Source organism: Ambystoma mexicanum, chromosome 8 (genome assembly GCF_040938575.1).
Source record: "Ambystoma mexicanum isolate Mex_15411 chromosome 8, UKY_AmexF1_1, whole genome shotgun sequence".
NCBI lineage: Eukaryota > Metazoa > Chordata > Amphibia > Caudata > Ambystomatidae > Ambystoma > Ambystoma mexicanum.
In genome coordinates this window covers 1,494,036,535-1,494,108,623 of record NC_090929.1, presented here as the reverse complement: position 1 = coordinate 1,494,108,623, position 72,089 = coordinate 1,494,036,535, and the positions used below count along the sequence as shown (strand labels likewise).

The 72,089-nt window shown below is 45.5% G+C and overlaps 1 long non-coding RNA gene across 1 annotated transcript; it reads left to right on the top strand.

Moving 5' to 3' along the window:
* The first annotated feature begins 25,105 nt into the window (after positions 1-25,105).
* Positions 25,106-52,318, top strand: LOC138473802 (uncharacterized). Its single transcript, XR_011268925.1, has 3 exons — positions 25,106-25,239; positions 47,999-48,147; positions 50,172-52,318. It is a non-coding gene; the product is annotated as an uncharacterized lncRNA (long non-coding RNA).
* The last annotated feature ends 19,771 nt before the right edge of the window (positions 52,319-72,089 follow it).

The window sequence follows — 72,089 nt, the reverse complement described above, 5'->3', positions numbered from 1 at the left end:
GTGCGCTGCTATAAATGCAAAAATAAAATAAAATAAAATAAATAGACAATCTGATAAAGGTTCTGGTGGAGGGCCAATCAGCACCATGAGATCCGGGTGATCCAGAGAAGAGCCATACCCCAAGGACAAGACCACCCAGGGGTAATTCCCAAGGTCAGCCAGGATTCAGGAAGCAGGAAAACTGCCATTAGGGCAGATCTAATAACCCAGGAGGAAGTCATTCCTGGACCCCTGTCCCAAACAATGTGTGTGCATGGGGATGCCAACTTGTATCCCTAACCAAAGGTGGGAGTCCAGGTATTGGGGAAAAAGCTCTCAGTCTCTATGATAGTAATGCTGGGGCTGCCGGGAGAGGTTCTTCTTGAAACAGACTTCCCTGGTTCTCCTCACAGTCTGGAATTGGTTCAGAGTGTGCAAGGAGAGGAATTTCCAACCTTCCCAAATTGTTCCCGGTAAGGTAGAGAATCCAAGGAGGAGGAGGCCTTGGAAGAAATGATGGATGTATGTGACTGGGTCAGAGGCATTAACCCTTTCAGTGGGGAATGGGGGCCGCCCCATAGGTCCCACTGAGAAAGGACAAGGGGGTCTGCAATTGGCATAAGGAAACCATCATGTCAGTTGAAACCACTGGGGATAGGAACACTTCAAAGACACCAGGAGGGAGCCAGATAGCTACGGATATGGCCTTTAGGCACTGGTGTAACAGGGGCCCCCGCAGCCCCCGTGGTGCGGGGGGCCCCGCTAGCACATGTCCTGGGAGGGGGCCCCACTTGGAGAAAAAAATGGAAAAAAAATATTTTTTCAAAATCTTTTTTTTTTAATTTCTTTTTGAAATCACTTTGCCTGCATAAAGAAAGTATTTCTGTAACAGAAATAATGGGGGTCATTACGACCCAGGCGCTAATTGCGCCAACATTACCACCATGGTGTAAACTACGTTTACACCATGGTGGATGGCGGATTTACCGTCCCATTCCAAGGTGAGTGGGGCAGTAAATCCCCATTTCCCATTTTCCCTTCCCCATTCCCATTTTTGTCCCATAGGGCATAATGGGAGTGGGGAAGGCGCTAATTACGCCACCGTAAATTACGGTGGCGTAATTAGCATCATGGCAGGTTAGCGCCATGAATTTTAACGGCTGCTAAAAGCAGCCGTTAAAATCAGAATCAGGCGTTAAGGGTTAACGACGGCGTTAACCCTTAACGCCTGGGTCGTAATGAGGCCCAATGTCTTTATGAAAACGGAGTAACTACAAAAAGAAACGTTCTTTTTTAAGTCCGAAGGCTCCCCCTACCCCATGACATGGAAGACCCCAGGCTGAAGACCTCCATGTCATGTGGTGGGGGAGCCCTATGACTACAAAAAGAAATAGTTTATTTTTGAAGTCACTCTGCCTTCATAAAGAAATGATTTCAGTTATGGTTCAGTCCTTAACAGAAATCATTTCTTTATGAAGGCAGAGTGATTTCAAAAGAAACAATCCGCCTCATTACAAGTTTGGCAGTAGCCTTGCCGGTAAAACCGGCATGCTGCCGCCCAACTTGCGCTTTTTTCCAGCACCCGCAAATGGGCAATTACCAGGTCATTACGGCTCCACCGGACCCGATAATTGCCCATTCACAGGCGCCAGGAAAAAATGCTCCCCATTCCCATTTGATCCCCATATTCCAATGAGAATGGGGAGCTTGGATGCACCGGCACCATTCAGAATGCTGCCGGTGCATCCAACATGCTCGGCTCGCGGGTGCCGGTACACCCGCAAAGTCAGACCTGGCGGGTGGGAAGGCACCCGCGAGCAGAACTCGTAGTATGCCGGTCTGGTAACAACAGTACCGGCAAGCTTACTGGTACTGTTGTTACCGGACCGACAAACTTATACTGAGGCTCAATTTCTTTTTTAAGTAATAGTGTTCCCCTCAACCCCATAACGTGTGCATGTGTCAGTGTATTGGGAAAGAGTGTACACTTAAATGGGGAGGTGGCTGCCTGTGTGAGTGTATAGTGAAAGGGTGCACACAAATGTATGGGTAACTGGGTGTGTGTGTGTGTGCGTGTACAGTGAAAGGGTGCACACTTATGCACACTTAAATGTATGGGTGGCTATCTGGGTGTGCCTGCAGGGTGAAAGGGTGCACACTTATATGTATGAATGGCTGCCTGGGTGTGCCTGTATGGTGAAAGAGTGCACCCTTAAATGTAAGGATGGCTGGGTGTGCATGCATGCATATGGTGAATGGTGTTTGTGCTTGTGTTCAGGGGCGCAACAAAACCTACATTTCGGGGGGCTGATCCTTCGAATGTTGTGAGAGGCGCTAACTTTACGAGTGGTTGGGGAGGCAAACTTATTTGTGTGGGGGCATCTAACTTCTTTACGCATATTAATGAGACTATTCTAGTGCAGCTTCAATGTTACATGCAGTTAACTCTATACTTTAAATGTGAAAGCACCCTCTTATGAACTGTTGTTTTTCCCTTTCTACACTTCCCTTTCTACACTTCCCTGGCATGAAAGTACTAAGCCCACATCAAAATTTCAATTGCCTAAAAAATTTGGCATTTGAATACAGGTACTAACAGTGAAATGCTTTACGTTAGTAAGTGATGGGCCCTTGTTAACAGCGAAACCCAGGTGCCGTTTAACATCTGTCTCCTGTTCTGTCCGGCAACTTCTCTGAAAGTCGGCCAGGTTGAGTCAACATAGCCCAACATTTCTGGGGGTGAGTGCTGCCGCCCAGTCAACTGAATTTTGTTAAGCCGCTACTTGTGTTTAATGCCTTAATTACTTATTGGTAATCATCATTACTCCTAGCCCTATTCTTCCTTGTCCCTGTACTTGTGTATGAGGCAGTACTTGTGTATGATACACAAGCACTGTGATGAGGTAGGGGTAAATGGAGGTAATCCCTGATTTAGCTACCGGTATCTTCATTACTCCTAATGCCACGCTTCCTCATCCCAGTACTTACCTATGAGGCAAGGAGCCTCACACATAAATTCTGGGACAAGGAAGAGGGACACGATGGTAATTCTGGGCCAAGCAGCTGATTTTGGCATTTGGGGTAGGGCATAAGGGTAGGGCATAAGAAGAAGAGGGGATCTGTGGGCGCTGGGTTTGTGCGATAAATCATAATGGTTGTCTATGTCCAGGCTAAGCAGGCATGATATGTGATATTAGTGGTTAGAGAGGCATTTTGGTGCAGCCAGTCTAGTTATTCCTCAGTTTGGTATGACTTTTCTGTTTACTGCACAGTCCTGCTAAGTGAAATTACCTGGCTAGATTGGCATTTGGGTGCTGCCAGTCTAGCTATTTCTTACTGCAGCATTGTATATTTGTTGGAGCATCTGTGATAAAATGATATGATATAAGTCTATTATAACACGCATGTACACAAGTGTTTCTTGGCGCGACAAGCAATGGAGTGAAGATAGAGGGTGGAAAAGACAAATGATCTTACTAGGTCTTATGTCATTCAAATCGTGCAAGTGTGAGAATGAGAAATGCAAGGGGAAAGGGAGGGGGGAAGTGCAAGAAAGAAGGGAGGGGAAAACAGGGCTGCAAGGCTCCTAGTAAGTGCAGCCAGGACAGTGCGGCTCCGGGTAGTGCAAGGATAACAAGGGACTGTAGGGTTACAGTCCCTAAGTGCGTGGTAGGCTGGAGGCAGTGCAAGGGTGACTGATCAAGAAAGAGCCTGGACTCAGTGAGACTCGCCAAGCAACCAGTCAGTACAGCAGACAGGTAGGTCAGCAGGGGAGGGAGAGAGCAAAAGCAGAGGAGAAGAGGAAAGTTTTGAGCTGCTTCCAGAACATCAGGTGGTCCGCTAATGTTTGAGAGGGGCAGGGAGGCCATTCCAGAGGGAGGCATTTGCAGAGGAGAGAGATCTACCCCCACTCTCTGCCTAAAGAAGCATCTAGCCCTTAGAGAGTTGGAGGTAGCCGGGGGAAGGGCTAGAAAAAAATGGTATTTTGGAAGAGAGCGTTGGATGTAGTGTGGGCCCGACCCCAGAAAGCCGTGTGGACAATGCAAAGGGTCTTGAACTTGATTCTTGCAACCACCGGGAGCCAGTGTAGAGATTTCAGGGCTGTAGAGATATGATCCCTGGGCTTGTGGCCAAGGATAAGTCTTGCTGTCCTGTTCTGGATTAGTTGCAGAGGGCGGAGAGTAGAGGAAGGCAGCTTGAGAAAGAGGCTGTTGCAGTTGTCCAGTCTAGAGAGAAACAGGGCTCTGGACACAGTGAGCTTCTGGGGGAAAGTGAGAAAGGGAAGAGTCCTTTTGAGGAGGAGCAGCTGGTAGGTAGTGAGACTTCTTGGTAACGTCTGAGATGAGAGGAGAGAAAGAGAGAGTGGAGTCGATGATGACAAAAGGTTTTTTGCCTTGCAGGATGGCGAAGGAAGAGGGCCCAAGGTGGGCGGCCAGAGTGAGAGAGGGAACGCAGGGGCAATGAGAAGGATCACCATCTTAATGGCACTAAGGTAGAAATTGTTGGAGGTGCACCAATCCTGAATCACGGATAGACAGTCAGGAATGAGCAAGAGATGAAAGGAGCCTGAAGGAAAGCTGAGTGCCATCCGCTTAACACTGAAAGTTAGAGGAGAAGGTAGAGATCAGGTGGGCCAAAGGGGCCAAGTAGAGGTTGAAAAACCAGGGTGAGAGGATAGAGCCCTGGGGAATGCCACAGGTAGAGAGAGAGGTGGCAGAGAGAAAGGGACCAAGTTGGACCTGGGAGGGGCAGTCCAAGAGGAAGGAGGTCAGCCACTCCAGGGCCTGATCCTTGATATCCAGGTTCTCACATAGCGGATTGATCAGGATGGCGTGGGTGACTGTGTCGAAAGTAGAGGGAAGATCAAGAAGGATTAGGACAGAAGCAAGGCTGGAATCAAGGTTAGAGAGCAGATCTTCACGGGTGTTCCGGAGAGAAGTTTCTGTGCCTCTGGCAGCTCTGAAGCCAGACTGATGCTCATGGAGACAACCAACAGATTCAATGTGTAGAGTAAGCTGGGAGATGGCCAGCTTTTTTCCAGGAAAGGGGTGATGGAGATTGGGCGATAGTTTGATGGACAGGTAGGATCGGCAGACGGCTTCTTGAGGAGTGGGTGCACAAGGGAGTGTTTAATGGGAGAGGGGAACGTTCCAGTGATGAAAGACTGATTACAGAAATCGGCCAAGGTGCAGCAAGGGTGTCAATATGGTCCTTCATGGTTCTGGAGGAGCAGGGGAGCAGCTGTTTGGATGACACTTTCATGGATCAGACTTGTCTAAAAACCTTGTCAGGTATTGTCAGAGAGAAAGAGGAGAAAGGAGGAGGAGAGGTAGAGATGGCCAAAGGGAGGCCGAGAGAGGAAGAGGGAGAGGAAGAGGAGATAGTTGACAGGATGTCCTGAGTTTTAGCACAGAAGTGAGAGGCCAGAGCCATGCAGATGGCCTGGGAGGGAACAGGAGAAATGGAGACCGCAACAGGATTGACCAGTTCCGTGCAGATTTTAAAGAGTTTGGCCGTGTTGTTAGAGGCATCAGAGATCCGGGTGTCAATGTGTTCTCTCTTCTTGATGAGTGTTATTGCTTCGACTGGCATTTTTGTGCAATCAGTCTAGGTATGTCTAAATGTGGCCTGGCATGCTTTACTGTAGTGTTAGGACGTGTCTACACTGGTCTACATTGTGCAGCCAGTGGGACCTGTTTTCAATGTGGCATGACATTTTTAATAGCAAAGCATTCATGTTCCTGTGCACTGTTGGTGACTAGCGTGTATTGGATTGGTGTTACCCTACAAAACAATTGCAAACACTCTGGCTTTTTAGCCAATTATTCTCAAAGTATGCTGTATATTGGATTAAAACACATATTTATATCTTTCTCCTAGTACAGTGTGCGGCATACCGCTTCAGCAGCATGTTCATGCGTATTGTGCAAGCGTGATAATCTAGGCCTGCCCAGTGTGTAGCACGAACCGTCATTTGTTGCTAAGTTGCGGGGGGCCCCCTCAGAATGGCTCGCAGGGGGGCCCCCACATCATTTTGTGTTACGCCTCTGCCTTTAAGCCCTCACCTAAGCTAGCATTAGATAGAAGGTGTTACCCATCAGTGGTTGGGGAACCTGGAATAGAGAGGTCAAAGCCCACAGAAGACGAAAGAGGGATGCCCAATATTGTACCCCCTAACCCCCTTTCCAGACTGATGCAATATATTGAACAATCGATTCATACAGGCAACTCCTCAAAGCTGTTATTGCAAATAAAAACCCTTGAACTAACACCCAATTTCTGTGGGTTATTAAGGCCATCTGTGACACTGTATATCATGCCAGAAAGCCGTCCTCTCTTGACACTCGCGCCTAGAAACACTTGTGTACAGGCGCGTTAGAAATTACTTATCATATCGTATCACTCCTCCCTCATCTCTTGGAGTGCCCAAAAATCTCATACTAACAGGGTCTTCACCTGTACTGTTTCTCCCCATGTCATCTGCTCAGCAGACTAGTTGGATCAGGGTTTCCTTGTTTTTTCCATCCTGTTCCCTTCTCTGTGTCTGGACTGGGACATTTGCCCTTTGAGCTTGGTGCCGTAATTCCAGCTCCATTGTTCTCTGAAATGTCTCATATGCTCCTGGTAAAGCCCACTCCGTGAGCACTGCCTGCCACACTGCTGGTCTTTCATGACTGGCCTCCAGTCCCCGGCAGCACACACAAGGCAGCTCAGTGACTTCAACCACTTGCGTTTTATCAGACATTCATGTACTGGACCTCCTTGAGGACTCTAGTATCTGAATCCAGGCATCGTCTCTGTGGTGCTGCCCCCTTAAGGGACGCGCACGCGGCGGCGTGACGTTGGACGCCGCTGCGTGCATTATAAATAAAGGGGGCATTCTCAGCCGCGGCAGTGCGACCGGGAAGCCCGAGGAGAGCAGACGTGTCCTTGTCTGTCTGTGGGTGCTTGGGGGCTTACGGGCATCGCTTCTGGGGGTCACCACAGACTCCCAACCGTGGCGACGAGGTCGGTGTAATGCCTGGGCCCGGCGGTGAAAGTTCCTTCAATTTTTCTTCCTGAAACGGAGATCGTTGGAGCTTTTCGTTTCACACCGTAGGCCGTGCAGAGACCATGCGGCAGGCGGCCATTTTGAATTTCGGGCATTGGACACTCGCAGAGCTCCGGTTGGGTCTGTGAGAGGCATCCATGCCCAATTTTTGAAAAAACTGATTGCAGGCAGATAAACCTGAGCATTCATGCCCAGATTTTGGATTTTCTGTGATTTCTGGGCCTACTACATCGAGTGAAGGCGAGGAGAAGGGGTGAGATGCCCATTCCTGCTTATCCCTTAAACCTCCCTGGCTCAATTTATGGGACATCTGTGCTAGAGCACAGCACTGCTGCAGCTGAGGATTTCCATCTTCATCATCCTCTTCAACATCATAATTTGCTGCTGTGTCTGCAATTCATCATCATCATCACCCCCAGGTTTGGACTTGTGTTGCCTGTGTGTGCCTGGACTGGTGGCAATTGAAACCCCCAGAGGGGACTGAACTGTGGTGCTGGGAGTGATTTGCTGCCCCCAAAATTCACGCTGGGGGTGCCTGTCCACTCTAATCCATGAATGTGCCTGCTGACCGCGACGGTGGGCAGCCCGCGGACCTGCAGCAACCCCAATCACAGCCATGACTTCAAGGGCAGCCTCAGGCTCAGCAACTGCCTCAGGCTCCACCAGTTGTACAACCGGTTGTGCAGCAACCCCCTCCAGTCATGACGCAAGTGCGCGCCCCGGGGGCGCTGCAACCTATCCCAGAGTTCGATGCCTCAGGCCCACCATCCAGCCTGGTGACCAGGTGGAAAAGGTGGGTGGACCGTCTAGACATGTATTTCAGGGCTACGATGGAAACGGATGATGACAGCAAGCTTGCCACGATGCCGTATGCGGCTGGACCTGCGGTGCAGGAAATCTTTGAGTCCCTCCAAACAGCAGACGGCACCTATGCGGCTGCGAAGACTGCACTTCAGGCTCACTTTCTGCCCCTCGCCAACGCTGACTATGAGAGGTTTGTGATGTTGTCAGCAAGGCAGAAGGAGCAGGAGACCTTGGACACCTTTTATGGCAGCCTCAGATGCCTGTCCCTCGCATGTGCATGGGGTGATGCGGAGGACATGATCCAGACTATGCTCATTCAGGCGTGTTCGTCAGGTAAACTGAGACAGCAGGTGTTGAGGGAACCAGCTACCACGCTTGCTCGTATCCTAGAGTTAGGACATTGCCATGAAGTGTCCGAGGCCCGGGTGTCCAGAATGGAGGCTGGCTCGCACCCGGCGAGGACGGAGGAGGCATGTGCCATCTGGCGGGGTGGCAGAGTTGTCAGAAGACCTGAATCCGGCCTCCGCGACAGGAGCGGGAGAGTTAGTGAGTCGTGCCAGAAGTTTGGGTATGACTTACCCCACCCTGCTGAGGGCCCTGCGGCGGGAACAACTTGTGGAAGGTGTGGTCTCGCGGATCATTATTCCCGTGTGTGCAAGGCAGCCCTGCCGGTGATGGTGCCCAGAGGCCTGCTTCGGTCCGGGTTCCTTCGTCAAAATCGCCCCCCCGAACGTGGCCCGGGTCGACCAGGGCGAGGAGGGTGCCCCAGCGGAAGAGGAAGAGGAGGAGAACATTTTCTTCGTGTCGAGTGTGGGGGTCCTCAAGTCGAAGAATAGACGCCAACTGAGGTGTGTGGTGGAGGTAAACAAGTCACCGGTCCCAGTACTCGCAGACACGGGTGCCTCGGTCAACGTGATGGCCCGTGGACATTATGATGCGATGGGCACACCTCCCAAGTTGGTCAGCCCGACAGCCTGTATCTTTGCTTTTGGGGGTTCAGAACCCATCCCATTGGACGGTGCTTTTGTAGCAAAAGTGGAACATGATGGCTCGCAGATCACCGCCCGTTTCTATGTAACGCCGGTGAGCACAAATACCCTCCTGAGTTGTGCTGCAGCAGAGGCCCTCGGCATTGTCAGTTTTGCCTACTCGGTATATCTCGAGGACATCAATGATCTTCTGGACAAATATTCCGCTCTGTTCCACGGAATTGGACGAATGGCTGGTGACCCGGTGAGGCTGCACATCGATGAATCTGTGCAGCCCATTGCCCTGAAACATCGGAGGGTGCCTTTTCATCTCCGGAGCAGGTAGACAAAGAACTCGACAATCTCGTAAACTTAGAGATCATCGAGAAGGTGGAGGGTCGGACCCCGTGGGTGTCACCGAATGTCATGGCAAGGAAGCCTTAGCAACCGGACTTCGTCCGCAAATGTGTCAACATGAGGCTACCCAATAAGGCCATCAAGCGGGAGAGACATCTTACCCCAACCATCGACGACATCATTGCGGAGGTGCAAGGTGCTCGGTTTTTCGCAAAACTGTATCTCCGGGCCGGCTACCATCAGGTCGTCCTGCACCCGGAGTCAAGATATATACCCACGTTCACCACCCACTGCGGACTCTACCGCTACAAGAGACTCAGTTTTGGTGTGCCGTCGGCAGCGGAGGTGTTTCAGAACATCATCCGTGGGGCCCTCGCTGACTTGGATGGCATCTTAAACATTAGTGATGACATCCTAGTGTTCGCCAGAACTGAGGTGGACCACCTGCGCAAACTGGCCAAGACCTTTGAAAGACTACAATCACTGGGCCTCACGCTCCACAGGGAGAAGTGTGAGTTTATGCACCCGACCATTGAATTCTTTGGATTCATTTTCAAGGAAGGAGGTGTGTCGACAGATCCAAGAAAGGTACAGGATATTAAGAAGGCCCAACCACCCGAGTCGGTGTCTGATGTGAGGAGTTTCCATGGCATGGTAACTTATTGTGGACGATTCATTCAGAATCTTGCGTCAAGATCTGAGCCTCCGAAGGCCCTCACAAAGAAGGAAACAACGTGTCATGGGGGCCCCCTCGAGCAGGCGGCGTTCGAGGATATCAAGAGCGCACTCACGGCTGAGGGCACCATGGCATTCTTCGACCCCACCCTGCCGTCAGAAATCATTGTGGACGCTAACCCTTGGCTTAGGGACCGTGCTGACACAAGTCAGTCGGGATGGTGGTGTCCTCCCAGTGGCTTATGCCAGCAAAGCGCTGTCTGACACCGAGGAGCGGTACTCACAAATTGAAAGTGAGGCTCTGGCAGTACTGTGGGGTTGCAGGCACTTCAGGCTCTACGTCCTGGGCCGCCCAGTGACTGTTGTGACAGACCACAAACCCCTGCTTCCCATACTGGCGGGGTCCTCGTCCAAACCACCGGCGAGGATGAACGATGGATGCTTGCCCTCCTGGAGTATGGGGTTACCCTTGTGTACCAGCCAGGGGCGAACAATGCAGCAGACTATCTGTTCAGGCATCCCGGTGTGAACGGCGGGGAGGAGCAGGACACATGTGTCGAGGAAGCGGATGACCAAGTTCGCATGGTGTTGGAGGCGGCCACCCCCAACGCTGTGCCCCTTGAAGATCTGGAGGCAGCGGCAGCGGGAGATGAGTGCTTCCAAATTTTGAAACGCGCCATGCAACAGGGTTCGTGGAAGACGGTGCTGGAGTCCCTGACGGGGCGCACTCAAGAAGCCAAGGTTGTGCTGGAGCAACTGTGGAAGGTGAGGGAGGAGTTGTCGGTCTCGGCTTCCGGCCTTCTGCTAAGGGGTGACCGGATAGTTGTGTCCCAATCAAAAGTCGAGGAGGTGATCACTCTGGCCCACCATGGACACCAAGGCGCCGCGAAGACCAAGGCCCGGCTACGCCTCAAGGTGTGGTTTCCAGAGCTGGAGCGGAAGGTCGATGATTTTGTTGCTGCCTGCTTCTGGTGTCAGGCGGCGTCCCCTCTACAGAGAGAACCGGCGATTGAAGCAATGCCCCGGGGGCGCGGGAAATGGTGCATGCAGACTTTGGATCCACCACGCTGGGCACCCACTTTCTGGTAGTCGTGGACGAGTATTCTCGATACCCGGAGGTCGAGTTCATAGACTCAGTGGCTTTTGAGCATGTGGTGGTAGCCATCGAAAAAGTGTTTGCTGCCCATGGGTTTCCCCACACTCTGTGCTCCGACAATGGGGTGCCGTTCCAAAGCGAGCGTTTCTCGGAGTTGATGGAGGGGTACGGGGTCCGACATAGGAAGATCACCCCACTCTGGCTGTGGGCCAATGGTGAGGCGGAGAGGCTGATGAGGACATTAAACAAGACCTTCCAGATAGCGCAAGGCCAGGGACAGTGCCTGCAGAGGGCCCTTTACCAGTTTTTGCGAGTGTATCGCACTACCCCCCATGCATCCAGGGGAGTGGCGCCGGCTGAGGCCCTGTTCAAACGGTGCCCCCGGGCTGCTGCCTGAGGTGGGGGAGAAGGAGCCCGGGGTGATTGATGATCAGCAGGTGGAGGTGGATCGCCGGCTGTGAACAGAGCAGGAGAACGCCAGGGGAGCACTCCGCCCGCAACGACTGGAGCCTGGAGATGAGGTGCTTATCAGGAATAGACATTCCCATGGAAAGCTCTCTCTCCCCTACGAACCTGAGCCACTTGATGTGGTGGCTGTCAAGGGGTCCATGGTGACGGCCTCGGACGGGAGGGTGGCCGTCACCCGGAATGTGAGCTCCTTCAAGAAGCTGGGGGATCCCAGAACTGAGCTTCCTCTCGAACCAGACCCAATGGAAATGCCGAACGACAGCGAAGGCCAACACTCCGTGACCGTGTCCCCCGCTCGGGGAGTGCCATCGGATGGACTGCCCGTGCCCGAGGTAAGTGGGAGGTACCCCCAGAGGTCTGGTGAGGGAAACCTGCTTACCTCAGTGATTATGTGTTGGGACATGTCTCATAACTGGCCCGTGGGCATATAGTGTTAATTTTTTTTATTATTTTTTATTTTTATTTGAAATACACTACAGTTTATGCACAAGGCACAACTTTTGTTTTAAAACAAGAGTTTCATCATACATACATATATAACAAGTAGAGGCAAGTCCTATTTCCTACATTCACTCTCTCGTTGCTTCACACCAGGAACTGCCCAGCTCAAAGATTCAGTAAGAATTACAGATTTACTAATGATGTTCTGCATTAAACAACCACTGCCAAAATCATATCCAGATAGTTTACGAGTGCACAGACGAGTCTGGTATTATGTCCAGAAATACACCTTATCCACCACTCATCCATGTTGTTATCTATAGGGGCAAACTTTCCAAGACGTAAAGAGCGATGATTTGCTAGCTGGATGCATTCAGTGGTCAGGTGTCTTAAGGTTTCAGTGTATTCTCCACAAAAGCGGCAGAGGTTATCTTTTATGGATTTATCATTCCTTTGCCAGAGTATTTCTTTTGTTTTTAGAATGTTTAGCCGCAACCTGAGAAACTGGTCACAATGATGCCGTGATGGACAAAGCAAAAGATAGCATGATTGCTCGTTCAATTTTTTTGCGTCACATTTCATAGATTTTATTGATTCCATTTTTTGATGATTTTCTTGATTCACCATCCATGCCCAATGATCAAATTTCTTTTTAGCACATTGCGGGCGATTTATGATCTCTCGATTGCTTATGTCTGCAGCTTCCAAGAATGACAATAGCTTACTAAACCACAAGTTCAGTAGATTGTTATCATTGGGGTCATACTTGTTGGCAAAGATTTGGTAGGCTGGTGCTGGAGCCTTCAAGGCCATCTTGCGCATTGACATGATAGATTTCCATACCACTCTACTATGTATTCAGTTTAAAGATAGTTCATGACGCAATATCATTATTGATGTTGATTGTGGCAGCTTTAATACATAATGCCAAAAGAGGCCTTCTAGCATTTGCCAGATTTCTTCACCTATATTCCACCCTGCCTTGGCGCCGTACGTTATGACTGGCACTGCTTTTTGAAGATAAAATCTTAAGACCGGTTCCAGCGAAAACTTTCCATATTGCCTATTAATTTTCGCAGCTTGTCATGCGAGCATTAGCGTTTTTGCTTTTAATTCTTTGACCCAATGCTGTTCACAAATAGAGTTGTTAAATTCAATGCCCAAGTATCTTATCGAGTCGACAGAGGCGATTTGGATGTCTGCAACTTTCCATCTAAAGGCTTTATCTTTCCTTGATTTCAGGTTTCCCACCGATATGATTTTTGTTTTCGCTGTGTTTATTATCAGCTCGTTCGCTATCATATAGTCCTGCAGACTTGTAATAAGGCGCTGAAGACCTATTTGTGTTCTATCAGTCAGCACCAGGTCATCCGCATATATGATGCACTTGATTGGTGTTTGATTGATCATTGGCGAAAAACAGTGTACCTGCTCAGGATGGTTTGGGAGATCGGCCAAGAATAATTTGAAGAGTTCCGCCACAAGCGGACAGCCTTGTTTAACGCCTTTGTGGGACCAGATTGTATTGGATAACAGCCCGCTGTTATTTAGTCTTACTCTCATGGATGTTTGATGATGAAGGGCCATTATAGGATCAAGAATAGAATTCGGACATCCCCTTTTTGCCAATTTTGACCAAAGCAGGCCACGATTTACACTATCAAAAGCCTGCTTCATATCTACAAAGGCAAAATGAATTTTCCTATTTGCTTTTTGCGATTGAAGTTTCCGGATGTTCAGAATTAACAGGTTTGCATCCACCCTAACACTTTTCGTAAAGCCAGTTTAGCCTATGTCAGCAATCTGTGAGATCTTAGCCCTATTTGCAAGTTTTTGTCTTAAGTTTGGGCCAAAAACTTTGCCAATCGTGTCCAACAGGGCAATTGGGCGATAGTTGTTCGGATCATCCCAATTGCCCCTCTTATGGATTGGTACGACTATCGCAGTAGTCTACGAGACAGGCAATTTTTTTAACGCTGCAATTTTGGAAAACAAGTTTCCAACGAACAGTGCCCACTCGCTTGGGTGTTTTTTAAGGGCAACATGGGAAATTAAATCTGGTCCAGCTGCACGAGAGTTTTTCAGTGTTTTTATGGCGCCAATAATCTCGTCATGCGACATCACCACGTCCCATTGGATGTCCTCAATAGTGGGCAGTTGAACAGATGCAATATGCGACTTTTGAAATACCATCGAGAACTGAGTGTCCCATGCCTCTCCTGAAATTGTGTTTGTTAACATAGGAGTGCATTTTGAAAGTTCCATGTTCAGAATCTGCCAGATTTCACGTGTGTTCCTCGTCAGAAGTAGATTCAGCATTGTCTCAGCTCGATCTTGCTCGATAACAGTGGCATGTGATTTTGCCCAATTTCTATACAGAGCTCGTCTTACTTTCACTGCATCTGAAATTTCTGATCTTGACCGACATTTTTTTATTTTTCTTATATCTTTTCTTAATATCCTTTTTGCTCTGTGAACAGCCTTGCTGTAGCGATGTAGATGTAACTGCCCTTGATTCATGGGATTCATTAGTGTTAATTAAGGGGATCCAGGGTGGTTGTGAATAAAGGGGTGTGTGGGGATTTGACGTTTTGGTTGAACTGTTAGTTGTTGGTGTTATAAACTAGTGAAGTATTGTTGTTTGTCCTCATGGAAAAGGAGGAGTGTGGTGCTGCCCCCTTAAGGGACGCGCACGCGGTGGCATGACGTTGCACGCCGCCGCGTGCATTATAAATAAAGGGGGCATTCCCGGCTGCGGCGGTGCGACCAGGAAGCCCGAGCAGACATGTCCGTGTCTGTCTGTGGGTGCTTGGGGGCTTACAGGCGTCGCTTCTGGGGCTCACCACGGACTCCCAACAGTCTACTCGGGAATAGCTGGGCAATGCCGACAGGGTTCTTTCCACCATACTCCATCTCTTTGTGTCCCTTTCCACTGTCTGAGGTTCTGAAGTGCTGGTCATCTAATGACTAACCAAGAAGACAGACTCGGAAGGGCATGCTGTTTTCTCCAACTCATCACACTAGTTATGTGACCAGCCTTCTTGATTATAATTCTTATAATTCAAAGATTGACTACCATATGGCAAGTCAGAGACTACAAAGTGGACTAAACATTGAATTGACTAAACAGATATTCGAAAAGAGTCTATTTAGAAAGGAAACAGTTAAATAAGAACAAAATATGAAAAAAATGCAAAATAATTTAAAAAAAGATCGTATTACCTTCTTACTCCTTTGTGCAGCTAGGAGTTTATTGTTCTTGCGGGTTCCCCTTTAACCTGAGTTAGCCATTGAGAGGGCAGCATCGAATACAACAATACATGGCATTCATTTTATTCTATCAGAAGCAAGATAAGCTGCTGAAGAATGCAAACACAAAGGCAGAAGCTCCCTGTAAGAGGCCAGAAATAATAGTGTGCAGCAGAATCGGGAATTAACTGCGCGCAGGTGGCGAGAGATATGCGGCGAGAGCGCGTCACCCGCTGCATTGTGTGGCTTTCAAACGTGGCCTGGCCCCTGAGCGAAGCCGGGCCTGCCTGCCACACATATTAATGACGACTTCAAACTGAACAGTCGTTAGGCGTTTGAACGACATGTGTTATTATACTGCTGTGTATGTGAAGCAAGTAGCTCCAGGGACCGGATTGGTGAAATGTAGTGCTTCCGTATTTCCAAGCACCAAAGGGAGGCTGCCACACTCTGTCGCTGGGGGGATGGGGAATTCGCACGCGGCACTATAAAGCCAGTAAGACAAAGATTCCAAATTCAGCAGAGCTGACTTCACCCACAAAATGTCAAAACATAAATAGGTTTTAGTGGAGGGAGAGGAGGGTGCCAGGAGGATGGAGACTCCAAGAGGCACAGTTGAGAGAAGACTGTTTGAATTGAAGCTGGCTGGGAAAGGTGGTTGGCCTAGACGAGCAGTGGAACGATTATATTTATAGCATGTAGTTCCAAGTACCCCAGTATCGGTGTAATATCCGCAGCCATACCTGGCTTTTCAGGAAACAATACTTTCAATGCTGGGACTTGTAGTCACATATTGATAATGGAAACATTGAACAGATATATATATATATTTTCTTTTTACACCAGGGGCTCAATTATAGTGCCAGTTAAAGAGCTCCATGCTGCGTGATGACTCTTTACTCAGAAACAAAAGGAGATCTGGGCACTCCAGCCCTACTCCTGTTTCTGAGAACAGAGACATCAGGCAGCCTGTTTAGCCAAAGGCTACACGGTTAAAAGACTGACTACAGGTGTCACTACTTTGTAGTTAGAAAAAAGAAACTGGGTGCCTGTAGGTATTGGCAGCACTTCGGATTGAAAAAAAGGAAAGATGTTGCCTTTTCTTTTTTCCAATCCGAAATTCTGATACCTACAGGCAGCCCTTTAACTGTGCAGCACTTCCGCTACATGCGTTGCCTGAGGTGTCAGCATGGCTGGTGCTAGTCGGGGGTGAGCCCCGAGAGACCTTTTGGGAGACTGCCGGGGCACTGAAGGATAAACGGCTGAGCTGGCCTTGCCAGGATCCTCCAAACCTGCAACCTGGACATCACACACAGATTGCAGCAGCAAACACTTAACCCGCTGAGATATCTTACCAGCGCTGTTTTATGTTACTGCATGATCCAAGGAGGGTGAGTTTTGGGCATGGAGGGGCAGGTAGTGAGTGGGAATAGCCATAAGGCCGAGCATTGCTATGGGTGGGAAACAACACTGACTGTCTGTCCTGACCATGTGGGACCTTGAAACACCATTTGTTGTATATTGGCGGCTAACAAATGCCCAATAAATAAATAAATAATGAAATCCCAGAACCCACTTACCTGTTCTCAATAAAAATTGTTTGGGCCTTTAGGTGGCGATAAAGCGTCACCTAAAAGCCAAAACTAGAAAGGGATTATGGTGGGTAAAGGAAGGGATGTTATATGACCTCCCTGGAAAGGGACTTTTTTTTTTAAAGAAAGAAAAAAAGAGTTTCTGTCTGAGATGGAGCCATCCCAAACTAATGACTGTATCAAGAAGGAGGGTTGTGGATGGAATGCTCTCATTGCAATGGCCACGGAGAGCCCCATCCCCGATGGCTTATGTTGGCATTTGCAGGAAGCGATATTGACTTTGTTATAGATGAGCTAAGGCTTGCATTCGCAGCTTCAGAAGGGAAAGATATTTTCTATATTTAATAGATGGAGAAGGGTAAAAGGAAGAGACAGATTTAACAATTGGAAATGTGCCAAATGTCCAAAGTCGTCCCCCCCAATCCACTGCTCTTCCACTCTCCCCTTAAATATAAACAGCCGGGACTGCACAGGGCCTGCCAGTGAGGTCATATCTTTTTAAACACATATCAGCAAAAGACCATTTTCAACAGAAAGGGATTAGAGCTGCGAAAATATAACCAGCAGTGACTATTGCTGGGGCACATTTTTCTTTAAATCGTTTACGTTTTTAATAAGCAATTTAAGTGTGGCTGTTGGGTGATTAGAAATGACAGGAGTACAGAACAAGCTCCAAGCTGTCTGAAACAATGACGTGGCCATCCATTTCATTTCACTTTGTCTCTGTAAGAGATTTTTTGTCGTTACTTGTTCATTTGCATGCTGGAACTTGTAGGATCCCATTCAGGATGGGGACAATAACAATGCCATCATAGAGGGTAATTGCCCAAATCGCCCAAATTGCTCCTCCTCCCCCCACCTGCGAGGCTAAGAACCTCAGGGTCATCTTTGACTCCACACTTTCCTTCTCTGCCCACATCTCTGATGTCTCTAAAAAGTCAAACATCCTACTGCACCTCCTCAGAGGTACTCTGCCTTTCCTCTCCTTCCCCCAGAAGCTCATGGTCTCCTAAACTCTGGTTCTCTATAGGTTGGACTATTGTAACAGCATCTTTCTAAATATATCTGCCACTACTCTCCGGCCTCTGCAACTAATCCAGAACAGGACTGCGAGACTTGTCCTTGGCCTCAAGCCCTGGGATCGTATCTCTCCAGCTCTGAAATCCCTCCATTGGCTCCCAGTGGATGCAAGGATTAAATTCAAAACCCTCTGAATTGAACACAAGGCTTTCTGGGGCCTGGGTCCAAAATACCTTCAGCTATCCCTCTGCAAATACCTCCCCTCTGGAGCTCTTCGCGCCTCTACCTCTAACTCCCTCAGGATCAGTCGTTTTTCAAAGCAACAAGCTTGGGATAGATCTCTGTCTTCGGCTGGGGCCTCCCTCTGGAACAGTCTCCATGCCACTCTAAAACTTGAGGAGAACCCTCTCCGGTTCCGGAAGCACCTCAAGACCTTCCTCTTTTCTTCTGCCTTCGCTCCCTCTGTCCCCCGCTGATCTGTTCTCTCTTGGCCCGTGCACTTGGCCACCCTCTGTCCTCAGGGCCCAGGTACCTGCTCACCCTGCCACCCTCCCGCACTGCCTCTGGGCCACCCGTTGCATTGGGGTCTGTATCTGTACCCATACAGCCCCCCCTTTTTCAACCTGCACCTATCAGATGTTCCCTGTCTGCTGCCTTAAACCTAGCACTTGACAACTGCTGGCTGCACTACCACAGTTTGTTTCCTTTATTATTTGTTTATTTATTATTTTTTATGTTTCTCCTTTGCTTCGCACTTTCCATTTCTCCCCCTTCCATGCACTTTTCCCCTCCCCCTCTCCCATGCACTTGTGCATTCTCAATGTCACTGGGCCTAGTAAGATCGTTGTTTTGTTCTCCCCTGTTCCCCTCCCTTGCCTTGTCGCGCTCTGAAACACTTGTGTACGAGCGCGATAGAAATAAAATATCAATGTCAATATCAAAAGTCCTGCGGGGTAGAGAAAGTGGAGGTAAAAGCTTTTATCACCACTTTTTATGTACTGCAGGATTTTGTGTTATTTGGCAGGCGAATATGGAGAGTAGTGCAAACACATTTTCGCTTTCTCTTTCAGGTGCCCCTGCCAATTCCGCTTGGTTTTCCATCACCATGTATTTCTATGCTGGCAGAAAACCAACGGATTCCTATAAAATTCACCTGACTTTTTTACACCTAGTTAAACCAGGCAAATGCCAACATAAGCCATTGTAGAGGGCTGCCTACAATCATTAACTGTACAAGGGACTTTACACTTTCCAGACAATTAGTAGAAAAGTGATAAGCAAAGGCGATTTTGCCAGTGTTTTACAATGTACTTTTCCAGGACTCTGTGGAACCTATTAAAATTGCAAAGAGAGGCCTCTTGCAACAGGAGTGATCCCATCTGTGTAATTTAGGATTACAAACAACATTATCCCCTTACTCATCATGATCAACACGTTTCTACAATGATGTATATATTGTCAGGTTGGTTCATCACTTGACTTGTGCACTTTAAAAGTAATCTGCATAACATGGTGTATTATTTTAGGTATAAGAACCCAACACATATTTGTGCCAACTTGATCTGGAAAGATACATGGTCAACTACCAACATTTCGGACGAGGCTCATATTCTGCCTTTACCACTTAACCAAAGTGTGTGTTCCTGGTTAAATCATTTAATCTCACTTTGCGTTATATGTCAAAATTAAGTGTGCCTAGAAGTGATTCCATTTGCACTATATGCTATTCCAAAACACTCACTCCTGGTTTAATAGACTAGTGTTGTTCCAGATATGCAGATAAGGGTTGTTTTGCAAACACACTGCGCACAAAAACAATATGAAATTCAAATGGTCTGTGGTTTAATCAGAAAGCGTTGTAGCCTGCCACGTGTTTCGAGCGGCTAGCTCTTCTACTGAGGCTACATATTAGTTGTACATTAAAGTAAAAAAGTACAAAGAAAATAAACATAATACATATAAGAGACGCAAGCACAAAGCAAAACAGTTAGGTGGTCAAAGCCAACCAATATAGATGATCATTCAATGCATCTAGATTGTCACAAAGGTTGTGAAGATAGGTGCAATTTGACAAGTGAGACAATTTGTAAAAACAAAAGTTATACGACCCATATGTTTTGAGTTAATCCAATTTGGACATTTCCAGAAGTTGAAGGAAAAGAAAAGGTTGAGAAAAGACAAAAGTAAAAAATACATTAGCATTTAAAAGCAATGTTGGCCATGCAGTTAGTCAATGTCAGTAAAAGGACATTGTGAAGTACCTGGAACTGGAGTGTCCTTTATTTAATCACTGAAGAGGAAAAATGTAATTGAAAAACTAATTTTAAAAAAAATTCAGCTACTCGGATTTAGGTAAAATGTGGCAAAAATTAAAAATGTAAGAATTTTAAATTACGCACTTACCCATGAATTGGTAAGAGAATGAAGTAATTATAATGTGGGCTCCACTGCAATTGAAAATGTGGTGCATTTGTGGTATAAGCGGAGTTATAGGGCAGCTCAATGAACCAATTGGTATTGGATTTGGTTATGCAGATTAATAAACTACATACCTGTGTTGTACAGTTGCAAGGTAACCATTACATTAGGCGTATGAGCGGACCCGCTGAGGGTGAAAGTTGAGGTAAGTGTCGAGAGTCAGTCAAGCAAGAACCGGCAGGGAAGAAAAAGAGAGACATACACACCAATTAGATAATCTAATGAGCGTCTGGACGTTCATGTGAAAGCGTGTGGACCCTCAGATCACTCTAGGGGTCTGCGCGCAAGTGTTGGACTTACCAGCGTCTCTGCTGCGTCTGTGATACAGGAGCCAAACGTGCGCGGCTCCTGTTGTACATTTTAAACACAGGAACGCGTCACCACGTAACCGTGTGCGACCGTGTATGCGAGCATGGCCGCCATCTTGAGTGTGTTTCCTGGAAGATAAAAGTATTAAACCACGGGATGAGGGTAACAAGGTGTCAGGTTCAATTATGTTAATAAAGGGGCACCAGCGTAAGCAGTATTATAATTAACAACCCGTATTTGGCACAATTGAAAGCCAATTTCCTTGATAGCAAAAATTATGGTTGTGCAAGGGCTTGCTTCCGAGCAAACATTAAATTCAGACACAGTGTCAATCAGGGGCTGAATATGTGCTGGTCTGGACATAATTACAGAAAGGCATAAATAAATCTGAATCTACGTGAATGACATGGCCAGTATATACATAGATGCCAAAAAGTTGAATCCAGCTCATTATTAGATAAGAACCCAAGGGTGGGGTCGTGATTTGTCCCGCCAGTGAAAATAATATGTCTCTTTACCCATTGTGTCTGCCTAATCAATTTCTGATCTGCATGGTGAATCAAAGAATATGTATATAGTCAAATTGAGCTAAGTGAATGGCCAACATTGATTGAAACAGAAAAAAAACAGAGTACATGTTTTACAAAGGTACAATTAACCTATTTTACAAGAAAAAATCAACAAGATATGCCTGCTCATAAAGATCAGATAGTTCATGGTCCGTATTAAGGCCTTGTGTGACAGTTCGGTATTGGCAGATGAGGCGGGCTTCCAATTGCCTCAATTTGAGGACCAGATTTCCCCCTCGTTGTGGTAAGGTGACTTTAGCCATCCCAGCAAATTGAATCTGTGCTTTGTTGTCCATTTGGTGGACTTGTTGCCAATGTACAGACAATGGATATTTTGAATCAACCTGAGAAATGGATGACAAGTGCTCCCTTATTCTAATTTTCAACGAATGGATGGTACTGCCAATATAGTGCTGTCCACATACACATAAAATGCAATATACACAAAATTTAGTGTTGCAATTGATAAAGGAATTAATTCTGTGTGTGCCCAATTGGCCAAATTCAATTTTGGAGGTTTTGTATGCAAAGGTGCACATCGAACATCCCCCACACTTATGAAACCCATTATTGCTTGCTTGATGTAGCCAAGTATATTTATGTTTTAGGTTCGACATACAGGAGGGTGAAAGGATGTTCTTGAGGTTGTTAGCTTTGGTGTAAATACAATTAGGTGCAGTGTCTACCCATGGACTAATATCTCTGTCTAGCTGGAGAATATGCCAATGTCTTTTGACTATATTGTACAGACTGGAACTATCTGCATTATATCTGGTGATAAATTTCAGTTTGTTACTGTGGGTACTGTGAGAGCGTACTCTAGGAGCAAGCAAATCCTCTCTCCTCATAGATTTAACCTCCCGTTCTGATTTATCAAGGAGGCTGCTGTCATAACCTCTTGCCAGGAATCTATGACGGATTAGAGCACATTCCGTAGAAAAATCCTTATTTAATGAGAAATTGCATCTGGCACGTACAAATTCACCTTTAGGTATGTTTTTTTAAACCGATTTCTTGTGGCAACTAGTCGCATGAAGTATAGCATTAACTGATGTAGATTTACGATAAGTCTTAGTTACAAATTTGTTCTCAGAGATGCTAATAGATGGATCCAAGAAATGAATGCTGCAATGGCTGGAAGTGTGTGTAAATTGTATACGCCATTTTTTGGTGTTAAGATAAAACACAAAATCATTTAGACAATCTATGGAGCCTTTGCATATCAGAATCACATTGTGTACATATCTTTTCCATGTGTAAATATACAGCAAAAACATAGCATTAGAAAAGACAAACAGTTGCTCGTAGTGGTGCATGAAAATATTTGCAAGGGCTGGAGCATAACTAGCTCCCATCGCTATGCCCATTTGTTGTCTGTAATAGGTATTGTTGAATAAAAACACATTATTGGAGAGTGCGCAAAGTAACAGTTCTTTAACTAATTCGATGTGCTCGAAAAATGAGGCCGAATGCTCCCGAAAAATGTGATCAACACTGGCAACTGACCGGTGGTGGTCGATTGAGGTGTATAAGGCTTTCACATCAAGCATCACTAATAGCATGTTTGGCAGTAATGGAAGCTGGTCAAATATGTGTATGATATGCATGGTGTCACGGATAAAAGTGGGGATGGTATTTACCAGGGGTGCAAGACATTCATTAATATAGATGGAGATGGGCTCAAAGATGCCACCACCACCACTCAAGATTGGTCTCCCTTCAGGTATTTTCGTAAAGGATTTGTGTATCTTGGGTAGAAAGTAGGCTGTGGGCATCACTGGGCCATCAACAATAAGAAATTGTTTCTCCACATCGGTAATTAGACCTCTGTTGTGCCATCTGAACACAAGTGTTAACCAAAGTGTGTGTTCCTGGTTAAATCATTTAATCTCACTGTGCGTTACATGCCAAAATTAGGTGTGCCTAGAAGTGATTCTGTTTGCAGTATATGCTATTCCAAAACACTCACTCCTGGTTTAATAGACTAATGTTGTTCCAGATATAAAAAGTGTGACCTTTCATATTCTCCATACAAAGTAGCAGATGTGTGCAAATGTGAATGTCTCCCTAAAGATATTGGTTACATTTCCAATTACTGTTGTACCCTAGCTCTCTCTTCTGCCTGCTACCACTCCCTTGGACACTTAATTCAATTAAAATCTACTGCAAAAATGCCCATTTTGTGCTTCAAAATGTCATTTTGTAAGCCAAAAAATGTCCCATTTCATGCATCAATATTCTGGAGGGGGTGGGTGTTTGTCTTTCAAAACAGGATGGCCTGACCCCAAAAGCACCTTTTCTGTGGCCTGGTGCACGTAGCCACAGTGTGACGGCATAGTTAGAGTGCACTGCATCTGCGATGGAATAGGGTTGGGGGCCTCATGGATCAGCTCTTTCAGAGCACAGGAGGCATCATCCTCAATTCTCCCTTTCCAGGCAGAGCATACATGGCGGCATAGGCGGGAGACGGGAGTGGTGGTAAATGGGAATGGTGGTAAGGGGGATCCGATGGAAGGTGACTGGTGGTGAAAGTCCAAGGAAGAGTGGGTGGAATAGAAAGGGACGAGCAGATAGGGTGGGAAGATTGGTAGATTGTTGTTGCCACACTATTTTTCTTGCTTCTCTTTTGCTCTCAGGTTGTACTGCCTTTTATTCTGCAATAATGGATATATGTTGAAAAAAGGTACCTAACTCTTGTTCTTAGGTCATGATTAGTTGGCCTTCACCTCTCAGGCTATTGTTCAGGGCTATACAGTAAACCGTTTTTATTTTTCATGATGTAGCAATAGCTTGTCTTATAGAGAAGGAGGGAGAGGATGGAAGGGGAAAAGAGTAGTATTGGGAAGGTGAGAGGGATGGAACTGAGGGAAGATAAGGAGTGTAGCCAATGGAAGGTCAAAGGAGTGAGGAGGCCTATATGAGGAAACAAAAGGGCAGAAGGAAGAGGACAGGGAGAGCAAGGGGTATTGTGGTTTTGGAAGGGATAAGCAGTTGGAACTGGAGTTCAGATTTCCCCCTTGAACAAATTGAGTGACCGTGGGCAAATCGCATTATTTCAGCAAAACCTGCTGACATGACCAGGCTGAGTAAGAACCCTAAACACACAACTCTGATAGTTGAACAAGCCACTTAAAAACATGGAACATTTCTCACACTGGTGACAGCCATTGCCTACTCCCACTCTAAGCGCTGCACACATGTCCTGCCGTCCCCATGTCCTGCCTACCTAGGCCTCTCAGTCATTCTTTGAGCCTTTCACCTTAAATCTGCCACTGGATAAAGGTAAACATTGGTGTTAGGGGGGATTCTCTGGATCACCGGGCAGCCCCCAGACTCATGTCGGGGTCACCCGACGGGGCGCACTGGTGCAGCGATCACGATGCGGACTCATGGGTGGGGATCACCCCACTTGCTCAGGATCACCGGAGCGCCACATGTGGAAGGGGGCACCAGGCGCACAGCGGCCCCGCCTCGGGGGGCACCCAGGCCGGGGTCGCCACATTAGCCATGCTCACATGGCAGTAGGATCTCCCAGGGACGGCGTTGCCCAGCAGGGGCACTGTCCGGATGGCGTTGCCCGGCAGGAGCACCGTCCTCGAGCTGGGCCCCGTCCTTGGGCCCAGCTAACACGGTGCAGCACCAGCATGGTGCGAACAAGGAACGACACCAGAGCCTCGGATGGAGTGACTGCCGAGCCGGAAGTGGCTCGGTACTTTTATTATGTTGGTCACGTGGCTACAGCCACGTGACCTATGACAACATCCTGGGAGTTACCATGTTCCCAGGAGGGGCACTATGCAACAAATGGCATGCATGATTAAGATAGAAAAGGGAATGCTTATTAATTTACGCAGGAGACCAGAAAAACATGCAGGACGTTTATTTACTTGTTGAATTAACCATCGCTATGCAAAATGAAGGCGCGATTAGTGAAAGAAGCTCCGTGTTGTAATGGCACCAGAATCGAAGCGGAAGTTGCAGGAGTATTTGCGGGTAAGAGGAAGCAACGGCGGCCATGATCGTAGTTTGTCCTCGGGACGCAGGAGATGGCTTGTTTGTGGAGGAAGCAGAACCAACATTAGATAACAATGAGGGGCCATATTCTCACGTTCCCGCTTGGCGCCCTGCAGCTGTGAAGGGGGCCCTCGTAATGTCGCAGACATTGTTTCTGCATTCCCGCGCTGTAAGTTCAGTATTTGCACTGCAGTCACTAATGCCCTTAAGTGTATCTTTTAGATAAGGGCCTCGTTTACAGAAACCTTGCTCGCCATACTCCCAAGAGCAGCGGGAAGCCAGGTCTTTCTGCCAGGAGAGCGAATAGTGCTAAACTACTTAACTAGCACTAAGGGGCGGGGGGCGGAGAGGGGATATTTGGATCAGAAAGAATCGAGGGCACCGCCCAGTCCCTCTCCTAGCTCAGCCCCTGCCCAATAGTGTTTTTCCTACTGGCTACATGTCGTCGCAAATGTCTTATTTTTCGTGTTGTTGCGCGGCAGTCTCTGTTTGGTTTGAGGTAGAAAAAAAGAAGCATACATTTCATTTGTGATTTTATAATGGACAAATATGGCATTGGGATCACTAGGAAAAGCGTGCTTTGCACCACTGACGTTAGCTTTACTTGTTTCAGTCAACCCAATTGTGGTTTTTAGGGCCTGATTTAAGCGCGTTTTTCAATGGGGGTTTCCCATTGAAAGTTTTTTTTAAATTAAATCTGGCCGTTAGTCTTTTCATTGAAAGCCCCTGGTAGTATAGTTGACGTGATCTTGAACTGCGTTTATTTTGCGGGCACCTGCTAGGCATTTTCTGGGTACCTCTCTTTCTTGGTGGGCCAGGTGAATCTGATTGCGGCGCCATACTTTATGATAAATAGTCTGTGGTTGAGAAAGAAGAACAACAAAATCCACATTTTCTGGACCGTTGTGTCAGCTCGAGAAAGAGGTTCTTCATTTTCTTAGGTGTCTTTACCATGACAGCAGTGGTTTTTAATAATCGTGGTAAACACACTACTTGCTCGTTGTGCGCTATGTTGGTACATCTGCTGTAAGGTGGATCATCGACCAATGGATGTCACGCTTTGTGCTTAATATCCCAGTTCATTCCTGCACCAATCAGTGTCACGCATTGTGCTTAATATCCCAGTACATCCCTGTACCAATCAGTGTCACGGGTTGTGCTTAATATCCCAGTTCATCCCTGCACCAATCAGTGTCATGCGTTGTGCTCAATATCCCAGTTCATCCCTGCACCAATCAGTGTCACGCGTTGTGCTTAATATCCCAGTTCATCCCTGCACCAATCAGTATCACGAGTTGTGCTTAATATCCTGATTCATCCCTGCATAACGTGGTGTCACAGCTTTGTGCTTAATATCCTGGCTCACGTCTGCACCAATGGGTGGTCACGCTTTGTGTTTAACATCCTGGCTCATCTTTGAAACAATGGGTCTCATGCTTTATACTCAATCTTAATATCCCGGTTCAAGCCTGATCCAATGGATGTCAAGCTTTGTGCATTATATCCCAGGTTATGCTTGCACCAATGGGTGTCACTCTTTGTTCTTAATTGCCCAATTCATGCCTACACCAATGGGAGTCACGCTATAAATTTAACATCCCGGTTTGTATTTGCACCAATGGGTTTCACGCTTTGTGGTTAATTGCCCAATTCATGCCTACACCAATGGGAGTCACGCTATAAATTTAACATCCCGGTTTGTATTTGCACCAATGGGTGTCACTCTTTGTTCTTGATTGCCCAATTCATGCCTACACCAATGGGAGTCACGCTATAAATTTAACATCCCGGTTTGTATTTGCACCAATGGGTTTCACGCGTTAATTGCCCAATTCATGCCTACACCAATGGGAGTCACGCTATAAATTTAACATCCCGGTTTATATTTGCACCAATGGGTTTCACGCTTTGCCCGCTTCATGACTACACAAATGGTTGTCACGCTTTGCGCTTAATCTCCTGGGTCATGCCTATATCAACGGTTGTCACGCTTTGTTCATAATTGCCCAGTTCATGTCTGCACGAATGGGTGCCACGCTTTGTGCTTAACATCCCGGTGCATGCCTGCACCAATGATTTTCAGGCCTTGTGCTTAGTTACCCAGTAAATGCCTACACCAATGTCTGTCATGCTTTGTGCTTAATATCCAAGTTCATTTCTGCACCAAGGGGTGTCGCACTTTTTGCTTAGTTGCCCAGGTCATGTCTGTACCAATCAGTGTCACGCGTTGTGCTTAATATTCTTCTCCTTTACTATAGCATGCTTTGGCAGAGAAGCATCTGAGGTAGCAGCCTCAAGCATCGGACAGTAAGTCCTCAAAATCAGAATTATTTTTTGTCAGTCCTAGACGTAAGAGCTTAGCATATCATTTATGTCTTCTTTTGCTTTACCAAGGAAATCCTATAGGATCCAAGGGGGCTCTTATAGACCACAAAAAATGTTGAGGCTACTGGAACGTCAGATTTCTTGATTGTACTATTGCCCGCATTCTAAGGAAGCTGATTGGCTCTTGTTACACAACTGCTTTCCGTCTTGTGCTAATGGGGGGATGAGAAGTATTTGTACTTGTATTTTATTTGAAGAACGGGGATGTTCATTTTCAACATCAATGACTTACAGTGACACTTTTATAGATGGTGGAGGCAATCCCACGAAGTGTGTCTGTACAATGGTACAAATATGACCCCTGTCCCAATTCCCCTTTCTCTTTAAACAGCTGGAATATGTCATTGTGGATCAGATTCAAAATCATGTTGAGAATTCAGTGCTCCTACTTAAAGCAACAATGGATTTTAGACCTTCACAGAGTACAGAATTAGTTACCAACTTCATACTGGACTACTTACAAGAACTTTCTGACACAGGTGGTTCAAGTGCATTGATCCATTACACCTGGCACCGCATTTGATATGCTCAAGCACTCAATTATGCTTGACAGACTGCATCATATAGGCATCCAGGGCACTGCCCTTATTGGAGCAAATCATTCTTGACAGAGTCCAACAAATACATCTTGGACCATTCTATTCTTACACCATGCCTTTGCTATGTGGTGTCCCCCAGGGCTCAGCTCTGTCTCCAATTACTTTGAACCTATACCACTGACCTTTAATGGACAATCTACATCAACCAGAAGTAACATTGTTCATTTACATAGATGACACCCAGATCCAGGTGGAGATTATCGCCAAAAGATCAGAGATTGTTTGCTATCAAACATAGGATGGACCAAAATGAGTTAAAATTAAATCCAGACAAAACCGAAATCCAAATAGGGAACGAAAACCCTAATTATGGGTCTCCCTCTTTCTGTCCAGACTCCTTCTTGCAATGTCCAGAGCCTAAGTCAGAAGTAAGAGGTCAAAAAGTATTGTAGTAGACAGCAAACTAACACTGAATAGCCAAGTAGCCTCTGTAACAAAATCATGTTTCTTCTTTATCAGGAAACGAATGTATATCATTCTCCTTCTTTCCTTTCCTCACTAGGTTCTTGTAATGATATTCTTGGTCTCATCCAGTCTAGATTTCAACAATAGCATACACTTAGGCACTCCTAACTATCTGATTATGCGCCTTCACAGAGTACAAAATACTGCAGCCATAATGTTAACAAAACCAAAAAATACAACCATATCACTCCATCTCTACACTTCATACATTCGCTCCCCATCAGAAATAGGATTATATTTAAGATCATGGGCCTGGTGTCCAAAAGTCTCCAATACCCTGACCCCAGCCCTCTTGCATCCAAAATTACAGTACACAAGCCCTCCCGTCGCTTAAGATCCAACCTGGATAGAAAGCTGCCCATTCCCAAGTAACGGAAGGAAATACAAGGTAGCTGCACTTTTGTGGTCCAAGCCTCCAGACCTTGGAAAAATCTCCCAGTCCCTCTTCGAAGAGAGACAAATCTCCTATGTTTTTGGAAATACCTTAAAGTGTTTCTCTTTAACAAACCTTAGTATCCAAGCCTCATTGCTCTGTCCTTCTGTCGCATGTCTTCAACGATGCCCAGAGAATTTGAAATGCTTATTGTGACCCTAAGACTCCTTGAAACATTTGGGTGTTGATTGCACTATACATAACCATGTTAACATAACATAACATGAGAACAAGTGGTCAGCCAGTTTATGAGGGTGTAAAAAAGTGACAAAAAAAGGCAAAATGGTGGGCACCACCTAATTCTCTATAATGTTCATTTGACGTTCATAGATTAATCCAAAATTAATCCAAAATGTAAATTTGTGAGTTTTGAGGTGCAGACCGCCAAAAACAACCTAGAGACACCTGGGTTCAAGTAAACCGTGAAAGCAAAAAAGCAGAGTATAACACACCCTGCTAGACTATTGCTCTCTCTTTTGTACCTCTAAAACAGAGGTTACTATATTCAGTTATAAAGAAATATATATATCTATTATTGACTTTATTAGTTGTTTGTCAAAAAATAATATTCGTATATCCACAATAAGGTGCTTGTTCTTTACATAAGGTATAGTCATGTAGTTAGTATCCATTGAATCATAGCCTTTAGTATGGAAGATAATAGACCACCACGTTGGATTTATGTAAAACAGAGGGGGATCACTTTAATGTAGCCAATGCATTTCGGAGAATGTCTCTCTCCTTCATCAGGGCTGTGCCCCCTAAACATAAATCATAGTATTTACATAATACAAAGCAAAAATGCATGTGCATGCATATATTTTAAAAGTTGCATACCAAAGTTTCAATCATAGTGTTCAAGGAGTTTCCAGAGCCAAAAAATGAAAAATAAACAGAGTATAAATAAGCTCAATGTACACAAAGCACCAGGACACAACATCAAGACAATTTTCAACATGAACGTGATCCATATTAGCTTTGAAGTAAATACCTCATTCATCTCTTTTCTTGTCGAATTCGCTGAACCCAGTGAGGTTCAGAAATCAGATGCTCCCTAAGATCAAATGTATATATAATCAATCATGTCGTCACGTCAATGTAATCATTACTGCCAGCAATATAGATCACAGGGTAGAAATGAAATAAATGTAGCTTACTTGCACGTTTACACGTAACAGCGTGATACCAATGTGGAGTCAGTCAGCGCCTTTAGACAGGATAATAAAAGTACCATTGTGAGTACACGGGTCGTGACACCATTTAAATGCTTTTTTGAAGTTCATAAGGCTCGGCAGAGAGCAGGGTTTTAGCTTACCTTCTTGTTCGTATAGCCGTGCTGGGAAGAGCGCGCACGCGTCCTCGCAACACTGGTATTTATGTGTTGCCATGTTAGCAGGCGAGAGACGCCTGAGTCTGACGCACCCGTGGGTGCGTCATGACTCAGCCGTCTCAAGCCCCAGCCTCGCACCTCAAAACTCACGAATTTACATTTTGGATTAATTTTGGATTAATCTATGAACGTCAAATGAACATTATAGAGAATTAGGTGGTGCCCGCCATTTTGCCTATTCCCTTTTGAGACACATTTCAGGTGGAGGCACACCACGAATCAAACATCCCCGCTCTGGGCTATTAAAGGAACAACATTTGAAAATATGTAATTTGAAGATATCGAAGGATTAACAAATAAATGTGCAGAAACCTTAGGGTTTACAACGGAAAAGGCTACGGGCATCTTGGGCTTGATCAGTGAAACAGCAATTGATAAATCTACTAGTCAACCAAAAGATCCGGCTAGGAGAATTAAACAACTAGAATACTTACTAAGAAAAGAAATTAATCGTAAACTGCATGCCATAACACTTGGCAGATATTTCAAAAATCAAAGAATACATAGAGGCCTAAGGATTCAATTACGCCCGACATTGTGCAAAGAAAGTAAAGAGTTTGTAAGGAAGTGGGAGGCGATCTTGAACAAGTGTTCATTGGAATTAATTCTTCACATCATTCAAGAATTATCTAAGAATCTAGCTACTTTGGACACCGAGATTACAGAGATAGAAAAGGAACTAGTGGAAAGTTTGGGTAAAGAGGACTTTGATCTAATATTGGCTGAAATTAACAATAAACTTGAAAATTACAAAACAGAATTAGAACAGACAAAGATTCGAAAATTTAAGAGAGATACATATGACTATTTGAATGAAGAGGTGTACACATTCTTCGAGATGAGTCAGGCCTTGCAAATTCTTAAAAATTTTGCTAGACCTACAGGTCGAGTAACTTGGTTTATTTACTCGACCTAAGAAAAATGTAATGGATGACAAAAAATGTAAATGTACTTTCTGTAAAATGGTGCATGTCACCACAAACCCATTTTGTTTGACACTCTGCTGTCAGACAAGCACAGTGATTTGACAATGACTGCAAACAAAGTAAATGTTAAATAAAAGTTTCAAACATCGCGTGCAAATGGTGTTTGCCCTTTTTAAAAACGACTCGACTACACAAGTGGACTTCATGAGCCCTCGAAGTGTCTGCAAAATGCAAAAGGTTAGCTACATGAATAGACATATATAAATAAATAGACAGGATAAAAGCCTCTGAAACCAGTTTGAAAACAGTTTGGCCATTTCTGTCCCACAGGGGTTAAAATATAATGCAATCATAACCATAGAGAAAAGCAAGATCTGGAGGCCAACTTCAGTGTATAGTATTGCAGTATGTCTGTAGATGTAAAGACTGGATGGAACTATTGATCACTACTTTGTGTAAACATTTCATTAGCTTTGTGTATTCATTATGCCAGAGGAAAGTAACAGACTAAGCAGAATGGATGAAGCTGCAGGCAGAGAACTGGGCAAACTAGGTGGAATATTGTAGTTTGCGGCCATCTCAAAGGTATAAACCAACAGGGTGATGAGAGAGAATGTCAAGGAGTATGAAACAGCTTAAAGTTGAGCATCAGTGGCAAAGATAAATGCCACCAGCAGGTCACAGTACTAGGTTTGCCATCAAAAGCATATGACTGTGTGATCATGTACATTTTAAAAAATGTTCACTTATCAAAGTGATGCATCTTCCCCAACAAAATGAAATCTAGTTGACACTATGACATTTAGATACACTAACCTAAACTTTACTTCAAGGCATGGAGGCGACGCAGTGTTTTACATAAGAAATACTGTAATTGTGCATTATTTAACTACTTAAATATTTAGGAATGGAATTGCGTGACTCTTTTAAAACAATTAATTTAGCACTGGTGTTTGCCAGACAGGATACAGTCTGCTTGATAAAAGTATCACCCCGATTACCTCTGGTGTTCAATTATTTGAAAAAGAAAAATTCCTCCCTAGCACTTCCACACAGGATTTTGGCACTTAAGAGTGTAGGAGATGTTTACTGCTGCATTCTCTCTCCATTAGCCCCTTTAAAAAGGCAGTGAACGGTGAAAGGAGGGTGGAGGGAGAACCATGGGCAACAGTGGAATGCAGGGTGAGCAGTGCTTTCATTGAACAAAGTAACTTAAATAGCTAACTTTGCTACACAAGTGTCAATTTAATTAGCAAACCTACAGAATTGCATAGCAAATTGCTATACAACACTGGTTATGTTATGCCTTGGTCTTACAAAAGTAACATTAGCCTAAGGGAGCAAGTGCTTCAAACTAAAAATACAAAATTGCTTTATTAAGTTTCATTGGGGGTGGTGGTCAGGTCAGGTAGGGAGGATGGGGAGAGGGCAGGGAGACCTACCTCTTTAGCAAATAATTACATTTTAAGCTTTGCTTTTGAAGAGATCCACAGTTGGGCTGGCTTTGCTTGTTTTGGGCAGTGGTGTCCAGTGGAGCAGCGCAAGTAGGGAGAAAGAGCGGAAGCGAGAGGAGGCACATGGAGGGTATGGGGCCATGAGGGTGAGTACAGAGGAGGATCAGAGGGAACGAGATGGAGAGTAAATTGAGATGCAATCAGACAGGTACTTAGGGGCAAGACCATTGTAGACTAGGAGAAGGAACTTAAAAAGAGAGCGGTTGTGCATGAAGAACCAACCAGGTAGAAGGGTGGAGCGGAGGGGTGTAATCTGAGAAGATTGTAGAATGCAGGGAGCAAAGTGGAGGACTTTGCATATAGGTCGGTATGCGTAGATAGGAAGGCCAAGGAGTAGGCTTAAACAGTAGTCAGGTTTTCTGAACACAAGAGAGTGATTAGAGGTGGTTCGCTGAGGAACCCAGTGCTCAAGGTATGTGATTTTTTTATATAAGATCAAGGGCCTGATTAATAGAAAAGTGTGCATTGATCCTGCAAAGTCCCCGTGCCGAAAACGGCTTTGTGCGTCCTTATGCACAAAGTATCCAATGCTCGCTCTGCATATTTATGGAATCCAAATCGCAAAGCAACCCGACCCACAAAGAAAACCGAGCTGCGCAAGGAACACCCACAACACGCCCCACACAAACCAAAACCATAGTCATAGACCAACCTTTGCGCAAACCTCCACGTCCACCTATGACACACCATCCAGCACCCTGGCGACGCTGCACACGGTGCACTGTAAGTCAAGGCTGCAAACCGTGAAACTGCGTAAACTCCCTCATAACTAATGGCTGCACCCCAGCAAAACTGCACCGTGAGGTCCCCCTTAAGTAACGGCTGCACCCCTGCGAAACTGCGCAAGCTCCCCCTAAATAAAGCTGCACTTGTGCGAAAGTGCGCAAGCTCCCCCCAAAGTAACGTCTGCATCCCTGCGATTCTGCACAAGGGCCTCGAAAGTAACAGCTGCACCCCTGTGAAAATGCATGGAGGACCCCCCCAAGCAACGGCTGCCCCCCTGCAAAACTGCAAACTGTTGAACCCGAGTGGGCTCTTTAAGACGAGGTGGCGCTCTTATGGGAAGGATGGGGACGCAGAAATTACTCAAACATCAATAAAAGGTTGACTCAAGAAGTTGACAAGGTGTATGCTGTTTTATTAACAATTATCTGAAACAGGGAGTACAACGGACATCGATGGACGTCTCATATCAAATTCACTATGATTTACATAAAAAACATCCTTTCATGACTAACATTCATCATAATTGATGTCATACTACGTGGCAAACTGTAAAAACGTATGGGGGCTGTGGTTAGGTAACAGGGAACATCTACATATACTTTCTATGGGGGTTTAAGTTGTGATTGGGTCTCTACTGTCAGATGGGCAACTAGGCCCTTTCTAGTGCCATTCATCTTCATCGTCACAAAATAAACAACGAGCTACTCAAACTATAGGGCTCTTTGATATGTGGCCCTCTATTATTGGTTGGCACACTTGTACCCTTCTGGAATATTCCACTAGCAGTGCACAAGCTGGTACTCCAGGTACTGGTGGGTTTGGTCTTGACCATACCTCCCCACCCAATTAGCCCAACATCTATCATCACTCTTACTTTCTATTATTCAATTAGCCTTTTAACATGGCCTTGTAGGCTTTACAACTCCTGGGAACATTAGGGAGTGTGTGCATGCTCTTATCTTCTGGTCTCTGCAGAGTTTGCTTAAGTCTATTTCCATCCAGGTCACATGACTGACAAGCACGTTTTGAACTTCTTTTCAATATTAAATGGTATTAAAATGAATAGAACCTGGCACTCATTGTCTCTCAGCTGCACCTTGGCAGGAGCTTGGCTGGTCTCATGTATTACTTGTATCCTTTGAATAGACAACCAGTTCTCGGCTGCACTGGCCTTCTTGACACTGGGCCAGTCAATCCTCCTTGATTCTTTCTTGCTCGTCAGCTGCTTTTTGTGAACTGCAACACACTTCAGGCTTCCTGCTCCTGGAATCCCAGTTTGCTAAAACACGATGTGGAACATCCAGATTTCTTATGCTTACATATATCTTGGCGGCACCGTCTGTAGTCTATATACTACGCTTAGCTAGCTTCTATGATTACTTAGTCTACTTGCGTTACTGGCTCTGTACAAATATAAAACGGTTTTGCATTTTCTTACCTGCTCTTCACATGTATAATCTTCTTTTTACACGTAACAGATTACCAAACTCTTTACTTTGTTACTGGATTCTATATGTTCTCTTTACTTTCTCCACTGTTATCTCTTCTCAGTGTGTCACGTTGCATCATGTGACGTCACCATTCTGCTCTTTCATTCATCTTCTACTGCTGTTCATGGATCTTTCCTAAGAGGCTGTCTTTGTGGCTACGTAAAGAATGGCTTTCTCAATGGATGCTTTGCTTCAAAGGCTGCTCGTGTTATTGGCATCATTACTGGTGTCTCCTTCATTACAATCTCTGCCTCCCAAAATGTAGGCAGGTTAGGGGCAGGGCTTCTAGTGAAGGCTTTTGGTTCCTCCTCAACACTCCCCCTCTTGTTGATTCATCGGCCATTCCTTCATCATTCTTCACTTTTAGACCTCCTTTCTTGAAGAAATGCTTCTTTGGAGTCCATATCTTCATCACTCCCTTCAAGCATCCTGCTGATTTTACATGGTCATTAACGCTCCACTCCATGTGGCTGCATTGTCCACTTGGGCTACAGTAAATCCATCTTCCACATATTTCTTGTTATTTCTTGGATACAGGAACTTAGTTCCCTCAGGTGCATGGATGCTGGCCTTTATGTAGTCTCTGATTTCTTCATACGTCAGCTCTTTAGGTTCGTATCCAGATTCGACATCAATCATGATTTTCATCCCTATCGCTTTCTTTGTTGTCTTCTTGCATTGTGTGATGATTATCCTGATCACCCATAATCCAAACATTATCATTACTAGAAGTGCTCCAAGGAACTTGAAGATGTTCACCATCCACTGTGGTACCCATGAGAAGATTGATGCAAACCAGCTGTCATCTGAAACATCTTCCACTTCATCTTCCATCTTGATGTGTACATTTGTCAGAGGCACTATCTGCGTTGGGCCTCCTCTATCTTCAACCCAGTTTAGCAGTTTGGCAAGCTTCGGCCATAGAGGTTTGCTTAGCCTCTCCACATTCTCTATAGTTGATTTGCGAGATCCCATTACTGCCAGTGCTCTGCATACAATCACACCTTCCCATCCATCTGGTGAAAGTACTGTTCCCCAAATCTGCATTTGCCCTCTCTTTGCAATTTCAGATTTCTTCTTCAGTCTTCCTGTGGCAAATAAGCTTTGTATTTACCACCCAACTGATTCCTGCTCCTATCATTCCAGGTTGTTCGTATCTTATCACATGATTCCTGGTGTGTGATCTTGCTCTTGTTTCCGAATCTTGAACATAATCATCTTCTTCTGACGCTGACGCTGACCATACCCAGACTAAAGATGCTGTTTGGCCCTGGAATTGACCTCTTGTATTACAGAGTGCAAGGTGAGTCAGGCAATGAGCCGCCTGGACATCTACTTCGATAGCTATACATAGCCATACATATCTTAGAGTTCCCCAATGCATAGGGCAGGAGAGCACAAACATAGCAACTAGCCTCTGGTGTTCTTTTGACCACTTCTTTCATGTGCTGATACCACATATTATTCCCCAAATGTGCTGTACTGTCAAGATAGTTATTTAACTCATAATCATCTTCTCCTATACCTCTGTTGGGTCTCTTCCTTGCAAGAAGAGAACATTCAAGTAACTCATGAAACATATCAGAATACATCCTTCCTACAGGGGGAATGATCAGGACACTTATCAGAGAGATAGGTGATTTCACACGTGCCATTGTTATAGGGACAATCACATATGGCCTTGGCCTTCGTGAAACAGTTATGTAGGCAACAGTCATTTGTGTTGGAAGGATCAAGGGAACTGCTAACTTCTTCTGACCAACAAGATCAACAGTGTGTATCGTGAGAAACAGGAAACCAATAATGAATGTGGTGCACACATATATTACACACCAGTACATCAATCCCCACCAACAATGATTCCTTATACGTCGCTGTGCTCTCTCGTTGTCTGCTACAATATCACTATTAGGACTCCACATCATGCCTGTAAAATACTTTTTAAGGAAGGAAAAACCTCTTTAATAAGGCAAGTTTGCCAGATGCTCTGGAAGTTGTAGAATTTGTTCAATTATTGCTGAGAGCAATCTCTTTACGATTGGACCATTTTTAGGATCTTGCAGGAAAACATATATATCAGTATTTCTCTCCAGCGGTGCAATATACGTCCCCAGAAAAAAAGAAAAACAGCAAATACGAGCCGATGGGTGTTGACATCAGACAACAACATTAGGGAGACCAAACAAGAACTCAGTGAAAAATGAATCGGGAAACTGCTCCCTTTTCCAGCCATCAAATAGAAACTCAAGATTTGGCATACTTTTTCAGGACTTCAACGCTTTTCTAAAGTCCACATTTTTTAAAAATGATCTCTGTGGCCCGAGCAACGGGTTTTCACGCCTGCTATAATATCTATAAGGAGTGTTCAAGGGGAGCCACAGTCCAAATGTACACTTGCATTTATTTAATCAGCACTTTCTGCATCCTTCTTCCTCGTCATTGATCGAGTCTGCATGTGCTGAACTACTTCGTGTCGACTTGCTTCCGAATCAACGAGTGGGGGTGGATCGGTCTCACTGGCATATGGCTTGATGTCGCTGAAATGTATTCATTCTCGTCTTTCCTGGACTTTTACTGTTTAAGGGGTAATGTTTTCAATTATGAAGGGACCAATAAAATGGGGCTCATGCCACTTACTAGTGAAATTTCGAACTAGGATTGGTTCTCCCATGAATAGTCTAGGTACAGGTAGTAATTCCGGTAGTCCGATTGCTGAATGGTCTTTGCTTTCATCCTGAGACCAACACCCCTTGCTGCTGTATTGATCTGAACTGACAGAGATACTAGCGGTCATATGTGTCAAATAATCAAGTATCTAATTTCCTAACATTTCTGCTATCTTCTGGGCATCACTTCGATTCCGCGATGGAGGAGTCAGAGGCGTTCTCATCCGCCTGTCAGTAACTAGTTCATAGGGTGTGAGGTGATGGTCCGACCCAGGCTGATTCCTTAATGTATACAATGCTAGGGGTAGGCAATATAGCCATCCCTTCTTCAGTGTCAATTTCAATTTAGCAATTCTCACCTAGAGAAGACTGTTGAGTCTTTCACATATCCCGTTCACTTGCAGGTGATAAGCAGAAGAAAATGTATGCTTATCTGCTCAAACAGTTCATTCACAAAATGTAGACCATTGTCGGACCTCAGCATTTCACATACCCCCCATATAGGAAATACTTCTTGGACTAAAAACTTCGCTGGCAAGTGGCATCAGGATGTGTGCATGGACCGGCCTCAATCCATCTTGAAAAGGGGCACACTACCACTATCATATACCTATATCCACTACATATCTGCAGCATGTCAACATAGTCAATATGTAAATGCTGAAAGGGACAGTTCGGTCTAGGGATTACTCCCCTGATTGTTCGCAGTGTATGCCCAGCAGTAAACCTTTGACATACAATGCAATTTACTACATAAAATGCAATGTGTTCTAAAAGGTTTGGTATGAACCAGTCTTCTGCAATAGTTGCAGCCAGACTCTCCCTAGTTACATGGGCAGGGTAGTGCAGCTGTTCAAGCGCTACCTTTAACAATGCTACTGGCATCACTGGCTTTTCAGTGCTGTCTTGTTGCCATAAGGCTTCAGTGGGGGATAAAGACCACCGCCACCTTTCCCATAGCTCCTTCTCATCCTTTGGAGCATTTCCTTGAATTTCCATCAACTGTGTTTTCGGCACATGATTAAATCCTTCTAGCATTACCATAGCCATAGTCACCCCCATCCTTACACTGGGAGTATAAAAACCTGAAATATCTGAAGAATCTGCAACCCTTTTGGCTTCTTGGTCTGCGGCTTCATTTCTGCGTGTAATAAAATCAGTTATCTTAATATGTGCTGCGCATTTAACTATTGTGATGGCTGCTGGGAGCTGGAGTGCTTTAATAGGCCTGTCCAATAGTACTGCGTGTTGCACCAGAGTGCCGTCCGCTCGGAGGTAGCCCATCCTCTTCCAACGTGCTAGCCCTGCGTGCACAGTCGACATCACATAGGCGCAGTCACTGTACACCGTCACTTCTTCTCCTTCGTATTTGTCAAGCTCAATAATAAGCGCCACCAATTCTGCAGCATGTGCTGAAAAACTAGATGGCTTCCTTACGCTTGCCACTGCTTCAAACTCCCCATTTTCCCTGTATCTCACTACAGCTGACCCAGTCCGCCTTTCTCCATTATTTTAATCAATTTTTGATGAACCCTCAATAAAGAGAATCTCTCCTCCCGACAACGCGCTTTCACTTGTACGCGGTATGTCATCAAATGATTCCTCATAGCTAGTGCAATCATGCACATGTTCACCCTATGCCACTGGCTCAGCTACAAATGTGGCAGGGTTCACTATCCTGCATCTGACTATCTTAATTGCAGGATTTGATATGACTACTTCACATGCAGAAGCTCTCTTATGTGTCAATGTGCCCTTAGGTTTTTCAAAAATTGCAAACCTGGCATGCTTAACAAATAATGTCATAGAGCATCCTGTCACTATATTTGTAGCCTTCTCAATTGCGAATGAGGCTGCAGCCAACGATTGTTCACAAGGAAAGTGTTGTCTCATAACTGGGTCTAAAATCCCACTGTAATATGCCAGAGATGTATATCTCATAGTAGTCCTTTGCGTCAAAACTGCTGTCAAAAATGTCCCATTTGTATGCGAAAACAGAATAATTGGGAATCCCTAAAACTGGAGCTGTAAAAATTGCTTTCTTTAACTCATCAAATCCTTCCTCCATCTCCTCAGCCCATTCTATTTTATCTGTGTTTACCTGTGCCTTTTTGAGAACCTGTAAAAGTGGTCTTGTGTATGGACTATAATCAAATACCCATGCTATAACATAGTTGCACAGTCCCAGAAACTGTTGCATCAGTTTTATCGTGTGTGGTTTTGCTGTTTTCATAATTGCCTCTGCTCTTTCAGGTGTAACCTTTTTATCCTCATGTGAAATCAACTGGCCTATGCACAACACCTCCTTTTGGCAATACTGTAACTTTTCCTTATCCACCTTATATCCTTTTTCTGCTAGAGTAATCATTAACTGAATCAAGTCTTCCCTGCACTCATCTTCTGTCATGCTGCAAACTAAAATATAATCTATGTATTGCATACAACACTTTTCCCTTTCAATTCAACTTTGCCTAGGTCCATCTGAAGGACCCTATTAAAAATCGATGGAGACTCACAGTACCTGTGCTTATCAGCTTCGTCGGACAGAACGTAAATGACGTCAGATCTTGAGAGCCTTTATGCAACGGGATTGAGAAAAACGCATTTATCAAGTCAATCGCTGTGAAATATTGTGATTCAATGGGAATAATACACAATATCGTCGCAGGATTTTGAACTAGAGGAAACTCTGCCTCTACAATCTGGTTAATCAGCCTCATGTCCTGGATTAAACGCCATGACGCTCCCTTCTGTTTTTTTCTTGGATATACTGCAGTGTTGCACGGTGACTCTGATGTCACTAGAATACCCTGTTCCATTAATGCAGAAATGGTATTAAAAATTTCTTCATCTGCCTCAAGACATGGGATACTGCCTTGCTCGAGGTAAAATTGCTCCTGGTTTCAGCTTAATCTTAACTTCTTGTACCCCCTTCAATAGACCTACGTCATAAGGGCCTGTAGTCCATAATGAGGTTGGCAACTTTTCTAGGTCGTCGTCAAAATATTCCGGATGCTGCCGTACTATCATCATGCGCTGCGGGACCTCTCTTTTCTCTATTTTAATCCAATATGTAATATTAATTTCAAATATCAACTCATCACCTGCAAGATCGTCTTTAAAGAAATCCTTGTCTGTGACATCAGTCAATCTATACCCTTCCCCGATGGCAATGACTGTTCTCCATGGCCTACCCTGATCCCATTCTTCGAGCATGGCCAGATCCCCTCGTACTAGAGCTGCGACTAGTTCTAGAGGAACCACACATCCCCACTCTTCGTCCCTCAGTATTTGTGGTCTAATCAGAAACTCATTAGGTATTCTCATAGTTTTCCCCACTAAGCCAGGCAACCATGTTAGCAAAATGTGTATCCCCTACAGAAAAACCTCAGGTTCGAGGGGCACTCCTCGCAGAGCCCTATGCCCTGCGAATGCCATTATAAATTCACCCATGTTTAAATAGTGTATCCCAGGAGTGGAACACACTATGCCATCATTAGTAAACAAAATCATCATGTTAAGCTTCTTCATTAAATCTCACCCTAGAATATTGAATGGTGTCTGCCGTGAATACAATAAAGACGCAAGACATGTCACATTCTCACACAGAAATTGCCAATTCATCATTAAAAGGAACTCTACTTGTAGTTCCATAGAACCCCTCAGTATTCATGACATTTACCGACATTGGATATTTGCCCTCACATATAGTTGAGCGAGTTGCACCAGTGTCTACTAAAAAAGAAAAGGATTTGACTCCTATCAATACATCAACCCTCAGTTTCTCTTGAGGATCTGGTGTTACTGATAGTACTGAAAACATCAAGTCACACTGTGAGCTGTCCTATTGTGGATATATGCTCCTCCCAGTGCCTGTGAAAGGACTCCCTCCTATCATAGTAACACCCCCCACTCTAGGTGTCATTAGCTGTCCCGTGTTTGCGTTCTGCTTTATTTGCATGGGTGCACGTTGTGACTACCCTTGCAGCGGACTCAAAGGTGCTTGCTGTAATTGCTGTGCCTGCTGAAGTTGCAGCGCTTGCTGCCAATACAATGTCTGATCTTGTTCAAGTCCATTTCTAACTTGTGGGCTATATGCTGGAGGGTATGCTGTCCCCCCTTTTAAAAATTGCTCATCTGTACATACCCTTGGTTCCACACATACGTGCGATGTGGCCTGTCATGCCACATGTCCAACATACAAGAGGTGCTCTTCTAATTTGCCCTCCTTGTATATTCTGATTGTCACTCTGCATAGTCTGGAAACTATTTTGATTATTCTGAAAACCACCCCTTCCTCTCAACCCCATTCCTCGGCCTCGCTGCATAAACCCATTTCCTCCTTGGTCTATCTGACGCTGATTATTCACCTGTGATGCACCCATAGGCTGTTGCATTCCCAAACCTTCTCCGCTTGTCAAAACCGCCCCTTCTAAAGAGTATTTTGAAAGAAATTTTGGAACCAATTTAGCTTCTTTGAGCTTCCTAGCTTCTTCCCGTTTTTTGTTCTTCTCTTGCAGCAGTCGACAATCATGCACGATGGTCAACTGTATTTCTGCCATGGTTTTGCTCCCACACCCACTAATTTCTTGAGCTGCCTCTGCACTTGCTCTGGCAGTCCTTGTCATAAAATATGGTAAAATACTGCTATTGATTTCCCCCAAGGCTCGCACGTTTCCCGAAACCATTGCTCTTGAATCGTTTGAATGTAAGCAAGCATATCTTCCCCTTCTTGCATCTTACGTGCCATAATCGTACCCATATCTGAGGTATCAGGATACTGTACTCTCAGGGCTCTCCACACATCGGCTCTACAATTATTAAATGGCGCTCTGTCAGGAGTTGTATTGTGTGCTGTGACACTTGAATATCCTGCTTGTGTCCAAATGTCGTCAGCCCTTTCCCCATGAATAGCTGCTAGGAGACCCTTAATGTCCCCTATTGCTAGAGTATTCCCTCCTGCCTTTTATTCTAGCTCATAGGTCCATTTTCCCATGCCTGCCCTTAAAGTAGGGAATTTACATCTTAAATTATCCTTATCCATCCGCGGCCATGGGATAAACTGTGGCCTAGCTCCTCCCTTCTAATAGGGGCAACTGCGTATACCCAGTTCCACCATCGGCACCCATCGTCTGCCTATCCGTAGCAGGGACAAATGTTCTGCATCGCCGTCTGTCTGGCAATGGCCTTAGCCTGCTCACATATGGTGGTGATTCTGCTCCCTCACTATGTGATTGTCCTTTAGGTCGCTCAGGATATGCTATGGGATCTGGTGTCCTATCCTTAGGTTGTTCCAGATCAGACATCTTACTTCCTTGTCTGACAGCATGCATCCTTCCGGACCACATGCGCTCTCTCTCCTCCCCTTGGAAGGCTTCCCTTTCCTCGTCTGACATATATAGTCTCCAACTACTATGACTTTCGTCCCTGTCATTCTTATTCAAAGTTAACCTGTCCAAAGACAAAGTTCTTTGCGTGAAACTAAACATGCTTCCTTCTTTGCCTCGCGATTAGGCAATTATGGATCGATCTTCTTTTCCCCTGCTTCCCAATTCATCCTTTGTCCTCATGTCTTGATAGACTTTATCGATTCTATCTCTGATATTTCCTATTTCAAAATTCTCCATTATGTCTACTCTGGATGACCCAGGCATTGCTTCCTTTGATGGAAGAAACTCTACTAAGTTTATTCTAAGTGGCTCTGTCGTCGCTCCCTGTGACGGGAGAAACTTCTCCATATGACTCCATGATATTACTGGACTCAGTTCCATGAGCTCTTTCTGAATGGCGCATACTCCATTTCTTTGTCTAATTCCCTTCGTTTCTTTGCTTCCCATCTCACTCTTTCCTCCTCTGTCCGTTTCTCTTCCCTTCTCTCGTTTGCTCTACGTACTTCCTCATCTCTTCGTCTTTGCATTCTTTTATCTCTCAATTTCTGTTCTTCTTCCTCTTCTCTCTTCCTTTCTAATCTGAATTGTTCTGTGAGTGCTCTCTGCCTTTTGTCATACTTCCTTTGTTCCCCTGCCCTTTCTTCGTTTCTTTGCTGGTCTTCCTGATACATCTGTTCTCGTCGTTGTCTATTCTTTCTTTTGTTCTCATCTTCCCTCAGCCTTCTTTCTCGTTCCCTGTCTTTTTTTATCTTAGTCGGCTTGATCTTCTAACTTCCTCAATGCTTTTCCCATCAAGTTTAAGCAATATCTGTCCACCCATCCATTTGTTCTGTACGAGCGTTATCTCGTCAGCTTTATCCTTTTCCCCTTTCCATTTCTTAATCTCTCGTTCTAAATCTGTGGTCATGCACAATCTTTCATTTCTTTCCTCCTTGTTCTGCAAGGCCTTCATGATTTCTTCCTTTCTCTTACTTTCCTCTGAACTATCGCCACTGCTATCCACAGGTGGTTTGTATATGGGATTAGTATACCCTGTCACCGCTTTTAGTTCCTTTAACGGATACAGTCCTTCTGTACTATCGCCGTTTATTTCTGACGGAGTAGGGGGGGCAGAAGGCTCAGCACCCTTCTCCTTGCTCTGGTTACGCATCCATTCCTCAGGAGGCAGATCCTCTCGCTTCTCCTGGTACATTTTCCAGAGCTCTAAAGTAGCTAATCTTTTCTCTAATTTCTTTCTCGTGAATGCTTTGTGCAGGTGTGTGGTCATGTGTTGCAAAACTGCTTTCGACAGTGATCGCCCTTGTGCTCACAGCATGAACATCTTATCTACTGTGCCTTTTACCCATTCTGCGCTGTCCTGTTTGATCTCGGGCATGTGTTTGGGCAATGTTTTGCACATGTGCATCAGTGGTGGGTCTTCTCCCATTTTGACAAGTATCAATCGACTGTCTATACTTACCAGTATTTACCCAAAAATACGTTTCAGAAAAATAATAAATATGAGCGTGCTCAACACTCGCCGCTCAAAGCCTTTACTTCTCAATCATTTCAATCTACTCTACATTTGGCGCTGACAATGATCTAGAATAGATAATAACCTTTGTCTCTATACAACACAGCCTATCTTTGCCGTCTTTTCCAACACTTCTTTAAAACATAAAATCTACAGACAAACTTAGTCAACTCTTACATGCATGTCATGACACCTTTTTTCACTAGCCCCTAAGATACTCTGATGGGAGTGTAAGTCAATTCCTTTCGCAGATCTATCTGCGTGTCGCTATTTTATCCACTTGGATTCTGAAATGATTTTTGCGCTCCTTGAACGAGGACTACCAGGCTTTCAGAGGCTATACGTCTCACCATAAAACTTTATCATATATTTTTGACGTTCTCCGTCACACACTAAAACCCAACATCCCGTTACTTTATATTATTTCAATCACTTTACCCACAAGTTTGCCAGTCTCTTAGTCTCCTCACTATTCCTTTTTCAGCTGTAGGCCTTCGGTATCGTCTCCCCTCCTGCAATCTGGCCACTTTCACCTTCAGTCCGCTCAGTGCCTGTGGAACCCAGGAGGGATTTCGTCAAAGAGGGTCCCATCCCACGTGTATCTTCTTTACTTGCAAGCTTGACTATTTTGCCCGTTCTCCACAGGAAACTTCACGTCCTTCCAGCTAGAGGGCAGAGGGTATCAGATTATCAGAGAATCTTGAGTCTACTAAATCAACTGACCTTTCATTCAACCATCTGACCCACTGCCACTTGAACCTGAGGACGCTCTTTAAGACGTGGTGGCGCTCTTATGGGAAGGATGGGCATGCAAAAAATAATTCAAACATCAATAATAAGGTCGACTCAAGAAGTTGGCATTGTTGGCATTGTTTATTAACACATCTAAAACAGGGAATACAATGGACATCGATGGACGTCTCATAGCAAATTCTCTACGATTTACATAAAAAACATCCTTTTATAACAAACATTCGTCATCATTGACGTCATACTACGTGGTAAACTGTAAAAACGTATGTGGGGCTGCGGTTGGGTAACGGGGAACATCTACATATACTTTCTATGGGGGTTTAAGTTGTGATTGGGTCTCTACTGTCAGGTGGGCAACTAAGCCCTCCTCTAGTGCAAGTCATCTTCATTGTCACAAAATACATGACGATATACTGGATCTCACAATATAGGGCTCTTTGATACATGGCCCTCTATAATTGGTTGGCAACCTTGTCCCCTTCTGGAATATTCCACTCAATAGCAGCACACAAGCTGGTACTCCAGGTGCTGGTGGGTTTGGTCTTGACCATACCTCCCCACCCAATTAGCCCAACATCAATCATCACTCTTACTTTCTGTCATTCAATTAGCCTTTGAACATGGCCATGTAGGCTTCACAACTCCTGGCAATATTATAGAGTGTGTGCATGCTCTTATCGTCTGGTCTCTGCAGAGTCTGCTTAGGTCTATTTCCATCCAGGTCACATGACTGACCAGCACGTTTTGAGCTTCTTTTCAATATTAAATGGCATTAAAACGAATAGAACCTGGCACTCATTGGGCCTCATTATGAGTCCGGCGGTAGCCGTGCCGGGAAAAATGGCATGGCTGCTGCCAGAGTAATTTTTTGTCCAGCGCCCGGCAATGGGCATTTACCGGGGCATTACAGCCCCGGCAGTCCTGGTAATTGGCCATTGTCGGGCGCCGAAAAATATTTCTCCCAATTCCCATTCGAGTCCCATTGGACTCAACGGGAATGGGTAGGACAGATGCACCGGCACCATTCATGAATGGTGCTGGTGTATCCGTCAAGGTCTGTGAGCGGGTGCCGTTCCGCCCGCCAGGTCAGACCTGGCAGGCGGAAAGGCACCCGCTCGCAGACCTCGTACTTTACCGGTCCGGTAACAAGGGTGCCGGTAGCTTACCGGCAGTGTTGTTACCGGACCGGCAACCTTGTAATGAGGCCCATTGTCTCTCAGCTGCACCTTGACAGGGGCTTGGTTGGCCTCTTGTATTAATTGTATCCTTTGAATAGACAATCAGTTCTTGGCTGCACTGGCCTTCTTGACACTGGACCAGACAAGCCTCTTTGATTCTTTCTTGCTCGTCAGCTACTGTTTGTTAACTGCAAAACACTTCAGGCTTCCTGCTCCTGGAATCCCAGTTTGCTAAAACCTGATGTGGAACATCAAGATTTCTTATGCTTACATATACCTTGGCGGCACCGCCTGTAGTCTATATAATACGTATAGCTAGCTTCTATGGTCACTTAGTCTACTTGCGTTACTGGCTCTGTACAATTATAAAATGGTTTTGCATTTTCTTCCCGCTCTTCACACGTGGGATCTTCTTTTTACACGTAACAGATTACTCGTCTCTTTACTTCATTACTAGATTCTATATGTTCTCTTTACGTTCTCCACTGTTATCTCTTCTCAGTGTGTGACTTTGCATCATGTAACATCACCAGTCTGCTCTTTCATTCATCTTCCCCCGCTCTACAGGAATCTTTCCTAAGAGGCTTTCAGCTCTTCGTGGATACATAAAGAATTGCTTTCTCAGCAGATACTTTGCATCAAAGGCTGCTCGTGTTATTGACATCATTACAGGTGTCGCCTTCATCACTATTTCTGGTTCCCAACATATAGGCAGGTTAGGGGCGGGGCTTCTAGTGGCGGCTTTTGGTTCCTCCTCTACACTGTCCCCCCTACTCCCAAGGCACACAAACAGCTGGCATATACCCCTACTGCACAGCAGCCCCCTTAAGCCCAGACACCACCCACCAGACCATGTCACCTCTGCCAATACCCCAGGACCCCCCATCAAGCCCAGACACCACTGACCAGCCCCCCACACCTCTGCCAATACCCCCAGGCAGCACCCTCAAGTCCAGAAATAACCCACCAGCCCCCCACCTCCAGTAATACCCCTAGGCAGCCCCCTCAATTCCAGACACCACCCACCAGCCCCCCTCATCTCCACCAATATCCCCATGCAGCCCCTCAAGTCCAGGCACCACCCACCAGCCCCTCTCACCTCTGGGAATACCCCAGGGAGCCCCCTCAAGCCCAGACACCACCCATGAGCCCCACTCACCTCTGCCAATACCCCCAGGCAGCACACCCAAGTCCAGATACCACCCACTAGCCCCCCTCACCTCTGCTATTACCCCCAGGCAGCCTCCTGAAGTCCAGACACCACCAACCAGCCCCCTTCACCTCCACCAATACCCCCAGGCAGACCCCTCAAGTCCAGACACCAACCCCCTTACCTCTGCCAATATCCCCATGCACCCTCCTCAAGTGCAGACACCATCCACCAGCCCCCCTCACCTCCACCAATGTCCTGCCATTTTGTGTCTGTCTGCCTTTTGATGCACATGTGCATGTTTGTTAGGACACACATGACTCAAAATGACATTCTCGGTCCATGTGCAGGTGATTATGCAGCGGATACAGAGGAGGAGGAGGAAGAAGTCCATCAGTGGAGGCCGTGCTGTAGTGTGCCATGAAAGTGCACAGGTGCAGCACGCCAAATATCAGTCGTGCTCCGGCCTCTTCAGACTCTTCTGACTCTGCTGATTCAGGTGCAGAAGCAGAAGCAGAAGTTGAGGACTCTTTCTGGTTTACATGGCATTGTGGGTTGAGCATGTTGTTTTTGTGATGTGAAGCTGCGGATTGACACTTCACATGTGGCATTTGTTTTCCAGTCTGCCCTTCTCCATCACCCACTGTTTCCTTCCTTGCCCCCTACATGTGCTAGTTTTACATATATGTGCCTTCCCGGCTCTCTGACCATGGTGTGTTTTTTCACGTGTTTCTGTCTCTGTCATCCTCTCTTTCCCACCTTCTCTATGCCCTCACCCACTGTAATATCCAATATATCTCTCCTCATTTCCCCACCAGCCAGTCTCCTCCTTGCACTGCGATTCTCCTATTCCTCTGTCTCTCTCTCCACTCCACTGCTATACATTCATCACTCTCTGTCCTGACTCCCTCTTGCCCTCTGTCATCCTCCTCATCAGCTACCACACTTGTACTTCCACTCCTGAGACCATAACCTCCTCACTTGGAGTCCTTTTCCTCCCCAGCATCCATGGGTGACCCAAAGGCACACCTGACACCTGACAGTGGGTGTACAGAACATGTATGCCTGCAATCAGTGTCCCCACTTGTGCCCGCATCCCGGGGATGACTGACACCTGTTTCCAGGGTGTATGTCGTGCTTATAATCTGTTTACTTTGCTGCCAGTGATTTCTCTGTTGGCGAGCTCTGCTGATGGGATGTTGATAGTTGATGACACTTGGTTATTTGTACTTCCAGCCGTTGACCCTGGATGGTCCATGGTTATTTCCTTGTTCCATACGTGAGTTGACATGGCTGTCCAGTATCTTAACATTGATGCAATGCATATCTTTGCAAGTTCAGAATGTTGTTTCAGGTGGGATGCTGTGGATGCGAGACTGTTGGGTACCTTGTGCAGGTAAGTCAAAGACACTCATGGTGGCACTTGTTGTGGTGTTGTTCATGGCAGGGAGTCTGGCACTGTGTGGGATGTTTTCTTTTTCCTTGTACTTAGGTGAGCAGGTCTGGCTTCATGGGTGCAGGAACACATGGTGATGGTAGGCTGGTGGTTGTATGCTTGCTGTTTTTGCATGGAAATCAGGGAGGCTCTGGTTGCTACCCACGCTGGCAGTCCACTCTTGGTAATTCTGCCCCTTCTGGGGGTGGTGTCCCGAGACAAATCCACACACAGCACAGCCTTACAGGACATTTGGGGGATGCATGTTCACTACAGACAGCAGGCATACACCATTGTTCTGGTGTTGTTGTTTGCCATGGGGACATGTTCCATGCATTGCACATCAGCAGATATTTTGCTGCCTGTTGACTGTTGCTCAGTGAATCTCAACGGTACCTTCAGTTCCCAGCACATTGGTCGCTGTTCAGTCCAGTCTCTGTGAACTCTGCCTTCCCTTCCTCTTGCTTGTTCTCTGCTCCCTTTTGTGTGGCAGTCTCCTTGGCCTCCTTTTCACATTCCTTTCTCTCGTCTGCTTGTCTCTTTTGTGTCAGTTGCCTCTGTGCCCTGCCTTCCTGTATGACTGCTGCCTCTTTGACCAGCTGATTTATGCCGGATCCTGTTTTCACGGCAATTGATGAGATGTTTGCATCTCGTCATCTTAAACTTTCCATCATCGGTTCCCCTGCCAGTGTTTACTGGACTGTCCTGATGCCACGTTAACGGGGGGGATGCCATTTCGGTTAATTGGGAGTGTTTCCACGGGGATCCTGGGTTTCCAACCTCTCGGTGATCTCTATCTGGCAGTCCTCTCAGTGTCATTCTGACTCAAGACGAGCAGAGTGTTAACAATGTCCCCTAACCAGGACAGGGGGTAAGTAGTATTTGGTCCGTCACTGCATGACACTCTGGGGGGCAGGCAGTGTAGGTGTTGTGTGTGGGGAAGGTGTCGCTGTGTGGGATGATTTAATTTAATTTCCTGGTGGATTTGACTGCACGGGTGCTGGGCACATGTTACAGTGCAATTGGGTGCATGGATGTGTTAACTGCCCTGACCTTGTGTTGTTTTTCTCTGCTGTGTCATTCTGCAGGGGAAGTTGGTTGCTACAATTGAAGGGAACATTGCTGTTGGATGCGTGCACGTGACACATCAGCAGAGTTGGATGGTACACAGACCTACGGAGGGGAGCGTCAATGCATTGGACGGTACAGCTGGTGCAGACTGAGAAGGCAAAAGATGTGAGCTGAGATGTGCATCGTTCTTGCAGTGCCCTTCATCTCCCAAAGTCTGCATGAGTACTTTTATGTGAATGTGTATTGTGAGCATACTTGTTGTCACAGAATATTGTGGCCACTCCACCTGTATATTTGTTGTGTGACACGCATAAGGTGGCCAGGGCAGTCCTGACATGTGTTACTTGTTGTTTTCCATTTTGTGCTGTTCCTTCCTACTTGTCCTCTCCTGTGTGTTGTTGGGGTCTACATGTACAATAGTTGGTGGTGTCAATGTGACAGTGGTCGGGGACTTTGTGTGCTTTGCTGTGGACAATGTAGGCTAACCTCACAACAAACAGAAATTGAATTAACAACCCACTATGGAAAAAGCCTAGGTGCACCTTTCTTCAAGAAGAACAGAAGCTTTGTTGTTTATAGAAAAGGGAATATGATGGCAGGGTAATATAAGGCAACTGCCACAGAGCTCTCCGTCTTCATCAAAGCAAGCAGCAGGTTATAAACATGTAAGTCCTCACGTGTAACGCATTTCATGTACAGTGTTCATCCACCACTCTCAATGGTTACTTCCTATTTACATGCTAATATTCACATATTGTCCCCTCTTCCAATGGCCGTGTCATCTTCTCCTCCACCTTCTTCATACATGGGTGACGGTCTCTTCACCTTGGGTCACTGGGAAATTATTGGATAGGCGTTTGAATACTCCACCCTATCTTTAGGTCTAACCACATGGTGTGCACTTGGCCATCGACATGAACTCAGTAGACGACTTCGAGGTCAGCCTGGTCCTTGCAAACAAGGCAACTGTTTTCTCATCCCAGACATGCAGGTGCCCCATTAAGCCTCCCTGGAGCAATCTTATTGACGTTGGCATCGCCCTTTGCACTCCCTGGTACAAATCACAGACCTTGTTGTTCTCTATTACCCACTATGTCAGGTACTCCTCACAAGGGGTAGGCCTGGGGTTCCTGCATGTTCCACTGATCCATCTGATTCATGAAGGATTTAGGAGCTTTATCCCTGGGCTTCTGGTAGTTCAAATGGGATGACCATTATACTTGGGGGCGCTGGTGTCCTAAATCTCAGCTCGCGTCTTGGCAGCTCAGGACCTCTGCTCTGGCTCCCATGTGTATGACCTTCACAATCGGCCGCAGCCCTACTCCCAATTGACTTCTCGCATTCCAGCTTAATTGTACAAAAATATAACGAGATGCATTTGTATGTGTGTGTACGTGCATGTTTCCTGCCTTGCCTGGGGGTTGGAATGTGATAGTCAAGCAAGAGAAGAGGCCTTGTTGTTCTGTGTTTTCAACAAAGCCTGTAAGGATTGAGGCCTTCTCTTGAATAAAGTGTTGGTTCATGTCCTAAATATCATGCGCATGCTATGTATTTTACTTGACACTTCTGCAAAGCAAGTGGGTTATTTTCCCTTGAATATGTATGTGCTTCTACAATACAGGTGTCTCACCTCTACCCAGAAGATTCCCCCCTCCCCTCTATTGCCACCTCTATGCATTCCCCACATGTTGGTGTACTTTCCACAATCTTAATTGTTTGGGAGGGGCTAAGATCTGAACGTGCATCCCAACAACAAAATGGATATTGTTGTTTCCATTTGCTATGACTGTGTCAGTGTTTGGTGCATGTTATTTTATGTCTAGTGGACACACACAGTTTTCCTCTCGCAGACACAGACATTCTCAGGGTATTGTTGTGGGCATGGAAGATAGGCCCCAAATCATCATTGAATGGCACCCGTGCTGTGGCCTCAATGTGTGTGCTCCACCTGGCCTGGTTTTCAGGCAAAGTATGTTAGCACCAGCTGTTTTTGTGTGCAGCCTCTCCCTGTGCACTTTGTTGAACCAATGGCAAGGGTGGTGCCTGTAACTGAGGGCGATGTCCCAGATTGTAGAGTGAAGATTGGAATATTGAATTATTTGAACTCTTACTTCTCCTAATGAAGGGAATATCTCCCGAAATGTGTTCAGTCGGCTATAAAGACTTTATTTCACATGCCACCTTATTAAATGCGTTTTTCACCAAATCTTTATTGAAAAACTGTTTATTGATTGTTTTTCCCACGACATTTAAATGTTTACATTTTTTTTATTACATGCATATAGTCTATCAAAACCTTTTGCATGAGTCATATCAAAAAACACATCAACATATCCTTGAATGTAATAGACAACATCAAATGATCAAACAGTAATCAAACACATTATAAAAACAATACATTAAAACATACAAAGTGATAAAAAGACCAAAATGCCCACAATATATAAAACATGATTCAAGCCATACTATAAATAAGAGTGTTCAAATAACAATAACATTCATATATATTTTTTGTTCACCTTTCACAAAGCCACCCCAAGCCCTTTAGGAATTCAAATTAACTTTTTTCCAGATATAGAGCCTCATCAGAAGCCTGGTGGTATCCCTGCAGTAAATCCGCCAGGATACCGCCAACGCAAATAGCGTTACTGCAATTTGGTCTCGTTCTGTTAGCACCGTATCACGCGGTAAGGCTGTAAGTCCGCATAGGACTCTTTGGGGTATGCTGGGTGCGTTTACTGTGGCGCAATTTGCGCCGTGGTAATAGCGCCACAAATGGGTGGAAACTCAGAAGATTTACCTCCATCTGAAAGCTGAAGGTAAATCTGGGCGACTTTCCGCCCAACTCATAGTTGGGAGGGGCGGTAATGCAACGGTAATAGTGTTACTGCCGCATTTTTACCACTTCACCCAATTTATGATGAGGCCCATAATAGGAGGTCCCGCTGATGACTAGCGATTCGGCCGGATGACAAGGAAGGGCAAGCCGTGAGTATGTACCTCTCTGCTTCTATGTCACCCTTACAATATCAGCACTTTCTATCCTCATAAGGGATGCCAGTCCATGCACCAACAAAATCATTACAGGAAATTATGTTAAAAAGGCAAATATAAAATAAAACGTTTGAGATCATAATTACAAAATGTCATAGGGTATGCACAAGAATTCCCTGTCTTTATTCCCTGAGAGGTGTAATTTGCATATCGCTTCATAAGACAAAGACTATCTAGATTATGTATCTTATCCCACTCAAGTACTTTTAATTTAGCTGTAAAATTAGGCTTGGGCACTTCTTGTTCCCAAGAAATAGCCAAACCAATATCCTGTAAGACAGTGTTAACAATGTTCTGTAAGTCCTGCAGCAAAGGATTAGTGCAACTGCCAACAGAAGCTCTAGCAATGATACCCATAAGAGTATCTTGAGTATCCTGAGCATACATAATCTTTGCATATAATTTACAGCAATACATTTTCCAGAGGGTTGTAAGTGAGCTATTCCCCAGCTCGCACCTAATGGCCTTGACAGGTACTGCACTCAGTAGCCTTAAGACCACACTCCACAATTTCCCTTATATTTGATCGAGCGATAGTATATTTTTCTGCAAGGATTTCCAGAACATACAAGGCACCAGGAATTACATTCCTTTTATAGATCTCAAGGTAGCCTTCAAGCGAATGTCCACCCCCTCTTTGAGCGGTACCTTTTAATCACATTACATTTATTAACAATTTTACCAGGCAGGGCATTCTCGTAGAACAATCGAGTAGTTGGTAATAGAAATACCAAGGTAGGGATAAGTGTCAACTACCTTTAATACTACTCCATTAAGCTTCCAATGGAAGAGCTTTTTGTTATGTGCCTTGGGACCAATAACCATCACCTTGGTTTTCTTAAGATTGATACCAAGGTTCTTTCTTGTGGCATTGGTACATTCACCTCTAACTTCCAGTGCTGTACAGATGACACGCAACTAGCTTTCAGACTACCTTCAGCCGCCTCCTCCTCCTCGCACATATCTGACTGTCTGTCTGCTATTCAGGCACGGTGTGCTGCAAACGACCTCTGCCTCAACACCACGAAGACTGAGATTGTTCGCATTGGGACCTCTGCTCCCGCTTTCCCACTTTCACTCTGGCCGACCTCCCTTGGCCCTGCACCTGCACCCACCTGCAAAGCAAGAAACCTTGGGGTCATCTATGATTCCACCCTCTCCTTCTCCTCACACATTTCAGGCATCTCTAAAAAGTCTAACTATCAGCTACACCTCCTCAGAGGTACTCTACCTGTTCTCACTTTCCCCCAGAGGCTCACTGTCTCCAGAGCCCTGGTTCTCTCCAGGCTGGACTATTGCAACAGCCTCTTCCTCAACCTCCCTTCTTCTGCCTTGCGCCATCTGCAACTCATCCTAAACAGAAACACAAGACTTATTCTTGGCCTCAAACCCAGGGACTGCATCTTTCCGGCGCTGAAATCCCTCCACTGGCTCCCTGTGGCTGCAAGGCTGCCTACCTAAATACTGTCCCTCACGAGCCCTCCGCTCATCTACCTCCAGCCTTCTGCAAGTAAGCCGGTTCTCCAAGCAGAGATTTGGCGGAAGATCCTTATCTTCAGCAGGTGCCTCCCTCTGGAATAGCCTCCCTGCCACCCTATGTCTTGAGTCGGATCTCCTGAAATTCCGGAAACTCCTCAATACATTCCTCTTCTCCTCTTCCTTCTCTCTCTCTCTACCCTGTTAACCTAGTTCACTGTCATTTCCCTCTCCCCCCTTCTATTCCTTATAGCATGCGTACTGGTCGCCTGGTGTACCACAGAATCTTCACTGGTCCCCGGCACCCCGCCAGTCATCTCTCGCATTTGCCTCAGGGCCCTACACCCCACCCACACTTACCGCACTGAGGAATTAACCCAAGAGAGTGGCTCTCTCTGCACTTACCGCAGTCTCTACCGACCGGGTACACTCGACCCTCCCCTCCCTGTGACCCTCTGTGCACTTGCTCGATCCTTAGGCACCATGCCTGAAGATCTTCACTGGTCCCCGGCACCCCGCCAGTCATCTCTCGCATTTGCCTCAGGGCCCTACACCCCACCCACACTTACCGCACTGAGGAATTAACCCAAGAGAGTGGCTCTCTCTGCACTTACCGCAGTCTCTACCGACTGGGTACACTCGACCCTCCCCTCCCCGTGACCCTCTGTGCACTTGCTCGATCCTTAGGCACCATGCCTGAAGATCGTCTGTCTGTTTCTCCCCTGTCTTCACCCTAATTGTACTGTTAAGATTGCAGAAACGCCGTCAGGCCTATTTTCTATATCACATACTGTTAAATGTATTTTATGCACTTACTCTGACTGTGCAGACTATTATCGTCACAGATTTTCAAGGGCTCTGAGCGACTATTGTTTTTCCCCCATGCTCCCACCTTCATTGTGCGCTTTGAAACACTTGCTTGTGTATAGGCGCTTTATAAATAGACAATACCATACCATACCATAACCAAAGAGCGCCTCGAGGGATTGCTGCAGACTGATAGACTATGGTGTCATCTGCATAGGATAACCGGTGTATCCTTTCACACCCAATCTTTAATGGGAAGCTGCGGATACCACTAAACTCAATGGCCCTCATTACGACCCTGGCGGATTTTTTCCGCCATCGACGGACTTTCCGGCCATGGCGCAAAGTCCCTTTACGCCATGGCGGATGGCGGACTTACCGCCCCATTCCGAGGTCGGCGGGGCGGTAAGTCCCCATTGACCCATTTACCCTTCCCCATTCCCATTTCGGCCCCATAGGGCTCAATGGGAGTGGGGAAGGAGTTAATTACGCCACCGTAAAATACGGTGGCGTAATTAACACCAAGGTCCCAGAGCGCCATGGATTTTTCCGCCCGCAAAAAGCGGGCGGAAAAATGACCATGGCGCTCCAGAAACTCGTAGTTGGCGGTAAGGGGTCCGCGCAGCTAACGCTGGCGCAGACCCCTTAGCGCCAGGGTCGTAATGAGGCCCAATGTCTATGTCCGCCACCTATAAATTGTCGAGGACAGGGCTATAACGCACCCCTGTTTTAGACCACAATTCGTGTTACAGGGTCTTGTAAGTGTTCCCCCGATATCAAGGCGGACAGTCACCGTGGTAGCTGTCTATATTGATTTCATAAAATGAAAGAGGGGGCAACCCCCATCCCTGCAATTTCCCCCATAGTCTTTCTCGTATAACACAATCAAAAGCACCACTGTAGTAAATCTAACAAAGGTACACATTTCTCCCAGGAGTGCATAGAGTGCCAGCAATAATATATTGGAGAGACAGAATATTATCAAGCGTGCTATGACAAGACCCAAAGCCCATCTGCCAGCAAGAAAATAGCCCATTTCCCTGTATCAATCTATTAACTCTATCTAATAACAGGGTACAACAGGAGTCAATCATCACTTAATAATTCGATAGTTGAGTTCTATCTCCTTTTTTTAAATATAGGTATTAAAATCGATTTCCACCAACTGCCAGGAATGGCACCATTATACCAAGTTGTGGAAAATAATTTAAAAAGTAAATTGGCACATTTCTTAGGGTTGCGTTTTATTACTACTTTGGCTAAGCCACCTGGCCCAGGGGCTCTGGACTGTTTGAGCTTTGCGATTACCCTTAGTATATCATCTAGGTCAAAAGGAAAAGCAGTGCAATGAGCAGAAATAGAAGGGACTTCTCCAAAGTATGAAGTGCCTACATAATCAGACCAAGCTTCAGCAGATATAGGATGCGTTTCCTTAAACTCATCCTCAGATAGATACTGTACCAAAGAAGTACCAACACCTTTTTGTTATCATTAGACCTAGCTGACTTATAAATCATCGTCCCGTTAGCATTATTAAAATCATGTTTGTAAGAAGGAAGCCAATTTTCATATTTCGTTCGCAACAAGGAGGTCAATTTAGTGTTATCAGCCTGGCTCAAGATATTAGATCGTTTGATTCTGCGCGATTCCCTTGCCAGTCCCTTTTTCCTTTCATCATATATGTTATCATATTTTTTTCAGTTAAGTTGTATCACTTTACATTTCATAGATCTATGTAAGAGAGTGCTGAGTTTATTAAATATTTCCAGGTTGCTCATGGTCTCTAAACCATCATCCTCAAGGGGGCAGGCTGTAAACAATTGATCAAATCTGGTAATGTTGGAATCAGTCCACATTATCCTGTTGCCACTACTATAAATCTGTAAATGAGTAGCCATCATAAGAGAATAATATATATTCTTATCTTTCAAGATGAGTTGCAATACCACATGGTCACTGAGAGGCGTTTGTGTCTGCATAAACTGTTTCGAGCACTTCCCAGCACAATTACTCACAAAAGTATAGTCAACCCTAGATGAGGCCATGCCATTGGATCAAGTACCCCAATTATTGCCAGTTTCTTGAGTAATGGGATAAAGGTGATCCAATCCAAGCCCCCTAAAACACTCATGCAATTTCATGCCATTTTTCTGTTTCTATTGAATAAATGTTCAGTGGCCTCATACATTTCATTGAATATTGTTTTGTTTTTCCCATTTGAGATAGTGTGCAGGGGACAGGAGTTTCCTTTACTTCAGAACACTTTGGATGTTCGCTATTCCTACACGCAACGTCTGTGCCAGAGTTGTCCTTCCCCCCCCCTGCACCTGAAAAATGCATGTATTCTCTAAATGATAGACCATTTTCCTTATCTCTCCAGGAGTGCTGACTGGGTTATTTGTCTGCATTGCGTGGGATAAAGGGGGCAGTCTGAGATGCATGTGTCAGGGAATTGCTGGACCCTGAGCTGGCTGTGCTGCTTCTTTAGTGTTTCTGATTGGCTAGAAAGGTATCCTCTTAGCTTCTTCGCTCTCTTTGTACAGCCTGGTAACCGGAAGTCAGTAAACCTTCGGGACCTATACTCAAAAATGAACGCAAATAAAAAAAGCCCATATCATATGTTTTTTTCATATGCGAAATGTGAAGATTACCTCATCCACAAAAGTGACCTGTGCATTTCTTGGGGGCTTTGGCACAGTGCAAAAGATGCACTGGTCAGCCCTTGAATACTTAAGTGCCAGGAGCACTAATGAATGGCAGGCTCCCAGCACGCATGTGGGTCAAATGCAAACAAAAAAAGAAAAGTATTTCTATCCCTGCTTGGGGGATGGAAGTGGAACAGCAGCGGCTGTCCCAGTTAAAAAAATGCATAACAAGATCAGGATTGACCCTGTCACACATGTCCAGTGTTTTCTGTGCATGTTAAAGTGCACCCTGTTACTGAATACGTGACGCGCTTTAAAATGCACAGCAGCAACCCACAGAATGCGTGAATGCCCAAAGAGCGTAGAGGGAATTTGAATGTGCGCGTCTAATGACCTTTGAGCATAAGGTGCATATTTCTTTGGTGCAATTGATGAGAGGTGAAACAGGCACAGCTTGACAGGTATACCTCCATCGCCTCGTTATGCAACGTGGACGAGGGCAGTGCTGGAAATTGACACGGAACGTCTCTCTGGCAAGAACATTTTTGCCAGAGCCCAGCTCTTTCTTGTTCCAGCCCAATTCCTTCCCTGACCGAGGTAATTTTCAGGGGGGGATGCGAGCTGGGTCAGAGGCAGCACAAAATAAAATGGCACGGTGGTACCAAACTAAAATATGGCCACTCAAGTTTATTCAAAAATAGGAACTTTAATCAAATTAACTTTGCGCACAACAACTTAAAAGCGGAATTACCACCACTTTTACCGCTCTGCCAAATCCTGAGTTTGGCTTTGAAATGGAGGATTTACTTCCAGCATGATGCTGCAGGTAAATCCTCCACCCTACCACCGAAATATCTGTCCAATCGGCGGAATTACCACCAGTGGTAATTCTGCCAAAATCCCCATGGTGACTAATGGACTCCAAAAAATGGGGACTAACATTGCCTACCCGTGGTACTAAGTGGCGCTAACATTAATTCCATTTGGCAGTAGTTCGGCAGAATTACCACTGAACTACCGCCATACTCCTGATGAAGGCCTATAGCCCTACTCCTCTAAAGGAAACATAGAAAACGCAGACCTTGAGAGCAAAGTGGCCATCCTTGGTGAAAAAAAGGCAGCAGAAGGTCTTTGATTTGAGCAGCAAATGTCAAAAGTACTTAAAAATGTCTTCCAAAGGCAAAAAGTGGTGTCTTATAAGTCACTAGAGTCATTTAAGGCAGACCATGGGGGACAATACTACTGCAAATTACTTTATTGCTGGGCTTCGTTGCACTTTTCTGAAGTCGAGCCGGTGTTCCAATGGTGAGTCAGCATCGAGGTGGCTTCGAGACAGGGCTCCCCGGGATTGAGTCGGCATTCAAGATGGTTTGAGTCAATGTCTCTGTGATGAATTGACTTCTGCCCTGCAGGAGTACAAGGAGCACAGGCTAAACTGCCTACTCAGCCCTCACACTTCTATAAACCAAGAGCCAACGCGATCATAAAGGCAAAACAGGCACAGCTAAGAGGTATACAAATACCTCCTTTGTCTTTTGTGGTAACATGGGCCAAGAGAAGGCTATACTCCCAAGAGGGGTGTGAATGGGAAACAGTAGCAACCCAAAGAGCGAAGTATAACAATTCAAAATAAAGGAATGTCCAATCAAGGTTCTTTAGAACTACATACACTTTAATTAAACAAACTGTATGCAATTAGATCTGAAAAGAAAACATAACAATCCTCCCCTGTAGAAGGAACACAGAATATGCAAGATATCAAGATGCAGCACTTTGGGTCGTGAGACTCGGGACAAAAGGCAATAAAAACCATAATCTTCAAAAGGATATGATCCTGAATTGCAAAAAGGTATTCATGTGGCCTAGCCAGTCTCTACAGCCCAAAATGGATGAGGGGGGCAGATAACAGTCATTAGTACCCGGCACGCGCTGCGCACCAGGAATACAACGTGTGGATTGGCTCTTTTCCGAGCCATACCACACGGTATTCCCGTGTACGCCGTGCGTGCCGGGTACTCTGTTCCCGGCGAGGGGCGTGGCAACCCCTTAGCCAATGAGGAGGCTCGAAACGGGGCAATCCCCGCTGCGAGCCTCCCCATGGCTGGAGGCTGCCTTCGTTCCCCGCCGGGGACTCAGGTACGTTTTGTTTTTCCTCCACCCACCTCCCCCGCAAACTATCCTCTCCCCACCCTCCCAACCCCACTTACCTTATTTTTTCTTCTTTTCTTGGAGCGAACCAGCACGGCAGCGTTTTGAAACAGAAAATAATGCCATTAGTACCCCGGTCTAACGGGCTGGGGTACTAATGGCTATAAGACCCTCAGCGGCGGGCCAATACCGCCCACGGTAATGCCCCGGGGCTTTGTTAAGGCCCCCGAGCGTAACTACGGCCCCGGGGCATTACCTGAGGCGGTATTGGGCCGCCACCTCTGGTCTTATTCCCACAATAATACCTTTGCAGTGTCTTGGCAGTGTAACAACTGTGAACCAGGCATCTCTGTGGCATTTGGCGGTTCAATGCGGGTCAAAATGTGGCAGTAGTGGTGGTCCTGGGGCAAGCAGATGTTGAAACCAGGTCAAACTGAAAAAGACTGTGATTCGAAACATTACTCATGGGGTGCCGAGCGTGGAGATCACCAGGTTCAGTTCCCTGATCAAGGTTCGATGGTGGTGGGCTGATGATAGGATGCCGTGGGCTCGAAGGACACAATTCGGGAATAACACCAGGGTCAGTTTGACCAGTGACTTGGTCGGTGATGCATTGTAGATGTAGCGGTACTTCTTTGTTCGAGCCAAGGCAACAACGTGCTCTTGGATGATGCAGTGCAGCAATTAATTTGTGTGAACGTGTGGGACAGTGGTTCAAAGATCAGCGAGTGCCAAAGGCAAAACCAGATGGTCTTGGTGGTTTGATCTAGGTCAAATTCGCTCAAATCACAGTTCTGTGGGGTGTGATCAAAGGCCCCAAACCAACGGAACTGAAGGGCCCACTGAAAAAATGACCTGCCAGCCTTTATAATAAAGCTTTCACACGGAAAATGTGCCTATTAATGCAGACGTTGGGGTTACTGCAAGTAGTACAAGGAAGTGCCATGTGAGAAAGGCCTACCTATTATTACAAAAGGAAAAGTAGAATTTGAATTCACAGTGGCAGGAGAAATGCAAAGGCCCCTTTCAAGTGGAAAAACAGGATTTTTAAACACTGACACCAAAACTGCTTTGCATGTGTGTTTGCAGTGTGAAGGAAGACATAAGAAAAATGTACCCCTGTTAACATATTGATGTCAGGTAAAAGACATGGGGCCTCAGCACGAGTTGGGTGGTAGCCCTTAAACCTGACAGTAGCAGTATTAGTGGTTCCAAAACCGCTCCGCCGGATCATGAATCAGAGCAAATACCGCCAGACCCAAAAAGGCACCAGCGCTATTACGGGCAACGCTAATAGCGCAACAACACAAAGCGCAAATACAGCCGTATTACAACTGCATTCTCTGTGGTATTAGCCCCAAAAACCGGCGATAGTACAGCTGAGAATTACCTCCAGCTGGAGGTAAATGAACCCAGGTGCCAGGAATCAAGCCACAGGTGAACACAATGCACACCAGAGGGCTACATAAGACCCACCCAGACCCCAAACATGTTTGCAACACCATATTGCCATTATTTGATGCAAGCTGGGACAGGCAGCTGCTCAGGCTGCGCCTGGCCCTTCTGATGCAGGACAACCGGGTCAGGGCACAGGGAGTACAGAGGGGGAGGGGTGGAATGAGGAAGAAGGAGGAGGAGTAGGAGGAGGAGAGCAGCCCCAGCAAGGCGAGCACCCATCCCCAGGGTCAGCCCATCACCCTGTGCCCTCAGTAACACCCAGTTGGTAACTGAGTAAAACCTGGACAGGGAGACCATCACTGAGCTGCTGCCCACAATATATGACAAAATTGGGAGCAGGATTAACATCCGCACAGCCGTGCCCCCTCTGGTGAAAATGGTGGCAAACCTGCAGTTCCTTGGGTCGGGCACTTTCCGGCACTCTGTGGCCATGATGCATGGCATAGCACAGTCAACATTTAGCGCAGTCCTTGGCCACCCATGCAACAGCTGTCTGCGCATGTGCAGTGAAGCCAGACAGGCCATAGAACACCGGCCATAAAGTAAAGTCAATGTGTGCATGTACATGACAAGTAATCAATGGCATAATCTACAAATGATGCACACCCATCGCCCATACACATTGCATGGCCTGGATGCGCACAGGAATGCCCAGAGCTAACAATTGCCGGATACATTGCAACTGCAGATTCATGCATACATGAGACAAATGACTGATGTCTGTATTACACCCCATGCAGGTGACTCTGGATATCCACAGCTAGCGTGGCTGATGACCCCTATGTGCGGCCCACGTACACCACATGAGGCTGCCTACAACCATGCCCACAGCCAGACCCGCGTTTGCATAGAGAACACATTTGGACTCCTGAAGGCACGATTAAGGTGCCTGAACCACACTGGAGGGGCCCTGGTGTATGCCACTGACAAAGTAGGGAAAATAGTCTTGGTGTGTACTATGCTCTATGCTCCATAATACTTGCCTAGGGAGGAATGTGCCCTTCCTCCTAATGCTGACAGGCCACACCCAGAGGAAGATGGAGATGATGACAATGTGGCAGGAGCCAGGGCAGGCATCCACAGGGATGAAGTGAGGGAAGGGAGATTGGCCCGACAGGTTCTAATAGACAATTACTTTTAGTTTCATGACCTGACCCTGCACACAACCTGCACAGTGTTAATAAAGAGCACAAAAACACAATCATGAATGTCCTTGCATTACAAACTACATGCCCCCTAGCCCCACCCACCACCAACACATCAGCACACTATCCCCCCTAAAAATACCCCAGCACACTATCCTCCCTCCCCCACCCTCCACTGTGTCTTTTTCAAGGCCACTCAGGCCAACAACAATAGTCATGCCATTCATGATGGCCGTTCACTCTTTTCCTGACCCGCAGCATCCAGGGAGTGTTAGCGCAGCTGGCAAAGGAATCTCTGCTGAGGGGTTCTCTATTGTAATTCCTCTGTGGGGATGGTGGATGGTATAGAAGCTGCCACCTGCAGCTGCTGGCATTGGAGGGCAATGCCCTCCCTCAACTGCTCGGCTGGGGCAGAGATGCCCTTGCACAGCTCGCACAGCCTCTGACCAAACCCAGTCAGTGAGGCTGTGCATGCTTACACGGCTCTCCTGGTCCATGCATTGTCGCGGCCATCCTCCTTGTGGCCACTTGGATGGCTTCACTGATCACTTGCATATGAGGCTGTGCGCAGAGGCAATATTCTCCATCTGCCGCTGCTGTTCCTCTTTCTCACTTAGCCACTCCATGACTGTGGCCAGGTCCACCGTCAGCTGAGGTGGTAGGGTGGGACGTAGCCTGACAACTGGGGAGCCATAGGAGCTGGTGTCAGTGTCTGGTTGTGGGGTATGTGCGCACTGCATGTGTGCTTGCCCCAGTGGCCTTGGGGTGTGCTCATTTGCCCGTACTAGGCTCTCAGACGTTTTGGGTGGAGTAGACTGTGGCCAGGTGTTGGGGCCACTGCCTCATGCTAACCATCACTGCTGCTGCTGCTTGCCCCTTGTCCCTCCTTGGTGGTGGCTGTCGGGGCTGTGTCCTCCCTGGCATACTGGACTGCCACACTGTCATCCTCACTGCAAACAGGTGTGTGCATGGCGGGCTGAGATTCTGGTGTGGGCGACCCTGCTGCGGTGAGATCTGGTGGGGGCGTCTTGCGCCTGGGAGGTAGATTTGCATCCCCTTTGCAGGGGGTAGTGATCGTGGTGACACAAGAGGTTGGACTTGTAGACAGCCCTGCTGCATCCTTGTCCCCTGACACCTCGGTGTAGATGTGTGCCTGTAGGTGACATAGGTGATGGCGTTAGGAAACATTCCCTCACGTTTTGCATACATGACAGTAATCACATGATGAGGGGTGTGGCATGGGGCTGTTGCACTGATGCACATGTCTGGCCTGCTTGCATTTGGTAGTGTATCGGCTGAAGTGGGGACACGTGCTGGAGGGGTCGGGGGGTTGGGGCAATGCAATTGGCCGTGGTGGCATGGCAGAGCTACATTGGTGACCTAGCCATTGCTTTACTTGCATGCATCAGGTCCCCATTTACAACTTCACTGTTACGCATGCTGATTGAGGGGGATCTGGTGCTTGTCACTGACAGGTCGCCATGGGGCAGTGCTGTGCCCCCGCCATGGCTGTGTAGTGCCTGGTGCATTGGCTCACAGGGGTGGCCTTGGTGCACTGGCACATGGATTTAAAGGGGGGTGGTTGACTCACCTTCAGCCTCCTGGGTGCCAGCACCCACCTCAGATTCCCCAATTCCCTCAATCCCCTCCATGTCAATCACAATGCTGAATTTTTCCTCCCAGGGTGTCAGGTCAACTACAGGTGCTGAGCCTCCCCCTGTGGCAATGCTGGACAGGATTCCCCACACCTGGACCGGCAGGTAATTTCAACACTTTCGGCAGTCTTCTCTGTCCCGGGGGACGCGGCCGACTAACAACACCTTCCACGTAACTGCCTGCCAGATCTGGGTGCAGCGCTGGGAGGATGTCTTTTTCTACCTGGCTCCATATAGCTCAGCATGATGGGCCACAACCTCATCTACCAGTACTATCTGTTCTGCGTCTGTAAACTTGGGTTTTCTCAGATGATCTTGGGCTGCCTTCCCGTTGCCCTCTCCTAAAAGAGAGGGGCGCCTGCTACCTTTGTTGAACTCTCCTAAAACATGTTTGATGGTCTGGAAGTGTGGATGGCTGCCAGGGGCTCTGATTTTGAATGAATTGTGATTTCAAAATTGACCGCTGCAGTGTTTCCCTTTCCGGCAGGGATGCATTATTGGCCGGTGTTAATAGTGCACGCTAATTGCGCGACACTCAGCGGTAGCATTATCAGCACTGTATTTTCGGTCGGTATCCCGCTTTCCGGTGCTGTTTCCATCAGGCGTAATTAGCGTTACTGCCGGGGCCATGTGCTTGTGCCCGCATACTTGTAATACAGCGCTATTTGCGCCATGGCTACCGGCAGTAACGCATTTTCAGCTCTGCAGAAATTGTGCCTGCATTCCGCCCTACTCGTGATGAGGCCCATGGTGTGTGTTGACACAAAGTAATGTATATTATGCTTCACAAGCAAAGTACCGGCAAACATTTGAAAAGAAGAGCCCACTTTGTTTCCATGAAAGGTTCCTGTAGGCCCGAGGCCGACCCTTTTGCTTGTTGTGGGGCAAATGTCACAAAGAACTCCCCCACTCAAAGCCTGGCTTGCTTCCCAGCTGTATTGAGGAACAGTGGTGCACTCCTAAATAAAATTTAGAATTTCAACTAATAAAGTAAATAATTGGGGTAAAGTCTACTTAATTAAATTTTTAGGTGCGGGGGAGGAAATAGGACCTTGGCACAAAGATCCTTATACAAAACAGAACGGGAAAAGAAGATTCAGCCTGGAAATCCTCCCATCCCCTGCACACTCTCAAATGTTGGCATCAAGCCAAATGCTATATTAATTCCAACAAATTACAAATTGATTTTTCAATGTGGTAAGAACAAATCATTTTATCACACAAAAAGAATTTTAGATTGAAAAAATATATTTAATTAGTTCATGAAAATACATATACAGAATGTATTAACAACATAGGTAAATGTACAGAGAAGCAAACAAAAATGAGTCCGTTATATTGAGGCGACGCGTTTCGAGGATATGTTCCCCTTCTTCAATTGGCCAAATACGGACTGTTAAAGAAACAAAATTACATTAATAAAAAAGCAACATATTTAACGATACATAATCATTATTTGATTGACTAAAGAAAATCAAAGTTGTATATATCAATAAGACCCTTATCAATTATTGGTATGTTTACAGATCATTGGATAGATCATTATAAATTGAATCACAACATGATCAATATATACACTCTTTCTCTGTTGACAATTTCTGAAGCATATCTAAATAATGAATCTCTCATGGGTATATGTACGTCAGATCAATTACATTGTATAATTTCACTAATTAAGTCAGAATTGTAAGTCTGAACTGACATTTACAAAATCAAGTAAATCACCCTACAGACGTCTTCAAGTGGCCACAAAAATGTATAATGTTGCCATTGAACCTCTACATTTATTACCATTAATAAGTAATAGTGCTCAAAAGGAAAGGGAAATCCCTAATGGGCAACACCACAGATCTGTGCCGAGTGTAAGTAGCTCACCCTAAATAAAATGTAATGACCAAAGGGATTAAAACTAGTGACAGTGTAAAGGATAAAGTGCAAAGGAGTAAACATACCTGTGGAGAAGAACTGCATCAGGTACCATTTCTCTGTATCATGTCAGGACTTTCAAAATCATATCTTTCGCCAACATTCCAAAGTAATTGAAATATGGAAGGCCCACGAGGGAACCCTAGGTGTGGCGGAGTCTAAAATCAAGATAGCAATACATGATATGATATGATATGATATGGTATTTGTAACGCGCCTATACACAAGTGTTTCAAGGCGCGACGAGGCAGGGAGGGAGGGAAACAGGGGGAAGACAGACAAACGATCTTACTAGGCCAGGTGTCATTCAGATCGCGCAAGTGCAGAGGTAAGGGGAAAAGGAGAAAGTGCAGGGGGAGGAGGTGGGGGGGGAAGTGCAGTACAAGGAAGTAGCGTAATAAAATAATAAATAATAAATAAAAAGGGCCGGCTGGTGGCAAGTGCGAGGTAAGTGCAGAGCAAGTGCTGAGAAGTGCTGGGAAGGGGGGCTGTAGGGATACAGTGACAGTCCCACAGTGCAGGGGGAGCCAGGGAGGCAGTGCAAGTGGAGAGTGGCTGGGCCCTGGACCGAGGTCGCATGGTTATAGCATAGTAGATTTGAAGAGTCAAATGCAACATCTATAACTACACAGAGCAACTAAAGGCCGGATTGATACTAAAGTGCAAATTTGTGCACGTATAATAAAATATTAAGTCCTGGGATCCTAATGCAGAGCAACTTGACAAATTACAAAATAAAAAACGTGGTATCCCAAAATGGGATTGCAAATGGGATCTGCCATATGTCTGCGCCAGGCTCCGAAAACAGTAGGGGCAAAACTGTGTAGATCCTTAGCCTATTTAACTAAAAAATATAAATTGAATTCCCCATCTGGCGGAACACCAAGGGATGATTTTTGTTAAAATTCAAAGTTAACAAATCTCATTCCCCGTGTGCACTGAAATTTATAGTCTGTAATTTAATTGTGCAATCTTTCTGTTCAGCTTCCCGGACACAGGCCTTTATGTGGAGGGGGGTTCTGAAATCCAAAATTCTCAAATCATCCCAATTTTTTCTGTCCAGCTTAAGTGGAGGGTGGTCTGAAATCTAGAATTCTCAAAATCATCCCAATTCTTTCTGTCCAGCTTCCCCAACACAGGCCTTTAAGTGGAGGGGGGCTGAACATCCAAAATTCTTAAATCATCCCGATTTCTACTGTCGAACTTCACCAACACAGAACTTTAAGTGAGGGGGGTCTGAAAACAAACCACTCAATCACCCTGTGTTTATTTTAAAGCAAAACATGTGGATGAAATCATAATTGCCATATGCATTTGTACCAATCTGTAAACAAACTGCTATCTTTTTAAGTGCACAGGAAAATCGAAATTGCACAGCACTACATATGTAAATTGCTTTTATTCATTGACCAGTGTTGATTATTTCTGAAGTGAAGGCTGTATAAGGTAAAGTATTGTGATTTGTGTTTTTCCCAACTAACTTGCGTGATTTATTTGTGTAACAAGAGGTTTATTTGTGAGCCACAAGTGTAATCTCCATTGTTTATCATTTAAATAAATACAAATATATTTCCTATACCCGAGTCACAGGGATGTGGGAGATTTTTGTGACTCTATATGAGTCTCAGTAAGGCCAGCGCTAAAAAACGTAAGCGAGTATTGCAGGGCTCCTTAATTTGGGGTGGGAAGGAAGGGGTGGTCTCAATATAACGCAACAGTTCACTGCGGTTTGACATCAAAGTGGCAGGAATCCTGCCTGTCGTAGCTTTCTGAAACTGTGAGTCCCACTCCAGGGTCTCAGAGATAAGGGCCCTGATTCATGGATTATTTGCGCCAAAAAAAACGGGATTTGTGCGCCATTCTGCCCGCAAATCCCTGTTTAACAAATGGGGATTTGCGGGCAGAATGGCGCACAAATCCCGTTTTATTTTGCGCAAATAATCCATCAATCAGCCTGTAAATGAGTCCTTTTATCGGGCTCCCAAATACAGGGCACGCTGGTCCACAATGGCTCGTGCAACACAGTGAGGTCCTGAGCAGCAGTGTGGGTGGAAGAGATACAGTCATGTTCCAGCAGCAGTTAAGGACATGTATAGCATTTTCCAAAATGTAATAGCATTTTTATTGCCAGCATGTAGTGGTGTTTTGCCAGTATGTAATATAGCATTTCTTTGCCAGTATAACATAGCATTATTGGTGGCATGCAAAGTACAGGATTTACAACACAGCCAGGCCCAATTTGAAACTGCAGATATTCAGAGCACGCATAGAAGAGCTAGTGTGCTGCCAGGTTCAAATAATGAAGTGCACCATGCATTTTGGATGCTTCATGTATGGAAACTGCATTATAATATATAACCGACTAACATTAATAAAATACTAATTCTAACTTCTCTAACATAAAATACAGTCTCATATGCAAAATGAGGTGAAATCCATGTTTTGGTGGCACTGCTGAGATTCATTTTTAAATGCACACTGGTGTTTTTTTCAGCTTGTGGAGAGCAGAAAATGCAAGCTGCAGGAAGCAAAAAGTGAGACAGTAACTTTTGACCTGAAGCTGTCATTGTTTGAAAACGAAGGGTGGCACAGGACACATTCTTGTTAACCTGATTGGTGGAAATTATAGGCAGACAAGCCACGTCAAGAAGGGGATGGATAGGAGTTTTTTTAGTAACAAGAAATGTTAAGAAAAGGAGAGCAGTTAGTTCATGCTGGGCTGAAAAGGCTGACAGAGATTTCAAGGGTAAAGAGCGCTAGCTGTGGGACATTGATAAGATGGCGCTCCCCACATAAGAAGAATGAAGAATTACTGAAGAATTTCACACTGACACTGGGCCTGCAGTTGCGAACACAGCAAGGTTGTGTGGGGGGCTTCAAAGAAATACCAATCTTGGTAAAATAAGTGCTAAGTGAGGACCATGTGAAATGCTGTATGTGTGACTCAGTGTAGGGGGGTTAGGAAATCATTTCATGTTTATTTTTCTTCAATTTCAGAATGTGTGAACATTAATCCATGTTTCAAAAATACATGCTTGTTCTGTTTTATTCTCTTGTATTACAGATGGTGCTGTAATTTAACTCATGGTAAGACTTGGTGACTTGTAAATAAGATAAAATACTTTTTGTATTTATAAAAACCAATGGGATTTTTGTGTCATTCATGCATCTGTTATTTACATAAGTGATGTATAAAGAGGAGGCTCATATCAGTGCAGTAGTGCATTTGCTAATTTACCAATGCAAATAAAATAGCAAACAAGAAAAAGCTAGCAATAAACAGCTATAAAGCAGAGGTTGTTTGCGTTGTGATGACTGTTTCATTCCTTGCATGTTGATGGGAAGGTGTCTGATCTGATACATCGATTACTGGATGTACATAAGCCAGTAGTGTCTAAATAGACACATAGATTACTGGATGTATATAAGCCGGTAATACCAGCCACGAACTGTAGGTGGCGCTCTGAATAAAATCATTGGGTTCTGATAAACTGCATAAGTCTGGGGCTCTCTACAGACAACTAGGAAGTATTCTAATGGAAAGGAAAGGTTTGTATTATTATGGGGGTTATAGTATACAAAAAAACAAGCTCACTACTATACCACAGTGATAAAATACCGTAAAATAAGATACAACTAAAATTACCACCAATACAAGCTAATAAGGTATGGTCACTAAAAAAGTGTGATACCAAAACGACTCTAAATGTAAGACTAATTTACCACCAAATTACCGGCAATATTTTTACGGTAAGAAAATATCTCCAAATCCCAAATTTAACCCAATAAAACAAAATATCTTACAAATAATGGTGCGTTGGCCAGGAAAGTGGCTGTAGAGCACCTACTGGGCCTGGCAAGTGTGTCTAACACTAACATACGTGCATTAAAGGGAACCCATTTTATGAAAGCAGTGTGACACTGAAAGTGAATCTCAGAATGTCTCAAATGGATGCCACATTCCCAGAGTTAGTGCAATACCTGGAGGCAAAGTTATATGCACATGGAACATGGTCATCAAATAATGAAGCAGAGTGGCATGACCGTATCTATGGGGAAGTGCAGAAAGAACCATTGGACAACATGTTTGCAGAAGGTAGCATAATCCAGGTCTGTCTTTTGAAATTATTAAATGCTGCTGATAAACATGCAGGTAAAGATTGTCTGATACGGCTATGTGCCAAGACATGGTTCATTTTAAATAGGTCTCTGCGGATGCAAGAAAATTATGCCCAGCTGAATAGTAGATTAACAATTGAACTAGTTGGAGCTAGTGAACAAGAGGAAAAGTTAAGAGCAGCACTGGACGTATGTCAAAAAGACATGCAGTCAAATTGTAAAGACCTTGACACTCAATTGTCCCAAAGAAAGAACCAGTTTGATGATAGTGAGCAAGAAGTAAAACACTTGAAGTGATTGATAGATCATATTAGACAAGATAAAGACGAGTTATTTTGGAAATGCAAGTTTTACAAAAATAACATTTCGAGAAAGAAAGTCATCTTCAGAATGCTGAACAAGAGATAGTTAAAATGTTTTAAGAAAGACAAAGAATTCAAAGAAAGCCAAATGCAAATGAGCAATATGCAAAATGTGATTAATAAGATGGGTGATGAAAACAATTGCTTGCGTAAGGAGGCAGATCGACTTAAAAAGTGCAAGGATTTGGAACAGCAAATATGCACTTCCAGGTCCCAGGACAAACGACATGGCACCAAATTCAATGGAATTGAGGTGAATTCTATTTCCACAGAGAGAGATAGTGTCCCAGTGGCTGTGCCGGTGTCTGAACTTGGTAGTAGCGCCCTTGGGGGGTTTGACACACCCATTGGGGGCCGCCACCAATCTCATATGTATGAAATAAGGGTTGAATCACAAAGTAGTGCAATTCCACGCATACCAATAAGTAGCCGTATTAAAATAATGAAATCAATCAAGTCCCTAATCAAACCATTCAAAAAAGGAGGGGAGTGCTGTATAGAAGACCATTTAGAAGCAGTGCACAATATATTGAAAGCCCTCCAGATACCTAAGCAACATTACAGACAATACTTTCACTTAACTCTAGACGCTTCCACAGCCAGTATCATTAGAGGATTAAGTGAACAGCAGAATATGACATGGGCAGAGTTTGAAAAAGAGATTAGACGTCATTTTTCTCCATTCCAGTCATTACAGGAGGCAAAGAAAGTCGCATACACAATTACAGCTGGGCCAAATACATCCCCTCGCCAATTTTTGCAAGACTTAAAGAGAGCTTTTTCTCACTTTGATGTATCTTTTGATCCCAATTCCAATGAGTTTAAAACTGCTTATTTCTATGGGTTGCAGAAAGACATTGGGCCTCATTCCGAGGCTGGAGCTATCCATGGAGTAAAGAACACCATGGTAAGCAACCATGGAGCTATTTACTCCATGGAAATCCGGCATGGTGAATGGAGTAATTACCGGTCCATTCCAAGGTTGGAGGGACCGGTAAGTCCCCATTCACCATACCGGTTCCCCATCCCCATTCCTGCCCCCATAGGGCTCAATGGGAATGGGGAAGGAGTAAATTACGGCACCGTAAATTACGGTGACGTAATTTACTCCAAGGTCCCTTTGCGGGTTTGGATTTTTAA